The sequence below is a fragment of the Zea mays genome, chromosome 10, assembly GCF_902167145.1.
Source record: "Zea mays cultivar B73 chromosome 10, Zm-B73-REFERENCE-NAM-5.0, whole genome shotgun sequence".
Taxonomy (NCBI): Eukaryota; Viridiplantae; Streptophyta; class Magnoliopsida; order Poales; family Poaceae; genus Zea; species Zea mays.
The window spans coordinates 92,037,649-92,099,565 of record NC_050105.1 but is presented as its reverse complement, the minus strand read 5'-3'; the positions used below and the strand labels follow the sequence as shown (position 1 = coordinate 92,099,565).

General features: G+C 49.3%; 2 protein-coding genes across 2 annotated transcripts; one reads left to right on the top strand and one right to left on the bottom strand.

Annotated features, from left to right (window-relative positions):
- Positions 1-10,146: 10,146 nt before the first annotated feature.
- LOC542136 (acc oxidase) lies at positions 10,147-11,294 on the top strand. The gene has a single exon (NM_001111764.3). The coding sequence runs from the start codon at positions 10,271-10,273 to the stop codon at positions 11,213-11,215; it is 945 nt and encodes a 314-aa protein (NP_001105234.1). The 5' UTR covers positions 10,147-10,270; the 3' UTR covers positions 11,216-11,294.
- Positions 11,295-13,931: 2,637 nt separating this feature from the next.
- LOC103642618 (protein PIN-LIKES 7) lies at positions 13,932-25,819 on the bottom strand. The gene is given in 10 exon segments (XM_020545417.1): positions 13,932-14,056; positions 14,150-14,172; positions 14,174-14,288; positions 14,414-14,466; positions 14,565-14,666; positions 14,759-14,874; positions 14,968-15,195; positions 15,297-15,416; positions 15,536-15,646; positions 25,415-25,819. Coding segments are annotated over 10 exon segments (1,398 nt in total).
- Between the last annotated feature and the right edge of the window lie 36,098 nt (positions 25,820-61,917).

The following is a 61,917-nucleotide window of genomic DNA, read 5'->3' as shown; positions in this document are numbered from 1 at the left end:
AAAGATAAGAATAATCAGAGTAAAGCGGAAATAGATGAGAAAAGATTAAGATAAGTTTAGAAAGGATCAGAGTAGCAAAGGTGAGTAGATAATGGTTGTCCAGTTCTATCTAGGTTTCGTCCTACAGTCAACATTCCTCTGATACCACTTCTGTAACACCCGGATTTTAGGGGTCCAAAACCCGGGGTTAACATAAACACCAGGTATGCTGGGACCAAGTCTCACACATATGATGTATAGTGGCACAGGATCGAATGTCACAACATTATATATCACAGGAGTTCTATACAAAATAAATAATTACATTATAAGGAGACAACGGTCCAGCAACCCAAAGTTGACTGGGAGACGACGGCCTAGACCTCTCACGAACTCATCACAGCATCCTCCATGAGCATCATCCTGCAGTACCTGGTCTTGACCTGTGGTGTATGTGAGACAGCAAGAGTGAGCTCACATACGTTCATCGCTCAACAAGTTGTGGGGAATAATGTGCATGAACTCGCCAAAGGAGGGAGCTCACGTGAAGTGTAAGGCTTACCAAAGAAGATGGTTAGAGCTGAGCATTGCTTTTAAAGTTGGTCAAAATTTTATTAGCAGTTACTAAGTATAAGTAAATACCAAACCCAATTAAGTAATAGAACAAAAGTAACCACATCACCTGCAATGCAATGCATATGACAAATTGAATTTAGTTCCATAATTTAATCATGTGAGTGTCCGAGCCGCTCATGACCGTGAGCACGGCTAGTATACCAGTTTTACACTCTGCAGAGGTTGCGCATCTTTACCCACAAGTCGTGTATCCCATGTCGCCAGGGTTTGCAAGGCCCTAAGACACTTCCGAGGTGAATGGCTAGGGATCCACTACGAGGCCTTTACAAAGTTCCACTAGCTTCCGAAAACCCGCTACAGTTTATAGGAAGATCCAGTACAGGAATCCCTTGCAGGACCGCCATCGCAGCAAAATCCTCCCGAGGGCCTCCCCGCACTGACCTCTCCCCTACTGCCCTTGCCCCTTTCGGGTAAGGTAGTCTTCCACTAGCTTTCCTAATTAATCAGCCAAGGGCGTCCCATTAAACCCCTGTGGTAGCACTGTTTTCCCGGGTGGTTCTCCATGTTCCAATTAACATAATGATCTTAACATGAACCATAAATAACAACTGATAACAAAAGTATAATCATGAATAGTGTAATCTTCATACCCAAAACCACATATAGCACTAGCAAGTACTACCCAGAAAGTTCAGTGGTAAACAAGGTATAAAGATAGACAAACTAGGGTAACCTATTGGGTCCCATCAAAATTAACCTATGCAGATCATTATGATTAATTAGAACATGAGTAGGTAAAAAGAAGTGATCAAGGGCACAACTTGCCTGGGCCTTGAGAATCCAGGTACCAGGATGATCTTCAGGTGATACGTGACCTCACTGCTAGTCGTAGCAATTCAAACAAACATGGTATAGGCAAAATTAACATTACACCAAACATAAGAACAAAATACACATTAATAATCTACATATTAAAATAAGATCATAGGAACAGGAATCATTAATTTTGGAGTTATAGATTTTAAGTTATGAATTTTCAAAGGTTTTATGTGTTTAAAATGAATTAAGTGAGAGAGTAAATTTCTAATTGTTTTCATGACAAAACAGAGGCACTAAATGATGAAGAATATTATTACAAAATTTTAGAAACTGGAATGGTTCAATTTGGAGTTAAAATGAATTTTCTATGAATTATCTAAGTTCTAGCAATTATTTTCATATTAAAAATCCATTTTCTATTTTATTTATTCAATTTAAACGAGTTCTGGACTGGGCCTCAATTATAAGAAAACCGCAGGGGGTTCAGCGCAAGAAACCCGAGACACGGGGAACAGTGCCCGAGGGACGGCGGGTTCTATTTCTGTAAAACCCAGGGGCTCTTTAATAAATTTCCTGACCGAAAGGGTATCACGCGATCTGAGCCGCCCGATCTAACATGAGCGCCCCAGATTAGAACTGGGTATCCCTGAACCGGTATGCAATCCCCGCGGTTGGATCTAAAATCAAGGGCAGGGATTTAAAGAAGTCGAGATCCCCCCAGAGCCACACGATCGAGATCAAACGGCCCATAACTATTCTGGGTGAATCGGTATCCACATCTAATCGTGGCCACACGTTTGAGATCCAACGGTCTCTACGTCTCTCCCCAAATCGATACTGACGACGGCGGCGCCGCCCACCCCGCACGGCGGAGCACGCCGGCGAGGATTTCAATTGGCCATTCCCGAGCTCCAATCTCCAATTAAACTGAGCTACACGATGTATGAACAAGGGCGAACATGTTAACGGCAAAACGTACCCAAGATAGTAGCGCAGAGATGCTTGCCCACGGTGCGAGCGGATCCGCGGCGGAGCCTTCACCACGGCGAGCAATTGCCGGTCCCCTGCGCCCCAATCGGGCCAGCCGAGACCACGCACGGTTCGCAGGGATCGGGAGGGAGTGCACAGGCTAGCTACCCTGACCGGTCGCGAGCACACCACGAATTGAGCCCGCGGCGGCGCTATTCTTCTTCTCTATCTCGGTGTTACGGCAGTGGTCGCCGTCGTAGGTGAATACGGGAGGGGAGGCGAGCTTGGTGAGCTTTATACCCGGAGCAAAGTCCGAGCGAGGAGGAGGCGGTGACCGGTAGGAGCGCGATCCTCGGCGGCGAGCTCGCGCGATCCGTTGGTTGAAGACCGGACTGACGAAGCGGGCCCCGCGGACCAGAGAGAGGAGAAGCAGGCGAGCGCGCGCGTGAAAGGCTGACGAGGAGGGCCCAGATGGCATACACCCAACGCGCGCGCGGGTTGGAGCGCGCCGACAGGCGGGTCCCACAGGTCAGCGCCGCAGAGTGGAGCTGGGCCGTGCGCGTGTGAAAGGGTTAGTGGGCCGAATTCCAGGTTGTGGCCCAACAGCAGGTTTTATTCTTTTTCCTTTTTCTTTCTATTTTTTTTCTTCAATTTCAAATCCAATTTGAGTTCAAGTTTAAATTCAAATTTTGTGAAATAACTTGTCCTCAGTTTGAAAGGTATAATTTAATAATATAAGTGTGAAGGATGTTTATCCTGATTTTTATTTTATTTTATGTAGTATTTTTCTTAGTTCTTCCCTTCCCATTTATTTTCTATTTTCTATTCCAAATTCAAATTTATACTTCTATTTTAGTTGTCAGATTTTCAAATGTATCAATTGGAATCCAAAGGTGAATATAAACCAAATTATTTTATTATTACTAGTTTTATTCTCCTTGTTCATTTATTTCATGAGATGTATAAATGGTTTTAAAAAAAAAATTCTTTTTCTCCTCATTTTCTTATTTCCCAATGATACTTCGTTCAGATTTCTTCTACCAATTCCAAATTCAGAATTTGGGTGTTACAGAGTTTCTCCTGTCAACCACTTGGGAAGAAGATCCTGGAGCATCAACATCTTCGGCTTGTACCCTTGCTTGTTCATGAGAGACAAATGTATCTTCATTTGCATGCCTCTCATCTTTTTCATCATCTTGTGGTACATTTGATGAAGAAGGCCTGTCAATGATTTGTACCTCTTCTTCATCTTCTTTTGGTTTGATAGCTCCAATAGGCATGTTCTTCATTGCTTCCCTAAGGGGCTCATCACCTACATCATCAAGATTTTCAAGTGCTCCTTGGGAGCCATTAGTCTCATCAAATTCCACATCATATGTTTCTTCTACCACGCCAGTGGCATGGTTGAATACTCGATATGCTTTGGATTTTAATGAATAACCCAAAAGAAAACCAATATCACAACGTCTTTGAAACTTCCCTAGATGATGGCGTTTTTTGTAGATGTAGCATTTGCACCCAAACACCCGGAAGAAAGAGACGTCTGGCTTTTTCCCATTTAGCAGTTCATAAGGAGTCTTCGCAAGTAGCCGGTGAGGAAATAGCCTGTTTGATGCATAACAAGCAGTGTTGACAGCTTCGGCCCAAAACCTCTCCGGTGTGTTATACTCATCAATCATTGTTCTTGCAAGGGTGATCAAGGTCCTATTTTTCCTTTCAACAACTCCATTTTGTTGAGGTGTATATGTGGCAGATACTTCATGCTTGATCCCAATTTCATCACAGTACTCATGAATGTTGGTGTTGTCAAATTCTTTGCCATTGTCACTTCTAATCTTCTTAATCTTGCAATCAAATTCATTTTGTGCTTTCTTGGCAAACTTCTTGAATATAGATGCAACTTCAGATTTGTCATGGAGAAAGAACACCCAAGTGTATCTTGAGAAGTCATCAACAATCACTAGACAGTAGAGGTTGCCACCGGCACTGACATAATTTGTAGGTCCAAATAAATCCATGTGAAGTAGTTCCAGTGGCCTTGATGTTGACATGAAAGCTTTAGTAGGATGTGTATTAGCAACTTGCTTTCCAGCTTGACATGCACTGCATGGCTTGTCTTTTTCAAACACCACATCCTTTAAACCTCTAACCATATCTTTCTTTAATACCTTCTTGAGTGTGCTCATCCCAACATGTGCAAGCCTCCTATGCCAAAGCCATCCAAGAGAAGCTTTGGTGAAGAGGCAAGTTCTTAAGTCTGCATCTTCTGAAGTGAAATCCACTAAGTAGAGGTTGTTGTATCTAAATCCCTTGAATACCATTGATTCATCATCCATTTTTGTTACAATAACCTCTGATGGAGTGAATAAACATTGAAGTCCAAGATCACAGAGTTGTCCCACTGATAATAAATTGAAGCTCAAAGGTGCAACTAAGAGAACATTTGATATTGATAAATCATTTGAGATTGCCACCTTGCCAAGTCCTTGCACTTTTCCTTTTGAGTTGTCTCCAAATGTGATTTTATCTTGACCATCAACATTCTCATCTAGTGAGGTGAACATCCGTGGGTTGCCTGTCATATGTTGTGCGCATCCACTGTCAATAACCCAATGGCTCCCACCGGTCTTGTAGTTCACCTACATTCACAGACAATTCAAGCTTGAGTTTTGAGGGCCCTATATTGCATAGGACCAGTGACTCTCTCAATTAAGGACTTTGCCACCCAGATTTGTCTAGGTCTACTCTTATTTGGTGGACCTAGGAATGTAACCTTAATCTTTCCATTTGCAACCTTTCTTAGAACATAGTGAGCATTGAAAGCAAATGGTCTTGAGTGCTTAGGCAAGGGAGTTGGTGGTTTAGCTTTGCAGTTGTGGGCAAAATGACCTTCATTTCCACACTCAAAGCATTTGATAGGCTTGTGAGTCTGCTTTGGCTTGTATTGAGTGATAGCTTTCTTTTGCACAAAAGCATTGTATCCAATACCACTCTTGTTATTTTTCATAACAGTGTTCATAAGCAGCTCATTTTGGAGGTATTGACCCTTGTTGAACTTTTGCACACTTGTTGCAAGATGTTCATTTTCACTTTTTAGTTTCTTGACCTCATTCTTAAGCCTTTGATTATCCACTGCCAACTCATTGTTCAAATCATTGTTCTCAATAGCAACTTTTCCTCTAGTAGTTGCATCAGTCAAGTAATTCTTCAATTTTTGGTTGTCTAAAGTCAGGACTTCAACTTTTTCAGTCAATTCAGCATGTAGACTAATTTGCTCTTCTTGAATGAAATCATCACATGAGGTTGCTACATCAAGCTTAACAACAGCGTTAAAAGCCTCATGTGTTTTGCAAGATAAAAGTTCATTTTCAACAAGAAGATTGTCATGATCAAATTTAATTTGAGTATAGTCTTCCTTGATCTTTACTAGTCTATTTTGCAACTCCCTATTAGCTTCATTTAATTTGTCATATTTTTCCTTAGCATCTTTTAGGGAGTTTGTGAGCTCATTTACAGTTGATGACATAGTTTTATTTTCTTCTTTTATTTCATCACTAGCCTTTATAACTATGTCATACTTGGCATTTAAAGATTCATTTTCATTTTTCAACCTATCACATTTAGCTTTTGACTTTCTAATGATTTGAGTATATTCTTTAAGTAAGTCAGCTAACTCATCATATGAAGGTGAAGCAAATTCTTCATCACTATCACTATCACTATCATCATCAATATTAATATCATTTTGTACCTTTCGTTCACCCCTAGCCATTAGGCATAGGTGAGAAGTGGATGATGGCGATGGTGGTGGTGAAGAGAAGTCCCCGGCGATGGTCGCAACTTTTTCATCATTCTCTTCTTCACTCGAAGAAGACCCACTTGATGATTCGATGTCGGTGAGCCAGTCGCCAACAATATATGCCTTTCCATTCTTCTTCTTGTGGAACCTTTTTTGCTTCCCATCCTTCCTCTTGAAGAATTTCTTTTCCTTCTTTTCATCATCGCTGTCATCTTCCTTCTTGCCCTTGAACTTGTTCTTCTTGGGCTTGTTGCATTGATGAGCAAGATGACCAAGCTCACCACAGTTGTAGCAGTCCATCTCAGAAATGGGCTTTCTTTTGTTGGAAAAGAACTTCTTCTTTCTTGAATCAAATTTGATGCCTTCTCTATTTAGCTTCTTCAACATCTTGGTGGTCTTCCTTACCATCAAGGCAATGTTTGCATCAAGGTCATCATCACTTGAGGATTCTTCCTCAACTTGTATTTTTGCTTTTCCTTTTCTTTCATGATTTGCTTTGAGAGCCAAATCCTTTCTTTTGGAAGATGATTCTTCTTTGTCGTTGATGTGCATGTACATTTCATGGGCATTGATCTTTCCCAAAATTTGTGTAGGTGTGGTAACTGAAAGATCCATTTGATGTAGCACAGTGACAATGTGTCCATATTTGTCTATTGGGAGGACACTGAGAATCTTCCTCACAACATCCGGTTGTGAGATTTGAGTAAGCCCCAATCCATTGACTTCCTCTACAAGAATATTAAGTCGTGAGTACATAGCATTTGCATTTTCATTAGTAAGCATTTCAAAGGAATTTAACTTTCGCATGGCTATGTGATATCTTTCCTCACGTTCACTTCTAGTTCCTTCATGTAGAGCACAAATGTCCATCCACAAATCATGAGCATTTTTATGATTCCTTACTCTATTGAACACATCTTTGCAAAGGCCTCTAAAAAGGGTGTTTTTGGCCTTAGCATTCCATTTCTCATAATTGAACTCATCACCTACAAGATTTGTGGGATCTCTAGGTTCGGGGAACCCTTGTGTGGCGGCTTTATAGACACCAATGTCTATAGCCTCTAAGTATGCTTCCATACGAATTTTCCAATAAGGAAAATCGTCACCATCAAAAACGGGAGGAGGTCCATCCCCACCGGACATCGTAACTCTAGCGGTTAAGCTAATCTATGAGCAACAAGGCTCTGATACCAATTGAAAGGATCACGATGCCCAAGAGGGGGGGTGAATTGGGCTTTTCTAAAAATCAACACTAATTAAAACCTAAGCAAGAGCTAATCAAGAGCCCAACTTCACCCCAACAACTAGCACTAAGAATATAATACTAGAAATGTAACAAAGCTAAGATAATACTTCAAATACTTGCTAAACAAATACACAATGTAAAGTGCTTGAATTAAGTGCGGAATGTAAAGCAAAGTTTAGAAGACTCCTCCAATTTTTCCCGAGGTATCGAAGAGTCGGCACTCTCCACTAGTCCTCGTTGGAGCACCCGCGCAAGGGTATCGCTCCCCCTTGGTCCTCGCAAGAACCAAGAGCTCACTACGAGATGATCCTTTGCCACTCCGGCGCGGTGGATCCCTCGAGATCGCTTACAAACTTGAGTCGGGTCACCAACAAGATCTTCACGGTGATCACCGAGCTCCCAACGCCACCAAGCCGTCTAGGTGATGCCGATCACCAAGAGTAACAAGCCGTAGACTTTCGCTTGACCAAGAGAAGCCTAATGCAAGTGGTGTGTGCTCTAGGTGGCTCTCACTAGCGCTAATGAGGAACAAGCGCGGATTATGATTCTCTAATCTCCTCACTAGGCTTTTGGTGCTTGCAATGCTCTACCAAGGTGCTGGAATAAATGTGGAGTGCAAGACATTGAATATGGTGGGTGGAGGGGGTATAAATAGCCCTCACCCACCAACTAGCCGTTACAGGCAATTCACTGCGCGATGGCGCACCGGACAGTCCGGTGCGCCACCGGTGCGCCAACGGTGCGCCACCGGTGCGCCAACGGTCACTTCCAACGGCTAGTTCTGGCAGAGAGCCGTTGGGCTCATGGCGCACCGGACAGTGAACAGTCCACTGTCCGGTGCACACCGGACAGTCCGGTGCGGTGTCCGGTGCACCACTAAAATTCAACTCTGAACGCTGCGCTCTCGGGTTTCTGCGAAGGAAAAACACTGCCGTGGACCAACCTGGCCCCACCTGGCAGAGGGTGCACCGGACAGTCCGGTGCACACCGGACAGTCCGGTACCCCTAAGCCAGAAACCCTATCTCTTGTTTTTCAGCTGATTTTCAAATCCGTTTTCGCTCTAACTTGTGTGTGAGTTCTAGAGTGACACCTAGCACTGTGTATGAGTGTGATTGTGCACCAACACTACACTAGAACTCTCTTGGTCAAACTACTCATCAACAACCCCTCTTTATAGTACGGCTAAAAGAGAATAAAAGACCTAACTAAATCGCGAGTGTCCACATCTCCTTGACACTCGGACTCCGTAGACCTTCACCTTTTGTTCCGTCGTTTTAGCCGTCGCTTCGAGTTCTTATTTCCGGGATTGTTTTCACCGTTGTAGTACTTCTACCTGTCATGCGACCTAACTTACCATTTGTCTCTGCAAAACACACGTTAGTCACATATAATATTACGTTGTCATTAATCACTAAAACCAACCAGGGGCCTAGATGCTTTCAGCAACGACGGCGCACCGCAGCTTCCTTCTCCTGTGCCGGTGTTTGTAGCCATTGTCGTGGTTTCCGTTGGTCTTTTGTTGTCCGTCTTGGGTAGTCAGAACTGCTCATCACTCATGTTGAGCTCGGTTATGATGACTCAGGATAGTTATTATGTGGGGGGGTTTGCTGTTGTTTGGGTTGTTTGTGTGCCCTGTATTCCGTTGCCTAGTCTAGGTTTCTCCTTTTTCAATATAATCGGCAAGCTTTGCCTGGTTCGTTTCAAAAACAAAAACTTTGCCCTATAAACAGTGTCATCTACAGTTTCGTTTCCCCTATTTACACGATCTGTCGAAGACAGCCTTAGAGCAACTCCAAAAGCTCCTCTAAATTTTCTTTCTCAAAACTATCTATTGAGGTTTCTACTAAAAAAATCTTTCCCCAAAATACTACCTTCCTACAACAGATCCCCAAATACTATCTCCCCAGAATTCATATGGCATGCGCCTCACCATGTCAACGTATCTGTGCAAGTACTCTCAATACTGGAAGATAGCATGCACGCTGGGGCTAGAGTACCTCCCTGCCGACGGGGCCCGGTATTTCGCGTACGTGGAGTTGAAACTCGTACGTGGAGCTGAAGCAGGTGACCAAGGGCTTCTCCAACATGGTGGGGCGCGGCACGTACAGGACAGCGTACTGCGGAGAGAATGATTCGTCTTCTGAGCAGCAGCAACTCGCGATGGAGAAGAATACGCTCGCGCGTATGGATTGGGAAGCTATCACTCACACGCAAATATGCGGGAGGAGAGGAAGCGGATGGGGGATGCAGAACTTTTGGGACAATGATAAAGAAACTGTTGGAGCAAGATGCAGAACTTTTGGGACAATGATAAAGAAACTGTTGGAGCAAGAAAAAACATATTTCTTTCCTAATATCGGTTTTGGGTAGGTTTAAGGCTTTTTTTGGGTTCCTCTTAGCTCTTTGCCAGCCCTCGCTCTACGAACGAATTGACTGAGTTAGAAGAGGAACCATCGTTGATGCCTGTTCTGACTTGTCAAAGCTTGGCTGGCAATGTGGTCACCTTGACAGTGACATCCGATCGATCCTGTGGCGTATCCTGAATTTGCCACCACAAGCATCCAATCCAATTGCTCTCCCACTGCCCAGAAGCTTCATCACACCTCAGCTAGAGGCAGCCATGCATGGCAGGACCAAAAAGCGGTCCAGTCCAGGTCCGTACCTGAGAGACTTGTGTTGACCCTCCTCATCCATGGCAGTAGGTAGGTTGAGCTGCTCGTTGATCACTGCTATTATATATACGGGTGCCATGGATTCATGCCTTCTCCATCCTCAAGTCATCAGCTAGCTAGCCTTCCCTACAGCAACTGCATACATACAACACTTCCATCTGCCCGCTCGTCTTCGATCAATTCCCAAGTCAAATAATAATATAACAGCAATGGTGGTTCCCGTGATCGACTTCTCCAAGCTGGACGGCGCTGAGAGGGCTGAAACCCTGGCGCAGATCGCCAATGGCTGCGAGGAGTGGGGATTCTTCCAGCTCGTGAACCACGGCATCCCGCTGGAGCTGCTCGAGCGCGTCAAGAAGGTGTGCTCCGACTGCTACCGCCTCCGGGAGGCCGGGTTCAAGGCGTCGGAGCCGGTGCGCACGCTGGAGGCGCTCGTCGACGCGGAGCGGCGCGGTGAGGTGGTGGCGCCGGTGGACGACCTGGACTGGGAGGACATCTTCTACATCCACGACGGATGCCAGTGGCCGTCCGACCCGCCGGCGTTCAAGGAGACCATGCGCGAGTACCGCGCCGAGCTGAGGAAGCTCGCCGAGCGAGTCATGGAGGCCATGGACGAGAACCTCGGCCTCGCCAGGGGCACCATCAAGGACGCCTTCTCCGGCGGCGGCCGGCACGATCCCTTCTTCGGCACCAAGGTCAGCCACTACCCGCCGTGCCCACGCCCGGACCTCATCACGGGCCTGCGCGCGCACACCGACGCCGGCGGCGTCATCCTCCTGTTCCAGGACGACAAGGTCGGTGGCCTGGAGGTGCTCAAGGACGGCGAGTGGACCGACGTACAGCCGCTCGAGGGCGCCATCGTCGTCAACACCGGCGACCAGATCGAGGTGCTCAGCAACGGGCTGTACCGCAGCGCTTGGCACCGCGTGCTGCCCATGCGCGACGGCAATCGCCGCTCCATCGCATCCTTCTACAACCCAGCCAACGAAGCCACCATCTCGCCGGCGGCGGTGCAGGCCAGCGGCGGTGACGCGTATCCCAAGTACTTGTTCGGCGATTACATGGACGTGTACGTCAAGCAGAAGTTCCAGGCCAAGGAGCCTAGGTTCGAAGCCGTCAAGACGGGGGCGCCAAAGTCATCTCCAGCGGCATAAATAAACAGGGAAAACAATTATTGAATGCATTATTAAAAGGTAGTAATAAGTTTGTTAAGTATTAACTAGCTAGTTGCCCTCTTTGCTATATATATATATATATATATATATATATATATATATATATATATATATATATATATATATATATATATATATATATATATATATATATATATATATATATATATATATATATATATATATATATATATATATATATATATATATATATATATATATATATATATATAAAATAGGTGAGTGTCCGTGCGTTGCAACAGAAATATATAATACCACGACAAGTTATATATGTGTGTTATACTGTTATTAGAAAATATTTCGTAATCCATTTCTGATCCTAGCCATGTATAAATTTTGTTATCTTAATCTAGTTATTTCACCTCTACATAGTACAGTGCTCGTGTGTTGCGATGACACAATCATATTTGATGAGTGACTCTAGCAATCCATTATCATGGCATGGCTATTATGCATAAAATTCACATAAAAGTAAATTCAATTTCAAGCATGAATAGAAAGTAACATATGAGCAATTCATATATCCTTAGTTGCTATAACATATTTTCTGCAAGTTGGTCAGGCTAAGTTTATTTGGTTTATATTGTAACTTAGCAATAGATATACAATTTAGTATATGGTCACAATTAGGAACCTACTCTCTACAACCTAAGCATATGATACGAACTTCACATATATTATCATTGATCTCAACCTTTGTACATGGTCAAAATTAGGAACCTACCATCTATAACCTAAGCATCTCATACAAACTTCACATATATTATCATTGATCTCAACCTGAGCATCTGATACGAACTTCATATATATTGTCGTTGATCTTAATCTCAAATTCTTTGTCGGCAACCAATAACCAATACAGTATTACCATGGCCTCGACGACGACGCGGTCCATGAATGGACCCATGCGTGTTGTGAGGTTCTTGATGTAGGTTGCCTCATAGAGCTTCTTCTTCCCCGCCTCGATGGCCTCAATGCTTGACTTGCTCAATCAAACTATTAACAAGTAACCCTATGACTACGAATGCTTCCCGCCAAGCACATCCTACAATGAAGATATTTCATTTTATGGTTTTCTAGTAAACACACTATGAGATGCTCAATAGTTGTAGAAGAGAAAACACCAAATTCCTCAACAACAACAAAAAGAAAGAAGAATTAACTGAAAAGTTTTGCCTTAATATGAAATATGATCCTTCCCTTCAGTTTCTATGTTGTTCTTAATTTGGAAAAAGTAAAACAATCAATGTACACCATAATCATGATTTGAGATAAAGACCTAGTATCATGAATCATATGAAGGTCAGAATATATATGATTATTTTTCTAGTTGTGACTCAATCGCCTCATGGGCTTTTGCAAGTATATGTACTTGGAGTCCAGTAAGACACACATAAATTATAGAAAGTGTGAAAATCAAACATACCATGAATCACTGAAACTTCTGATTTCTATAACTAACTTCTTCCTTTTGTCCCATGTTGGCCCAAACATCTATGTACACAACGTCTGCTCCCTTAACTACTTCCTTGGGATATAGATTTGACAGGTGAGAGAACAATAGTTTCTACAAATTGACAAGGTAATGAAAGGAGCCAAAGCGCCCTTAGAATACCCAAATGCAGAATAATACCAATTAGCACATCAGAAGTCTGACTGGTAAATTGAATTGACACGCCATCTTATCTAAGTCAATACTTTATAATAGTGACAAAAAAACTATCTGCAACTCTAGCATTGCAACCCTAAAGGATTGACGCAGAGAACTACAAGTTTTCACCCGTCCCATAAATTCAATGTGGCACATAATGTGTAACATTATATTAGACCCCAAACAACCTACGATCTGGGGAGCAGTGGAAAGAAGCAGAAATCAGCTGTAGATGCCTCTCGCCATCTGAGCAAGGCGGCAGCACACCACTGGAAGATCACCTCATCCTCCAACCTGAACGGAGGCATCGCTGACAACTACCTGCACAACTCGTTAGACATGGCAAAATTGTGAAAGCTTGGCCTTCACATGTTCCTCCAATGGCTACAGAGGATACAAAAATGAGCATCAAAGATTCAGTTTTCAGCACCGACAAACAGCAAAATGGAGGCTTTGAAGGACTGGAACTTGAGGAAGGCGACTGTATAGTGTACCTCAGTGTTGCGACATGCTAAAACATCAGGTACTAACCAAAGCCCTTTAAGTCCTCGAACAATATGTTGTGTAGCAGTAGGCTTAGTTTTCTACACAAATGTAATTTCTCAGCCTTGAGAGCTAACACAGAATCTTTTTTACTGATCAAATACTCAAGAATAATAGTACCCTTCTTCATTTGTTTTTCTGTAGGGATGATTCCTTGTTTCTTCATGTGTATACATGGAACAAAATGGAACCCTCTACTTCCATGAATTGTTTGAACTATGCCAATAATTGCCGACTAATAGGTCAGCCATCACCCATCAGCCCAACATAATAAATTAATAAACAATTACCTATATGATCATAGTCTACTACTGCCTATGTGTATATATATTGTTGTATGTCACCTTTAGCTTTTGCTCATGCTCATTGAGACATGAAACCCATCACCATCCCTTCCTTTCCTGTTGCTAAGCTGAATGCCTTGAGCAACAATAGGCTCAAAAAATGCTACTGTGCATTGGTTCTGGTGACCGACTTCAATCAAGACAGAACGAACATGAAGATCGTCGACCACGCCGTCAGCGCAACCACGGCAACATGGTACGTCTAGAGAAAAATCATGGAGCATTCCTCTTGTCCAACGTCGAACAGCTGAGCCATTGTTCCTGAACCACACGAGTCTCTTAGGAATCAGGCTGCCGAACACAGCGGAAACGGAGCGCCATCGATCGGCTTCAGAGTTTCATGGGCGTACATACCGATGTTCATCGTGGGAGGCACGGAAGCCGAGCCCATACGCGGTGCGGACGACGGCGATGCCGATCAGCAGGAGGAGCACGAAGCGGACGCACAGGATTGCGACGATCACCGCATGCTTCAGCCCCGACTTCCGAAGCCCTGCACGCTCACATCCATAGCGACTTCAGAGTTCAAATCGGTTTCAGAACGCGCGGTCGTCCCGTCCAGGGGGTGGACGTGCTTGGATCACCGCTATGTCTGATTCTAATCGAAATAGTGCCCACCTTGAGTCAGGTTTCCGCCTAGGATAAGGGTGATGCAAGGGATCGTGCTGTCGCTGCAACAAAAGCAGACCATGAGTGACCAGCCTGAAGAGGTGTTGACAGGCAGCAGTAGGCGGTTTGAAACACTCCGTCGACCGATGTGCATGCTTACCCCATCAGCTGGAGGGAATCCTGTATAACTTTGAAAGGAGCTCCATCGCTGACGATTAGGGATTTTAGCCAAGGGACCAGGCCAACAAGGAACCCAATTATTTGATCCAAGATGTGGCATCAACATCAGATTTGGTCCTTCCAATTCCAAATATGTGCCACAACGAAGTGAGAAGCGAGATACCGAAACATACCGTGGATATGGTGGGCGGTGCCATCATCTCCTCGATGAACTGGTGGATAGCGTCTTTCAGCTTCGTCCAGAACCCTTTGTCAGTGACCTCGCTCTCGCAGGACAAGAGAGGGGCCTCCTACAGTTCTAGCGAGTCAGTTTCTCCCAATATTCCACCGTGACCATGCATGGCCGCTGGCGATACAGTCGACTGCACTGTAAAATTGCTTACCATTTGGTGTTCTTTCTCTTCCCCGTGCTCGTGCTCGCGAGGCTTGATTGACGTCGGAAGAGGTGCCTCCTTGTCAGCGCAGCCAGCTGACCCATCTTCTTTCGCTTGCTCATGCTCCTCGTTGCTGTCGGCTAGGCACTGGATTCTTTTAGACTGCATTTTGTTATATAGCTTGCCGGACTTCTGCATTAGGCTGTACGTGTGCGTCCATATGAAGAGGCCACCTAGCTGCCCAATGCGAAGCAAGACAGATTCACTCAGACTGAAGAACTCGCTAGACTCGTGTATGTATGTGGGAAATTAAACAAACAAGATAGTTAGCCCCTTACAGCCATGGACAAGGACAAGTAGGAGAGACTGCGTGAGCGGCAAGTGCTTGAATCATCCCCAAACGGGTTCCGGTCTTTGTCGCATACAGCCGGGACAATGATCAGGAGCAGGTTTCCTGCGTTTGTCAGTAGAGGCCATTACTAATGTATCAACTCGGCTTGCATGCAGATTGAACATTATGTTTCCATTATCTAAAAAAATGCAGACTGAATGAAACATGAACGTCCAGTGATGAAATTGTACCTGCTAAGCAGAAGGCCATGATCAAGCCCCTGAAGTGCTGCAGTGGCTTCAAGATGTTGCAAGCTATCCAGCCCAGAGTGCCACCGATCATGAACGTGATCGCTATATTTGTCGGGGACCATAATTAGGGGTACCCTCAAGACTCCTAAATCTCAGCTGGTAACCCCCATCAGCACAAAGCTGCAAAGGCCTGATGGATGCGATTAAGTCAAGGATCAGTCCATTCGAGGGACGCGATCACGCCTCGCTCGAGCCCAGCCTCGGGCAAGGGCAGCCGACCCCGGAGGATCTACGTCTCGCCCGAGGACCCCCTCCAGCAACGGACACACCTTTGGCTCGCCCGAGGCCCAGTCTTCACCAAGAAGCAACCTTGGCCAAATCGCCACGCCAACCAACCAAATCGCAGGGGCATTTAATGCAAAGGTGGCCTGACACCTTTATCCTGACGCATGCCCTCCAGTCGATAGAGCCGAAGTAACCGCAGTCACTTCGCCGCTCCACTGACCGGTCTGACAAGAGGACAGCGCCGCCTGCGCCGCTCCGACTGCTGAGCCACTCGACAGAGTGAGGCTGACAGCAACCAAGTCCGGCCTCAGGCGTCATAGGAAACTCCGCTTCGCCCGACCCTAGGGCTCGGACTCGGGCTCAGCCCTGGAAGACGACGAACTCCGCTTCGCCCGAACCCAGGGCTCGGACTCGGGCTCAGCCCCGGAAGACGACGAACTCCACTCCGCCCGACCCCAGGGCTCGGACTCGGGCTCACCCCTGGAAGACGACGAACTCCGCTCCGCCCAACCCCAGGGCTCGGACTCAGGCTCAGCCCCGGAAGACGACGAACTCCGCTTCGCCCGAACCCAGGGCTCGGACTCGGGCTCAGCCCCGGAAGACGACGAACTCCGCTCCGCCCGACCCCAGGGCTCGGACTCGGGCTCAGCCCAGAAGATGACGAACTCCGCTCCGCCCGACCCCAGGGCTCGGACTCGAGCTCAGCCCCGGAAGACGACGAACTCCGCTTCACCCGACCCCAGGGCTCGGACTCGGGCTTAGCCCCGAAGGATGACGAACTCCGCTTCGCCCGACCCCAGGGCTCAGACTCAGCCCTGACCTCAGCCGACGGTCTCCGCCTTGTCCGACTCGAGGGCTCGGACTCGACCTCGACCTTGGAAGACAGACTCGACCTCGACCTCGGAGGAGCCTCCACCTCGCCCAACCTAGGGCACGGACTGACCGCGTTGACAGGAAGCGCCATCATTACCCTACCCTGAGCTGACTCAGGCTACGGGGAACAAGACCGGCGTTCCATCTGGCTCGCTCCGCCAGACAAGTAATGATGGCGCCCCGCATGCCCTGTGACGACGGCGGCTCTCAGCCCCCTTACGGAAGCAAGAGGACGTCAACAAGGACTCGACAGCCCCGACAGTTGTCCTTCCGCTAGGCTCTGGCGCTCCTCCGACGGCCACGACACCACACGAACTGGGTGCCAAAACCTCTCCGGCTGCCACGATGGCATGTACTTAGGGCACTAGCTCTCCTCCGCTAGACACGTTAGCACACTGCTACACCCCCATTGTACACCTGGGTCCTCTCCTTACGCCTATAAAAGGGAGGTCCATGGCCCTCTTACAGAGGGTTGGCCGCGCGGGGAAGGACGGGACGGCGCTCGTGCAAGGCCGCTCGCTCCCTCCCGCGTGGACGCTTGTAACCCCCTCCTGCAAGCGCACCCGACCTGGGAGCGGGGCTAACACGAAGGCCGCGGGTTCCACCTCCCACGCCTGTCTCCCTCCGGCTGCTCTCCCCCCTTCGCGTTCTGCCTCGCGCCGACCCATCTGGGCTGGGGCACGCGGCGACAATTCACTCGTCGGTCCAGGGACCCCTGGGTTTCGAAACACCGACAGTTGGCGCGCTAGGTAGGGGCCTGCTGCGTGTTGACGAACAGCTTCCCGTCAAGCTCCAGATGGGCAGTCTCCAGCAACCTCTCCAGCCCGGGGCGGTGCTCCGTTTCAGGAGTCTTGAGTTCATGTCCCTCGACGGCAGCTACGACGTGATACTCCTTCCCCCGCCGCGCGACAGCGATAATGGCGGTCGACAACCCGCCCGCCGGCGGGGAAATCGACGACGCCTTCCCCACGTGGTGGAAGGACGACATTCGGGTTTGTCCCGTCCCCTCCCCCGCCGACGGAGGAGGAGGCGGGGCAACCAAGGCCAAGCAGGAGGCGGCACCTCGTTGGCTGTCGAGCGAGTCGACGGTGCCGGCACCCCAACGGGGAGCGCGTCGGGCATCAGCCTCGCGTCTGAGACGAAGACGAGCGCCGTCTCCCCGCAACACACCAACCTCGAGCAAACGGACGACGCCAGCATGCTCGTGAAGGACTTGCTAGGTGTCACCCTCGTACCTGAGACGACGGTGCAGTCAGTCCCTGACGTGACTTCGTCGCCGCCCGTCGACCAAAAGGTACCGACCGATTCCCATCTCGCGCCTTTTGGATTCGGCCTCGACCCACCAAGCAACCCCGCTTCGGTGGACGTTCTCATAGAGGCGAGTCCAAACCCTCTGGGGTATCGTGTGCGGTCACCCTAGGACCGGCTGATGGCCGTCTCGACCTACGGGCCCTCGGGGTCCGAGGAAGATGGCGAGCCCGGCCTCTGTTGGGATTTCTCCGGACTTGGTAACCCCAGTGCCGTGCGGGACTTCATGACCGCATGCGACTACTGCCTTTCCGACTGTTCCGACGGTAGCCGCAGCCTCGGCGGCGAGGACTGCGGTCCAAGTCGCGAATGTTTCCACGTCGATCTAGGGGGTCCCGGCGAAGGCAACCATCTTGGTATACCGGAGAACGGTGATCCCCTAGGCCCGTGCCTCGCGTTGACATCCTTCGGGAGCTAGTTGTGGTCCCCGTCCCGGCGGGGGGTCATGACCCACAGCTCGAGCAAATCCGCGAGATGCAGGCCAGGCTCAACGAGGGAGCAGGAACGCTTGAGCCGATCCGCTGGGACATCGGGCAGGAATGGGCGGGCCAACCTCTGGCAGGAGAAGCGCGTCATCTCCCCTAGGGCATCTAGCACCGCATCGCCGACGACGTCAGGGTAAGGCCGCCACCGGTTTCCAGTGGAGTCGGCCAGAACCTGGCTGCAGCGGCAATACTTCTCCGTGCGATGCCGGAGCCATCAACCACCGAGGGGCGGCGTATCTAGGGAGAGCTCAAGAACCTCCTGGAGGATGCCGCGGTTCGACGGGCCGAAAGCTCCGCCTCCCGAAGGCAGGGGTACCCCTCGGAACATCGCGCCGCGACTTCCCGATTCATGCGGGAAGCCTCGGTCCACACCGGGCGCACGCACAACACAGCGCCTGCGGCCCCGGGTCGCCTCGGTAACGAGCACCATCACCACAGCCGTCGGGCCCACCTCGACGAGAGGGTGCGCCGAGGCTACCACCCCAGGCGTGGGGGACGCTACGACAGCGGGGAGGATTGGAGTCCTTCGCCCGAACCACCCGGTCCGCAGGCTTTCAGCCGCGCCATACGACGGGCGCCGTTCCCGACCCGGTTCCGAACCCCGACTACTATCACAAAGTACTTGGGGGAGACGAGACCAGAACTGTGGCTCGCGGACTATCGACTGGCCTGCCAACTGGGTGGAACGGACGATGATAACCTCATCATCCGCAACCTCCCCCTGTTCCTCTCCGACACCGCTCGAGCCTGGCTGGAGCACCTGCCTCCGGGGCAGATCTCCAACTGGGACGACCTGGTCCAAGCCTTCGCCGGCAATTTCCAAGGCACGTATGTGCGCCCTGGAAACTCCTGGGATCTCCGAAGCTGCCGCCAGCAGCCGGGAGAATCTCTCCGGGACTACATCCGGCGATTCTCGAAGCAACGCACCGAGCTGCCCAACGTCACCGATTCGGATGTCATCAGCGCGTTCCTCGCCGGCACCACTTGCCGCGACCTGGTGAGCAAGCTGGGTCGCAAGACCCCCACCAGGGCGAGTGAGCTGATGGACATCGCCACCAAGTTCGCCTCTGGCCAGGAGGCGGTTGAGGCCATCTTCCGGAAGGACAAGCAGCCCCAGGGCCGCCCACCGGAAGATGTTCCCGAGGCGTCAACTCAGCGCGGCACCAAGAAGAAGGGCAAAAAGAAGTCGCAAGCGAAACGCGACGCCACCGACGCGGACCTTGTCGCCGCCGCCAAGTACAAGAACCCTTAGAAACCTCCTGGAGGTGCCAACCTCTTCGACAAGATGCTCAAGGAGTCGTGCCCCTATCATCAGGGGCCCATCAAGCACACCCTTGAGGAGTGTGCCATGCTTCGACGCCACTTTCACAAGGCCAGGCCACCCGCAGAGGGTGGCAAGGCTCTCGACGACGCTAAGAAGGAAGATCACAAGGCAGGAGAGTTCCCCGAGGTCCGCGACTGCTTCATGATCTACGGTGGGCAAGGGGCAAATGCCTCGGCTCGGCACCGCAAGCAAGAGCGTCGGGAGGTCTACTTGGTAAAGGTGGTGGCACCAGTCTACCTAGACTGGTCCGACAAGCCCATCACCTTCGACCAGGCCGACCATCCCGACCATGTGCCGAGCCCGGGGAAATACCCGCTCGTTGTCAACCCCATCATCGGCAACGTCAGGCTCACCAAGGTCCTCATGGACGGAGGCAGCAGCCTCAACATCATCTACGCCGAGACCCTCAGGCTCCTGCGGATCGATCTGTCCTCGGTCCGGACGGGCGCTGCGCCTTTCCACGGGATCATCCCCGGGAAGCGCGTCCAACCCCTCGGACAACTCGATCTACCCGTCTGCTTTGGGACGCCCTCCAACTTTCAAAGGGAGACCCTCACGTTCGAAGTGGTCGGGTTTCAAGGGACCTACCACGCAGTGTTGGGGAGGCCATGCTATGCCAAGTTCATGGCCATCTCCAACTACACCTACCTCAAGCTCAAGATGCCGGGCCCCAACGGGGTCATCACCGTCGGGCCCACGTACCGACACGCATACGAATGCGACGTGGAGTGCGTGGAGTACGTCGAGGCCCTCGCTGAGTCCGAGGCCCTCATCGCCGACCTGGAGAGCCTCTCTAGGGAGGCGCCAGACGTGAAGCGCCACGCCGGCAACTTCGAGCCAGCGGAGACGATTAAGTTCGTCCCTCTTGACCCCTGCAACGACGCCTCCAAGCAGATCCGGATCGGCTCCGAGCTCGACCCCAAATAGGAAGCAGTGCTCATCGACTTTCTCCGCGCAAACACCGACGTTTTCGTGTGGAGTCCCTCGGACATGCCCGACATACCGAGGGAAGTCGCCGAGCACTCGCTGGATATCCAAGCTGGAGCCCGACCCATGAAGCAGCCTCTGCGCCGGTTCGACGAAGAAAAGCGCAGAGCCATAGGCGAGGAGATCCACAAGCTAATGGCGGCAGGGTTCATCAAAGAGGTATTCCATCCCGAATGGCTTGCCAACCCTGTGCTTGTGAGAAAGAAAGGGGAGAAATGGCGGATGTGTGTAGACTACTCTGGTCTAAACAAAGCATATGCAAAAGTTCCCTACCCTCTGCCTCGCATCGATCAAATCATGGATTCCACTGCTGGGTGTGAAACCCTGTCTTTCCTCGATGCCTACTCAGGGTATCACCAAATCAGGATGAAAGAGTCCGACCAGCTCGTGACTTCTTCCATCACACCCTTCGGCATGTACTGCTATGTTACCATGCCGTTCGGCTTGAGGAATGCGGGTGCAACATACCAGCGGTGCATGAACCATGTGTTCGGCGAACACATTGGCCGAACGGTCGAGGCCTACATCGATGACATCGTAGTCAAGACGAGGAAAGCCTCCGACCTCCTTTCCGACCTTAAAGTGACATTCCGATGTCTCAAGGCGAAAGGCGTGAAGCTCAATCCCGAAAAGTGTGTCTTCGGGGTCCCTCGAGGTATGCTCTTGGGGTTCATCGTCTCCGAGCGGGGCATCGAGGCCAACCCGGAGAAGATCGCGGCCATCACCAGCATGGGGCCCCTCAAGGACTTGAAAGGCGTACAGAGGGTCATGGGATGCCTCGTGGCTCTGAGCCATTTCATCTCGCGCCTCGGCGAAAGAGGCCTGTCTCTATACCGCCTCTTAAGGAAGGCCGAGTGCTTCGCTTGGACTCCCGAGGCCGAGGAAGCCCTCGGGAACCTGAAGGCACTCCTCACGAACGCACCCATCTTGGTGTCCCCCGCTGCTGGAGAAGCCCTCTTGATCTACGTCGCCGCTACCACTCAGGTGGTTAGCGCCGCGATTGTGGTTGAGAGACGAGAAGAGGGGCATGCATTGCCCGTCCAGAGGCCAGTCTACTTCATCAGTGAGGTACTGTCCGAGACCAAGATCTGCTACCCACAAATTTAGAAGCTGCTGTACGTGGTGATCCTGACGCGGCGGAAGTTGCGACACTACTTCGAGTCTCATCCGGTAACTGTGGTGCCATCCTTCCCCCTGGGGGAGATCATCCAGTCCCGAGAGGCCTCGGGTAGGATTGCAAAGTGGGCGGTGGAGATCATGGGCGAGACGATCTCGTTCGCCCCTCGGAAGGCCATCAAGTCCCAGGTCTTTGCAGACTTCGTGGCTGAATGGGTCGACACCCAGCTCCCAACAGCTCCAATCCAGCCGGAGCTCTAGACCATGTTTTTTGACGGGTCGCTGATGAAGACGGGGGCCGGCGCAGGCCTGCTCTTCATCTCGCCCCTTGGGAAGCACCTACGCTACGTGCTACGCCTCTACTTCCCGGCGTCCAACAACGTGGCTGAGTACGAGGCTCTGGTAAACAGGTTGCGAATCGCCATCGAGCTAGGGGTCCGACGCCTCGACGCTCGCGGTGACTCGCAGCTCGTCATCGACCAAGTCATGAAGAACTCCCACTGCCGCGACCCGAAGATGGAAGCCTACTGCGATGAGGTTCGGCGCCTGGAAGACAAGTTCTACGGGCTCGAACTCAATCACATCGCCCGACGCTACAACGAGACTGCGGACGAGCTGGCTAAAATAGCCTCGGGGCAAACAATGGTTCCCCCGGACGTATTCTCTCGAGACCTGCATCAACCCTCCGTCAAGACCGACGACACACCCGAGCCCGAGAAGGCCTCGGCCCAGCCCGAGGCACCCTTGGCTCAGTCCGAGGTACCCTCGGCTCAACCCGAGGCACCCTCGACTCGGCCCGAGGTACCCTCGGCCCCCGAGGGTGAGGCACTGCGCATCGAGGAGGAGCGGAGCGGGGTCACGCCTAATCAAAACTGGCAGACCCCGTACCTGCAATATCTCCACCGAGGAGAGCTACCCCTCGACCAAGCCGAAGCCCGGCGGTTGGCGCGGCGCGCCAAGTCGTTCGTCTTGCTGGGAGATGGGAAGGAGCTCTACCACCGCAGCCCCTCGGGCATCCTCCAGCGATGCATTTCCATCGTCGAAGGCCAGGAGCTCTTACAAGAGATACACTCAGGGGCTTGCGGCCATCACGCAGCACCTCGAACCCTTGTTGGAAACGCCTTCCGACAAGGTTTCTACTGGCCGACGGCGGTGGACGACGCCACTAGAATTGTCCGCACCTGCGAAGGGTGTCAGTTCTACGCGAGGCAGACCCACCTGCCCGCTCAAGCTCTGCAGACCATACCCATCACCTGGCCGTTTGCTGTGTGGGGTCTGGACCTCGTCGGCCCCTTGCAGAAGGCACCCGGGGGCTACAAGCACCTGTTGGTCGCCATCGACAAATTCTCCAAGTGGATCGAGGTCCGACCCCTAAACAGCATCAGGTCCGAACAGGCGGTGGCCTTCTTCACCAACATCATCCATCGCTTTGGGGTCCCGAACTCCATCATCACCGACAACGGCACCCAGTTCACCGGCAGAAAGTTCCTGGACTTCTGCGAGGATCACCACATCCAGGTGGACTGGGCCACCGTGGCCCACCCCATGACAAATGGACAGGTAGAACGTGCCAACGGCATGATTCTGCAAGGACTCAAGCCTCGGATCTACAACGACCTCAATAAGTTCGGCAAGCGATGGATGAAGGAGCTCCCCTCGGTGGTCTGGAGTCTGAGGACAACATCGAGCCGAGCCACGGGCTTCACACCGTTCTTTCTAGTCTATGGGGCCGAGGCCATCTTGCCCACAGACTTAGAATACGGTTCCCCGAGGACGAGGGCCTACGCCGACCAAAGCAATCGAGTCAATCGAGAAGACTCACTGGACCAGCTGGAAGAGGCTCGGGACATGGCCTTACTACACTTAGCGCGGTACCAGCAGTCCCTACAACGCTACCACGCCCGAGGGGTTCAGTCCCGAGACCTCCAGGTGGGCGACCTGGTGCTTCGGCTGCGACAAGACGCCCGAGGGCAGCACAAACTCATGCCTCCCTGGGAAGGGCCGTTTGTCGTCGCCAAGGTTCTGAAGCCCGGAACATACAAGCTGGCCAACAGTCAAGGCGAGGTCTACAGCAACGCTTGGAACATCCAACAGCTACGTCGCTTCTACCCTTAAGATGCTTCCAAGTTATTCGTACACCCCGTTCACACACAAAGTCTGGTCGTCAAGGAAGGGTCAGCCTTGCCTCGGCAAAGCCCGACCCTCCCTCGGGGGCTAGAAGGGGGGAACCCCCTCTGCGTCGAAATTTTCCTCGAAAAAAAACGAAAAAATCTTTTCTGCCAGAATGCCTTTCGTGCTTTTCGACTACTTCGAAAGTGGATCCTGAAAACGACGGAGTACACGTAAGCAGCCAAGGCTGACCGAGCGGAGGGACTCCTACGCCTCCGGGATACGGATACCTCACTCATCACCTTCTGCGATAAGTAACTCACGCTCGGATAGGTGACTCCGCGGACCGAACAAGTCTTCACGCTCGAAAGCTCCTCTGCCGAAACAATTTTTCGGGCCTTCTCGACTGCGACAGTGACAAAACCCTATGGGCGAGTAAGAGTACACGTAAGCGGCAAGGCCGACCGAGCCGAAGGATTCCTATGCCTCCGGGATACGGATACCTCACTCATCACCTTCCGTGAAAAGTAACTCTGGCTCGGACAAACAAGTTTGTTACCGATAAGCAAGTCCAGACACTGGAAACAAGAGGAAAAGGGACGCAGCATTACAACACGACGACAGTGTGTTTGGGCCTCGGCGGCCGCAGAAAACACACACACACTACAAGACAACCCGATCCTACAGGCTCGGACGTTGACAGTTGAAGGGGGGCAGCAGCACCCTCGGTGTCAACTACACCTTCGGCGAGGTCCGACCTAGCCTCGGATGGCGACGCGGTTGGAGGATCTCCACACTGAAGGATGACATCAACACCACACCCGGGCCATCACCGCCAGGGTCTTCTCCAGGAATCCGGCTCGAGCAGACGGCTCGGCCGGCCACCCCGAGGCCTCGGCCAGCTGTTCCCCGAAGACATCAGCCAGGCTTGTGGCCTCGGTAGCTCAACTCCGGCGTAGGTCCCGCCAGTGGGCGACCCGGCCAGGCTCCGGCCGACCAAATCTTCTTTTTGAGTCAACTCTGCCTCTGTCCGTGCTGACACCGCTACCTCCGGCTTCGGCTCATCGAAGAGCGACCGAGGGGTTCCTTTAACTAAGCAAGAGAAGCCTCGGACAGCAAGGCCAACCGAGCCGAGGGACTCCTACGCCTCTGGGATACGGATACCTCACTCGTCACCTTCGCACGAGGCGACTCACGCTTGGTGAAGCGGTTCAGATAACCAACAGGCGAGTCTTAGTGCTTGAAAATGAGGAAAAAACACGGCTCCGTGCCGAAAATACATACATGTTCAGGCCCCGACAGCCGCAATGAACAAGACACCGGCACTCAAAGTGTCGTTACAAACTAAACTCCGGTTCCGCCCCCGCGGGTACAAACAACCCCTCACACTCGAGGACCCGCGGGGCGACAAGGCTCCAGCTGGCTCACCGCCACCCACTCCGGCAGCAGCGACAAACGACCTCCGCCCCGAGTAGCGAAACAGCTGCAGCAACGACTTCTGGGCGGGTGCTGCGGCAGGAGGGCTCTCGCCCACGAAGGACGAGAACCAGCCATTCAAGCCGAGGGACGGAGGCCCGGGGGTGCAGGCGGAGTTGGCAATCTCGTCGGCACATAAGCCTTCTCCGGCTTTCACCACCTCAACACCGCCCCAGCGGGCGCCGGGCGCCTCAAGGCGCACCGGCAAGTCCTCACCCTCGCCGGAGCCACCCAGAACATGAGCGCCGCCCTCGCGGCGCACGACGTGCTGGGCGACCCTCTGGCACAGCTGTCGGTGCGAGGAAGGCCTAGACATGGCCGGCCCGTACGTGGCGCGACCATCGTCCGGATGGAGGACGGAATGCTGCACCCTAGCTGGGCAGCGGCGGTCCGCCTTCCCCGACGTGGCTGAGGGAAGCCTCCGCGGAGCTAGAAGATGGCTTTCTCCCCCAGACGTCGGGGGAAGAAAAGGGTTACCGACCCACGCGGAGGCAGCCCCCCGGCTCGCCTCACCCTCCGCCCTAGCAAGGATGATGAAGATCCTTGAAGCTGAGGGCGGGGCGGAGGCCGCAGCCCGGTTCGCTTCTCCCCACCATCAAACTGGAGGTCACCGTCTTAGGTGACCATCGGTGAGGGGATGCGGCCGGGCTGCCTGATGAAAATCCTTGAAGCCGAACGATGGCTGAAAGGTACCAACTTCCTCGAAGTTGCGTCCCTCCGACGACAAGGCGGAAGGATTGCGGGCGTTCCCCATCCGGGGGCTCGGAAGGCGGAAAGACACGGTGCATGAGGGAGCGCGAAGACATGGTCGCCTCTCAAGGAGGTCACCCTCCTTTTAAAAGGTGACTCTCCCTACTTGCGTCCCCAGCCGTCACGGGCTGAGTCTTCTCCAACACGCTCCAAGGTCCTCCCCCTACGACACGGGGGCTGGGCCCCACGCGTCATGCAAGCTGGTCCAGGGCAGAAGAAGCCAAACCGCCACGCGCAGGGCATGCAACTGCTTAGCGGTTACAAGCATTCCCCCACTTTCGCCCAGACCAGCGGGTGAAAGGGTGGACAGCCATGCAGTCGGCATGCTACCGCGCCAAATGGGTGCGCCCCTTCGACTCCAACGCGCCTAGCATGGAGGCCCAGGCCCACACGTCATGCAGCCGGCGTGCCGGTTGCTACGTGCGAGCAACTGCACCGCCCCTCGCACCACTACCGCGCCTCCTCGACTGCGGAACCAGTGCCGCGACTCGAGGTAGCCCTGCGTGTGACCCAACAGTGCCAGCCAGGCACATCGGTCACGGGCCGGTCGGCCGCGGGAGAAGGCGCAACAGTCGATGCGGCCAAAAATAGGCCGGCAGTAATGGCGGTGGCAAGCGGGCAGGAGCAGCGGTCACGTCGTCAGCCAAGCTTACGTCCCATCCAGGGGACGCGAGAGAACCCTCTCTCACGGCGTGAAGACGGCGCGCCCGTGTTCCGTTCCTCGAACGGCTCGCACATGCGCAACGGCCGCCTCGCAAACCACTCGCCCCGTCGCATTAACTCCGCGGCGGGACAGGCGGCGCCTCAGGCAGGAGAAGCAAGCGACGCTTCGCCTTCGCCATAATGACCGCGTCGAAAAAGGTACGCCACGTCATTCGATTTTGTATCCTTTTCCTCTTTCTCTCTCTTACAACAGGGACCGGGAAAGGGGGATACCCCGAAAAGGATCCTTCTCCGTGAAGGAAACAGGCCCCGAGCCTCCCTACTGACCAGAGGTTCAAACGCTGGCCCCTCGGAGGGGTTCAACGGCCGCCTCAGAGCACTTGGGTTCTACGCCCACTACTGGTCAGAGGTCCGATGGCCGGCCCCTCGGAAGGGTTCAACGGCCGCCTCAGGCCACTCATGCTCCGCGCCCACTACTGATCAGGGGTTCGTAGGCTGGCCCTCGAAGGGTTCACAGTCGCCTCAGACACAGAGCGAGGGATGACCCTGGGTACGTTCGATACATAACCAAGGCTCGGGCTATGCTCCCGAGGTACCCTAGGACATTTCCGAGACCAGCGGGAACGATCTTGTAACGAAATCCCATCAGAGGGAGGCATCGAGCCCTCGGACCCCGTCAAAAGGGGACCGGGTCCGGCAGATCACCCGCAGGTACTTTTGGAGCACGCCTCCGGGCCTCTAGCCGACCCCTAACAAATGGGGCACGGGCGTCCACTCGGATTACCCGCCAGCAGCTCACCGGAGACACCATGTTCGGCACCCTCTGAGGGCAACATGGCGCTTCCCCCCCTCCTTGCGGAAAGGCGACGCAGGGGCGTATGTAAAAAAGTCGAGTCTGTCCTTGACCGTCCTCTCGCCCTGTGCAGAGGCTCGGGGGCTGCTCTCGCAAACCCGACTCTGGCCAAACCGTTGACAGCGTCAACATACCAGCCCGAGAACTTGGGACCCGACCGTGCACCCAGGCTACGACCAGCTCGCATGAGGGAACAACCAGACCAGCCAAAGTATTGTGAAACGCACTAAGACCTCAAAGGAGTCAAACTACTCCTCCGAGGCCTCGGGGGCTACACCCGGCGGGTGCGCTCGCGCGCACCCACTGGAACAAAATGCAACCAAAAAAGGCTAGTCCCCTTGCAAAAAAGTGCGGCAAAAGCCTCCAAGCGAGTATTAACACTCCCTTCGAGGCTCGGGGGCTACTGTCGGGGACCATAATTAGGGGTACCCTCAAGACTCCTAAATCTCAGCTGGTAACCCCCATCAGCACAAAGCTGCAAAGGCCTGATGGGTGCGATTAAGTCAAGGATCAGTCCATTCGAGGGACGCGATCACGCCTCGCCCGAGCCTAGCCTCGGGCAAGGGCAGCTGACCCCGAAGGATCTACGTCTCGCCCGAGGAACCCTCCAGCAACGGACACACCTTCGGCTCGCCCGAGGCCCAGTCTTCACCAAGAAGCAACCTTGGCCAAATCGCCACGCCAACCGACCAAATCGCAGGGGCATTTAATGTAAAGGTGGCCTGACACCTTTATCCTGACGCACGCCCTCCAGTCGACAGAGCCGAAGTGACCGCAGTCACTTCGCCGCTCCACTGACCGGTCTGACAAGAGGACAGCGCCGCCTGCGTCGCTCCGACTGCTGAGCCACTCGACAGAGTGAGGCTGACAGCAGCCAAGTCCGGCCTCAGGCGTCATAGGAAACTCCGCTTCGCCCGACCCTAGGGCTCGGACTCGGGCTCAGCCCCGGAAGACGACGAACTCCGCTTCGCCCGAACCCAGGGCTCAGACTCGGGCTCAGCCCCGGAAGACAACGAACTCCGCTCCGCCCGACCCCAGGGCTCGGACTCGGGCTCAGCCCCGGAAGACGACGAACTCCGCTCCGCCCGACCCTAGGGCTCGGACTCGGGCTCAGCCCCAGAAGACGACGAACTCCGCTTCGCCCGAACCCAGGGCTCGGACTCAGGCTCAGCCCCAGAAGACGAGGAACTCCGCTCCGCCCAACCCCAGGGTTCGGACTCGGGCTCAGCCCCGGAAGACGACGAACTCCGCTCCGCCCGACCCCAGGGCTCGGACTTGGGCTCAGCCCCGAAAGACGACGAACTCCGCTTCGCCCGACCCCAGGGCTCGGACTCGGGCTCAGCCCCGAAGGACGACGAACTCCGCTTCGCCCGACCCCAGGGCTCGGACTCAGCCCTGACCTCAGCCGATGGTCTCCGCCTTGTCCGACCCGGGGGCTCGGACTCGACCTCGACCTTGGAAGACAGACTCGACCTTGACCTCGGAGGAGCCTCCACCTCACCCAACCTAGGGCACGGACCGACCGCGTCGACAGGAAGCGCCATCATTACCCTACCCCGAGCTGACTCAGGCTACGGGGAACAAGACTGGCGTCCTATCTGGCTCGCTCCGCCAGACAAGTAATGATGGCGCCCCGCATGCCCTGTGACGACAGCGGCTCTCAGCCCCTTACGGAAGCAAGAGGACGTCAGCAAGGACTCGACAGCCCCGACAGTTGTCCTTCTGCCAGGCTCCAGCGCTCCTCCGACGGCCACGACACCACACGAACTGGGTGCCAAAACCTCTCCGGCTGCCACGATCGCATGTACTTAGGGCGCTAGCTCTCCTCCGCTAGACACGTTAGCACACTGCTACGCCCCCATTGTACACCTGGGTCCTCTCCTTACGCCTATAAAAGGGAGGTCCAGGGCCCTCTTACAGAGGGTTGGCCGCGCGGGGAAGGACGGGACGGCGCTCGCGCAAGGCCGCTCGCTCCCTCCCGCGTGGACGCTTGTAACCCCCTACTGCAAGCGCACCTGACCTGGGCGCGGGGCTAACACGAAGGCCGCGGGTTCCACCTCCCACGCCTGTCTCCCTCCGGCTGCTCTCCCCCCTTCGCGTTCCGCCTCGCGCCGACCCATCTGGGCTGGGGCACGCGGCGAAAATTCACTCGTTGGTCCAGGGACCCCCTGGGTTTCGAAACACCGACAATATTAACTGGCATAAACCACCTGCAAAACAGAAGGCGTGCGTGCTTGTGTTGTGTCAATTATGGCACTTGAAAAGCTACAAACAAGTACTATAACTTCTACCTACAAATAACATTTATGTCTCGAGGAATGAAAATACAACACACACATCTCATTATAACTTTTACCCTTTAAATCAAAGTCACATCCTTCAGTAGCACCTCCAAGTTTAGTCTCCAGTCTCCTCGGCATTATGTTGGATCAATCTGCAGTGAGAACATAAGGAAGTAATTAACGAAGGAATGAATATGATACAAACCTGCTTCTTGATAGATATCTCCTACATGCATTATTTGGACAAGCGAGTGAACTATCTAGTAGCTTCAGCTCCGCGCGGGTGGGTTGGTGTGTGGCCGGACAAAGCTAGAGACCTGAGCTAGACCGAAAGCGGGGTCTAGGCGGAAGCGTGCCTTTAAGAGGGACGGGGTCAAGGGCGAGCTGGGCAGGGAGGAGGCACGGGCGCACGCGCACGGCGGGGCACACCGAGGCGGGAAGGGAGGCGGAGGAACAGATGCGCATGCTATAAACCGATGGGGGAGGGGACTCGATAGGGGAGGACACGAGTCATCGAAAGTTGTGGCTTGGTGACTGCGGGAAGGGACGAGATCTGTCGTCGTGAGCATGTGGGAGTGGCGGCGACATACCTTGTGGTAGGTGGTGCCGTCGGGCTCGACGGCCCAGTCGGATGGGTATCGTGAGGTGGAGTGGCGGACGCGTGTGCAACGGTTGCAGTCGAGTGTGGAGCACCACTGGGATGAAGGGTCAGGGCCGAAGATGTGGTCCCTACCGACGAAGTACCCAGTGGAGACCTCGGGGACGAGGACCCCAGCGTCGAACTAGATCTCATCCCTTCCCGCTGGGAAGATCATCTCTCTTCTCCCAAGTGCGGATGCTTGCTTATATCAGCCAGCATGCAACATTCATGGAGGATGGTTGGGCAGGTGTAGCATTCGCGGAGGACGGTTGGAGAGGTGTTGGTGCTTGTGGCTGCTGCAACATCGTGCCGGTGAGGTGGGGATTGCTGTCGGGCTTGAGGATCCGCGTGGCCTCGACGCTAGGTCGGCCAGAGCTTGGCGGCATCAAGGGCATGCCCCGCGAAGATGAAGTCGGTGGATGACGCGTTGACTAGAATCCTCCGGTCGCCCTCACGACGACAAGCGATGGTGAGTGCCTCCTAGCAACGGCGACAGCAGGAGCATAGGAATGTGGGAGGAGGGGTGAGCGCGTGTCGGGGTGATGGCGCAGAAACGGTGGATCTGCGAGATCTCGGGTCTCGGGAGGCGAGCGTGGCGGACGAACGAAGGCGCATCAGACGGTGGCTAGAGGGGCAGGGACTGTGAGGCAGGCGAGGCAGGCAGGGGATGGGGTGGCGGGGATCGTGCCATGGATGGAAGGGCGCGGTGGGGGAGGCACGGATTGCGACTCTAGAGCGGTGGGGGAGGAATTGAGAGCGGCTGTGGTGTGGTGGGAACGCATCCGTGTGATGAGGAATGGAGGGAGAGGATTGCGTGGCAGAACATGGCGCACGATTGTGGATGCCTACATTGAAGGCTTACAGAGTAGTATATATATATATATATCCCTACTACTATTAATAACGATGGAAGTTGGGCACCTGGTGCTAACCCCATGCGCCACTGTCTCGGTGTCATACCCTGTTGGCCCCCGCTCAGCACACTCTCAGCTATTTTCTTATGGACCCCAGCGTCCGTGCAGCCACCACCAGACCACGCATACCTTAGTGTTTAGAAATAAACAATAATAATATAAAAAATAATGCAAAGTGAGCATTTAAACATATGCCCCCTTACTCTAGAAATTTGGGGCTAACCAACAAACTACACGTACCTTAGTGTTTAAAAACAAAAATAATTATATTTGAATAAATATGACAATACCTATTTATATGATATATTTAGGATCCATAGCCAAAGCAACGGCAACTAGCTATATACACCGGCAACTGGCTATATTTAGGATCCATAGCCAAAGCACCGACAACTGGCTATATATATATAATTATTGTTTATTTCTAAACACTAAGGTAGATGTGGTATGCTGGTTAGCCCTAAATTTCTAGAGCAGTGGGGTGTGGGCTCGAGTGTTCGCTCTGCACTATTTTTTGCATGGGTGCGGTCGGGTGTTGGCAGGCCGCGGGCGCAGTAGCTGGATGCGTGGGCGCTGTCACACCCAAATTTTAAGAGCACCAAACCCGGGCACGAACTTCACCAAGTGTGCTAGGATCAAGTCTCACGCATATGATGACTCATGGTACAGAAACGAATATCACATCATTAATATATAACGGAGTTCTGTACAAAATAGTTAAATAATTACATCATACAAAGACAACGATCCAGCAACCATAGATGACTAAGAGACGACGGTCTAGACCAGTCACAAACTCATCACAACATCCTTCATTCGTCTCATCATATGGCACATGTTCCTGACCTGGGGGATGTGAGTACAGCAAGCGTGAGCTCACATACGTTCATCGCTCAACGAGTTGTGGAGAATAATGTGTATGAACTCACCAAAGGTGGGAGCACATGTGAAGTGTAAGGCTTACCAAAGGATATGGTTAAAGCTGAGCATTGCTTTTAGAGTTGGTCAAAATTAGCGGTTACTAAGTATAAGTAGATACCAACCCAAATAACTGAGAGATCAAAATTAATAACAACACCCACAATGCAATGCAAACGGCAAATTAAATTTAATTCCATAGATTAATCATGTGAGTGTTCGAGCCGCTCATGATCGTGAGCACGGCTGATATACTAGTTTTACACTCTACAGAGGTTGCACATCTTTACCCACAAGTCATGTATCCCGTCTAGCCAGCGTTTGCAAGGCCCTTAGACACTTCCGAGGTGAACGGCTAGGGATCCACTACGAGTCCTTTACAAAGTTCTACTAGCTTCAGAAAACTTGCTACGGTTTCTGAGAAGGGCAATATAGGAATCCCTCATCCAAAAAGCCATCGTAGCATGACCGACTCGAGAACCTCCCTATATGCAGCTCCTCTACCATCCTTGCCCCTTTCGGATAAGATAGTCCTCCACTAGCTTTCCTAATTAGTCAGCCAAGGGTGTCTCATACCACTCTTGTGGTAGCACTATTTTCCCAGGTGGTTCTCCATATTCCAATTAACATAATGATCTTATCATGAATAATAATCAACAACAACAAAATTGGAACATGAACATAATATAACATTACTTTCCCAAAACCAGGTAGAGTGAAAGTCGCCTAGAGGGGGGTGAATAGGCGGAATCTGAAAATTATAAACTTAATCACACACTACAAGCCGGGGTTAGCGTTAGAATTAAAATCGAGTCCAAAAGAGAGGTCGAAAAAATAAATCAAAGACAAATGAAGTGGATGACACGGTGATTTGTTTTACCGAGGTTCGGTTCTTGCAAACCTACTCCCCGTTGAGGTGGTCACAAAGACCGGGTCTCTTTCAACCCTTACCCTCTCTCAAACGGTCACCTAGACCGAGTGAGCTTTTCTCCTTAATCAACCGGGTCACTTAGACCCCTACAAGGACCACCACAACTTGGTGTCTCTTGCCTTGATTACAAGTTGCTTGAGAACAAGAATAGAGGAAGAAGAAAAGCGATCCAAGCCTAAGAGCTCAAAGAACACGAGCAAAACTCTCTCTTCTAGTCACTAATTGCTTTGAGTGGAATTGGGACTTGGTGGGGCTTTGATTCAATTGAATTGTGTCTTGTATTGAATGCACTAGCTCTTGTATTGAGTGAGATGTCTCAAAAACTTGGATGTCTTGAATGAGGTCGTTGGGGGTATTTATAGCCCTAACCACCAAAACAGCCGTTGGGGAAGGCTGCTGTCGATGGGCGCACCAGACAGTCCGGTGCGCCACCGAACACTGTCCGGTGCGCTAGCCACGTCACCCAACCGTTAGGGTTCTGACAGTTTCGACCGTTGGAGCTCTGTCTTCATGGGGCACCGGATAGGCACTGTTCACTGTCCAGTGCGCCTTCTGGCGCTGCTCTGACTCTGCGTGAACTGTTCGCGCACTATTCACGCACTATTCACCTTTTGCAGACGACCATTGGCGCTGGTAGCCGTTGCGGGCACACCGGACAGTCCGGTGCTACACCGGACAGTCCGGTGAATTATAGCGGAGTGGCTCTCCAGAAACCCGAAGCTGAGGAGTTTGGAGTTGATCTCCCTGGTGCACCGGACACTGTCCGGTGGCACACCGGACAGTCCGGTGCGCCAGACCAGGGCAACCTTCGGTTTCTTTTGCTCCTTTCTTTTTGAACCCTAACTTGTTCTTTTTATTGGTTTGTGTTGAACCTTTGGCACTTGTAGAACATATAATCTAGAGCAAACTAGTTAGTCCAATTATTTGTGTTGGGCAATTCAACCATCAAAATCATTTAGGAAAAGGTTTGACCCTATTTCCCTTTCAATCTCCCCCTTTTTGGTGATTGATGCCAACACAAACCAAAGCAAATGTATAAGTGCATAATTGAACTAGTTTGCAAAAGGTAAGTGCAAAGGTTGCTTGGAATTAAACCAATATATTATTTCTACTAGATATGCATGGATTGCTTTCTTCTATTTTAACATTTTGGACCACTCTTGCACCACTAGTTTTGTTTTTGCAAATTTTTGGAAATTCTTTTCAAAATCCTTTTGCAAATAGTCAAAGGTATATGAATAAGATTGAAAGAAGCATTTTCAAGATTTGAAATTTTCTCCCCTTGTTTCAAATGCTTTTCCTTTGGCTCAAACAAAACTCCCCCTAAATGAAATTCTCCTCTTAGCTCTCAAGAGGGTTTTGGGATATACCAATTGAGATACTTCCATTAGAGGAATACCAATTTGAAAGATACTAATACCAATAAAATTTTTAAAACACAAATAAAAATTAGGTGGTGGTGCAGTCCTTTTGCTTTGGGCTAATACTCTCTCTCCCTTTGGCATGAATCGCCAAAAACGGAGACTTGTGAGCCCTTTTTAAATGCTCTCCCCTTTGGCAAACAATATGTGAGTGAAAGATTATACCAATGTGGAGAGATGGCGGAATACCGGCAAAGAGTAAATAATACCGATGGAGTTGAGTGGAAGCGTCGTCTTTGCCGAATACTCCATTTCTCTTTCAATTCTATGACTAAGCATAAGAATACACTTGAAAACACATTAGTCATAGACATAAAAGAGATATGATCAAAGGTATATAAGTGAGCTATGTGTGCAATGTTTCAATCAAAAATTCCTAGAATCAAGAATGTTTAGCTCATTCCTAAGTTTGGTAAAGGTTTTCTCATCTAATGGTTTGGTAAAGATATCGGCTAATTGTTCTTTGGTGCTAACATAAGCAATCTCGATATCCCCCTTTGTTGGTGATCTCTCAAAAAGTGATACCGAATGGCTATGTGCTTAGTGCGGCTGTGTTCAACGGGATTATCCGCCATGCGGATAGCACTCTCATTATCACATAGGAGAGGGACTTTGCTAAATTTATAGCCATAGTCCCTAAGGGTTTGCCTCATCCAAAGTAATTGGGCGCAACAATGTCCTGTGGCAATATACTCGGCTTCGGCAGTAGAAAGAGCTACTAAGTTTTGTTTCTTTGAAGCCCAAGACACCAGGGATCTTCCCAGAAACTGACAAGTCCCTCATGTGCTCTTCCTATAAATTTTACACCCTGCCCAATCAGCATCTGAATATCCTAATAAATCAAAAGAGGATCCCTTGGGGTACCAAAGGCCAAACTTAGGAGTATAAGCTAAATATCTCAAGATTCTTTTCACGGCCCTAAGGTGAACTTCCTTAGGATCGGCTTGGAACCTTGTACATATGCATACGGAAAGCATAATATCCGGTCGAGATGCACATAAATAGAGTAGAGATCCTATCATTGACCGGTATACCTTTTGATCTACAAATTTACCTCCCGTGTCGAGGTCGAGATGCCCATTTGTTCCCATGGGTGTCTTGATGGGTTTGGCATCCTTCATTCCAAACTTGGTGAGTATGTCTTGAATGTACTTCGTTTGGCTGATGAAGGTGCCCTCTTGGAGTTGCTTGAGTTGAAATCCTAAGAAATACTTCAACTCCCCCATCATAGACATCTCGAATTTTTGAACCATGATCCTACTAAACTCTTCACAAGTAGATTTGTTAGTAGACCCAAATATGATATCATCAACATAAATTTGGCATTCGAAAAAATTATTTGCAATTGTTTTAGTAAAGAGAGTAGGATCGGCCTTGCCGACTTTGAAGCCATTAGTGATTAAAAAGTCTCTTAGGCATTCATACCATGCTCTTGGTGCTTGCTTAAGCCCATAGAGCTCCTTTGAGAGCTTATAGACATGGTTAGGGTACTCACTATCTTCAAAGCATGGAGGTTGCTCAACATAGACCTCTTCCTTGATTGGTCCATTGAGGAAGGCACTTTTCATGTCCATTTGATAAAGCTTAAAGCCATGGTAAGTAGCATAGGCAAGTAATATACGAATTGACTCAAGCCTAGCTACGGGTGCATAGGTTTCACCGAAATCCAAACCTTCGACTTGTGAATATCCCTTGGCCACAAGTCGGGCTTTGTTCCTTGTCACCACACCATGCTCATCTTGCTTGTTGCGGAACACCCACTTGGTACCTACAACATTTTGATTAGGACGTGGAACCAAATGCCGTACCTCATTCCTCGTGAAGTTGTTGAGCTCCTCTTGCATTGCCAGCACCCAAACTAGATCTCTAAGTGCATCCTCTATCCTGTATGGCTCAATAGAGGAGACAAAAGAGTAATGTTCACAAAAATGAGCGACTCGAGATCGAGTGGTTATCCCCTTATGAATATCGCCGAGGATGGTGTTCACGGGGTGATCTCTTTGAATTGCTTGGTGGACTCTTGGGTGTGGCGGTCTTTGACCCTGTCCTTCTTAGTCATCTTCCTTGTCTTGATTTTCTTCATCTCCCCCGTGATCATTGCCTTCTCCTTGAGGTGGCTCATCTTCTTGATCTTCTTCATCATCTTGAGCATGTTCCTCATCTTGAGTTAGTGGAGATGCTTGTATGGAAGATGATGGTTGATCTTGTGTTTGTGGAGGCTCTTTGGATTCCTTAGGACACACATCCCCAATGGACATGTTCCTTAGCGCGACGCACGGAGCCTCTTCATCATCTAGCTCATCAAGATCAACTTGCTCTACTTGAGAGCCATTAGTCTCATCAAACACAATGTCACAAGAAACTTCAACTAGTCCAGTGGACTTGTTGAAGACTCTATATGCCCTTGTGTTTGAATCATATCCTAGTAAAAAGCCTTCTATAGCTTTGGCAGCAAATTTAGATTTTCTACCTCTTTTAACAAGAATAAAACTTTTGCTACCAAAGACTCTAAAATATGAAACATTGGGCTTTTTACCAGTAAGGAGTTCATAAGATGTCTTCTTGAGGATTCGATGTAGATATAACCGGTCGATGGAGTAGCAGGCGGTGTTAATCGCCTCGGCCCAAAACCGGTCCGGTGTCTTCTACTCATCAAGCATGGTCCTCGCCATGTCAAGTAGAGTTCTATTCTTCCTCTCTACTACACCATTTTGTTGTGGTGTGTAGGGAGAAGAGAACTCATGCTTGATGCCCTCCTCCTCAAGAAAGCCTTCAATTTGACAGTTCTTGAACTCCGTCCCATTGTCGCTTCTAATCTTTTTGATCCTTAAGCCGAAGTCATTTTGAGCTCGTCTCAAGAATCCCTTTAAGGTCTCTTGGGTTTGAGATTTTTCCTACAAAAAGAATACCCAAGTGAAGCGAGAATAATCATCCACAATTACAAGACAATATTTACTCCTGTCGATGCTTATGTAAGCTATCGGGTCGAATAAATCTATGTGGAGTAGCTCAAGCGGCCTGTCAGTCGTCATGATGTTCTTGTGTGGATGGTGGGCACCAACTTGCTTTCTTGCTTGACATGCGCTACAAACCCTGTTTTTTCTCAAAATGAACATTGGTTAGTCCTAAAATGTGCTCTCCCTTTAGAAGCTTGTGAAGATTCTTCATCCCAACATGGGCTAGTCGACGATGCCAGAGCCAACCCATATTAGTCTTAGCAATTAAGCAAGTGTCGAGTTCAGCTCTATTGAAATCAACTAAGTATAGCTGACCCTCTAACACTCTCTTAAATGCTATTGAATCATCACTTCTTCTAAAGACAGTAACACCTACATCAGTAAATAGATAGTTGTAGCCCATATTACATAATTGAGAAACAGGAAGCAAATTGTAATCTAAAGAATCTACAAGAAAAACATTGGAAATAGAATGGTCAGGTGATATAGCAATTTTACCAAGTCCTTTGACCAAACCTTGATTTCCATCCCCGAATGTGATAACATCCTTTTCTCCCCTGTCATGTGGTTTGTGCACCCGCTATCAATAATCCAACTTGAGCCCCCGGATGCATTAACCTACAAAACAATTTAGGCCTTGTTCTTAGGTACCCAAACGGTCTTGGGTCCTTTCACATTAGAAACAAGCACCTTGGGTACCCAAACACAAGTCTTTGAGCCCTTGTGTTTGTCCCCAACATATTTGGCAACTACTTTGCCTGATTTGTTAGTTAAAACATATGAAGCATCAAAAGTCTTAAATAAAACAATAGGCTCATTTGATGTAGTAGGAGTTTTCTTTTTAGGCAATTTAACATGAGTGGATTGCCTAGAACTAGATGCCTCACTCTTATACATAAAAGCATGATGAGAGCCAGAGTGAGACTTCCTAGAATGAATTCTCCTAATCTTATGTTCGGGATAACTAGCAGATATAAAATATAACCCTCGTTACCCTGAACCATGGGAGCTTTGCCCTTAACAAAGTTAGACGATTTTTTAGGGGCATTAAGCTTGACATTGTCTCCCTGTTGGAAGCCAATGCCATCCTTAATACCAGGGCGTCTCCCACTATAGAGCATGCTTCTAGCAAATTTAAATTTTTCATTTTCCATCTAATGCTCATTAATTTTGGCACTAAGTTGAGCTATGTGATCATTTTGTTGTTTAATTAAAGCTAAGTGATCATGGATAGCATCAACATTAATGTCTCTTCATCTTTTACAAATGGAAACATGGTCAACAGTAGATGTAGAGGGTTTGCAAACATTTAATTCATCAATCTTAGCATATAATATGGCATTTTCATTTCTAAGATTGCAAATAGCATCATTGCAAACATTTAAATCTTTAGCCTTAGAAATTAATTTATCATTCTCAATTTTAAGGCTAGAAATTGCAACATTCAATTTGTCAATCTTAGCAATTAAATCATCATTTTCATTTCTAAGATTAACAATTGAATCATTACAAGCTTCTAATTTTTCAACCTTAGCAATTAAGTTGACATTCTCGGTTCTAAGGTTGGAAATTGATTCATGGCAAATGCTAAGCTCACTAGTTAATTTTTCACATTTTTCTATCTCCTAAGCATAAGCATTTTTCACTTTAACATGCTTTTTGTTTTCCTTAATTAGGAATTCCTCTTGGCTATCCAAGAGTTCATCCTTCTCATGAATAGCACCTATCAATTCATTCAATTTTTCTTTTTGTTACATGTTTAAGTTGGCAAAAAGAGCAAGCAAGTTATCTTCATCATCACTAGAGCTACTCTCATCACTAGATGTTGCATATTTAGTGGAGCCTCTAGATTTTACCTTCTTCTTCTTGCCGTCTTTTGCCATGAGGCACTTGTGGCCGACGTTGGGGAAGAGGAGACCCTTGTTGACGGCGATGTTGGTGGCGTCCTCGTCAGAGGAGGAGTCGGTGGAGCTCTCATCGGAGTCCCACTCCCAGCATATATGAGCATCACCGTCCTTCTTCTTGTAGTATTTCTTCTTTTCCCTTCTCTTTCCCTTCTTGTCATCGCCCCTGTCACTATCACTAGATAATGGACATTTTGCTATAAAGTGACCGGGCTTACCACACTTGTAGCAAACCTTCTTGGAACGGGGTTTGTAATCTCTCCCCTTCCGTTGCTTGAGGATTTGATGGAAGCTCTTGATGATGAGCGCCATCTCCTTGTTATCGAGCTTGGAGGCATCGATGGGGAGCCTACTTGATGTAGACTCTTCTTTCTTCTTCTCTGTTGCTTTGAAGGCAACGGGTTGCACCTCAGGTGTTGAGAGGTGCCTCGCTCGATGATTTGTTTGGAGCCTTTGATCATCAATTCAAAGCTCACAAACTTTCCTATAACCTCCTCGGGAGACATTAGCTTGTATCTAGGATCACCACGAATTAATTGAACTTGTGTAGGATTAAGAAAAATGAGTGATCTTAGAATAACCTTGACCATTTCATGGTCATCCCATTTTGTGCTCCCGAGGTTGCGCACTTGATTCACCAAGGTCTTGAGCCGGTTGTACATGGCTTGTGGCTCATCCCCTTGGTTGAGCATGAATCGATCGAGCTCCCCCTCGATTGTTTCCCGTTTGGTGATCTTGGTCACCTCATCTCCTTCATGCGCGGTCTTGAGCACGTCCCAAATCTCTTTGGTGCTCTTCAACCCTTGCACCTTATTATACTCCTCTTGACTTAGAGAGGCAAGGAGTATAGTAGTGGCTTGGGAGTTGAAGTGCCGGATTTGGGTGACTTCGTCCGAGTCATAGCCTTCGTCTCTCACAGATGGTACCTGCGCTCTAAACTTAACAATGTCCCAAATACTAGCGTGGAGTGAGGTTAGGTGATGCCTTATTTTATCACTCCACATGTTATAATCTTCACCCTCAAAAACTAGTGGTTTGCCTAGTGGGACGGAAAGTAAAGGAGTGCGTCTAGAGATATGGGTATAACGAAGTGACATCTTACTATACTTCTTGCGCTCATGGCGCTTAGAAGTGACGGACGGCGCGTCGGAGCCAGAGGTAGATGGCGATGAAGAATCGGTCTCGTAGTAGACCACCTTCTTCATGTTCTTTTTCTTTTTGCCGCTCCGATGCGACTTGGTATGTGAAGGGGATCCCTTCACCTAGTTGTCGGACTCTCCTGATGGAGTCTTCCTGTGGCTTGTGGCAGGCTTCTCGCCGGTCACGACCTCCTTCTTGGTGTGGTCTCCCGACATCACTTCGAGCGGTTAGGCTCTAATGAAGTACCGGGCTCCGATACCAATTGAAAGTCGCCTATAGGGGGGGTGAATAGGTGGAATCTGAAAATTATAAACTTAAGCACACACTACAAGCTGGGGTTAGCGTTAGAATTAAAATCGAGTCCAAAAGAGAGGGGCAAAAAAACAAATCAAAGACAAATGAAGCAGATGACACGGTGATTTGTTTTACCGAGGTTCGGTTCTTGCAAACCTACTCCCCATTGAGGTGGTCACAAAGACCGGGTCTCTTTCAACCCTTACCCTCTCTCAAACGGTCACCTAGACCGAGTGAGCTTTTCTCCTTAATCAACTGGGTCACTAAGACCCCTACAAGGACCACCACAACTTAGTGTCTCTTGCCTTGATTACAAGTTGCTTGAGAACAAGAATAGAGGAAGAAGAAAAGCGACCCAAGCGCAAGAGCTCAAAGAACACGAGCAAAACTCTCTCTTCTAGTCACTAACTGCTTTGAGTGGAATTGGGACTTGGAGGGGCTTTTGATTCTTGAATTGTGTCTTGTATTGAATGCACTAGCTCTTGTATTGAGTGAGATGTCTGAAAAACTTGGATGCCTTGAATGAGGTGGTTGGGGGTATTTATAGCCCCAACCACCAAAATAGCCGTTGAGGAAGGCTATTGCCGATGGGCGCACCGGACAGTCCGGTGCGCCACCGGACACTGTCCGGTGCGCCAGCCATGTCACCCAACCATTAGGGTTCTGACGGTTTCGACCGTTGGAGCTCTGTCTTCATGGGGCACCGGACAGTCCGTGCCGCACCGGACATGCACTGTTCACTGTCCGGTGCGCCTTCTGGCACTGCTCTGACTCTGCGCGAACTGTCCACGCACTGTTCACGCACTATTCACCTTTTGCCGACGACCGTTGGCGCTGGTAGCCGTTGCGGGCACACTGGACAGTCCGGTGCTACACCGGACAGTCCGGTGAATTATAGCGAAGTGGCTCTCTAGAAACCCGAAGCTGAGGAGTTCAAAAATGATCTCCCTGGTGCACCGGACACTGTCCGGTGGTGCACCGGACAGTCCGGTGCGCTAGACCAGGGCAACCTTCGGTTTCTTTTGCTCCTTTATTTTTGAACCCTAACTTGTTCTTTTTATTGGTTTGTGTTGAACCTTTGGCACCTGTAGAACATATAATCTAGAGCAAACTAGTTAGTCCAATTATTTGTGTTGGGCAATTCAACCACCAAAATTATTTAGGAAAAGGTTTGACCTTATTTCCCTTTCATACAACAATAGCAAAACTACCCAATAGTTCATCTGTTTGCAAGGTGTGGGATAAACAACGCTAGGGAAACCTATTAGGTTCCATCAAATTAACTTGAGCATGTCACAGTGATTAACAAGAACATTATTGGATAAAGTGAAAAGTGATCAAGGGCATAACTTGCCTTAGACTCGAGATCCCTAGGTACCAACTTGGTCTTCAGATTCTCGTAACCTCACCGCTAGTCGTAGAAATACAAACAAACATGGTATAGACAAAATTAACATCACACCAATCATGAGAACATGTTGCATAATAATGATCTATGCATCGTAACGAGAACCTAGGTTCGAGAACCACTAAATTCGGATTTACGGTGATAAAGTTATGATTTTCTGAAGATTTAAATGTATATTATAAAACAAATGAGGTACAAGATTTTAACTATAGGTTCCATGGTAATACAAGATTACTAGATGGTAAACAATATTAATATGAGATTAGTGCAACTGGAATGGATCAAAAAAGAGTTAAAATGAGTTACTTATGAATTAAACAAGTTTCTGGAATTATTTTTATACTAGAAAACTTTTTCTATATTAATTTACTTAATTTATTTCATCCCTGGACTGCGGGTACTATTTACCATTATGAATTAAACAAGTTTCTGGAATTATTTTTATACTAGAAAACTTTTTCTATATTAATTTACTTAATTTATTTCATCCCTGGACTGCAGGTACTATTTACCAGAAGCTCAGGGTCTGTTTTGTAAAAACCCAAGGACTTGGATTAAACTACTATATACATAGTGTGGGCCACGGGTTCATTCATATAAAGAGCAGGGGCTCTTTTGCAAAACAAGTGCACCGAAAGGGGTATCGACCGACCCAAATCGTTGGATCTCCCATCAATGGCTCAGATTAGATCTGAACCGGTATGAGTTCCTGTCCGCCAGATCGAAGATCAACGACCCGCGCTTAAAGTGATGGAGATCTAACCCAGCCGGTCGATCCCAATTCAACGGCTCAGATGAGATCCAGCTGAACTGGTACGCCCGACGTGATCTCAGTCGTCGATGATCGATCAAACAACCTGCGGTTACCCAACCCAACCTAAGGGGTCCAGGCGGCGCCGCCGCCTCCTCCCACGGCGGATGTTCCGCTGGAGACATCTGACCCGGCGCCCTAGTGCACAATCCGCAACCCCGGATGGTTCAACACGAAACTACCGTCATGGCTAAAGTATTGGGACGCTATTTACCTAGGTGAAGATGGAGCAGTGAGCTGCCCACGCGCACGGTGGTTTGGAGGCGCCAGCACGAGCACCGGCGAGCAATTGGTGCGGCTCTCGCCACCGGACCCGCCCCACGATAACACGAACACCCACAGCACGATCCGATGAGACCAACATACCACCCCAGTGGCTAGCAGCAGTGCCATAGGCGAGATGAGCGTGCGACAGCTTTCTTCTCTCTTGTTCTCTCTCTCGGCTCACACGGCTCAACGACAGCAGATGAGGAGACGAGGGAGCCGATCGATGCATATTAATACATGGGGAGCTAAGAACCAATCCCAACAACCCGCCCGATGACTCCGGTTTGTTTCGGCGAAGCATGGAATTCGGATCTCAACAATCAGTAGCGGACGCAGGAAGGAGATGCTGGTGACCTGACCCCACACGCCAGTGCCGAGTATGCGAGGGGGGCAGGCCGAGACGTGGGGCCCACACGCAGTGGACGGGAGTCCGCGCGGTGGTCGGCTTCGCTTGGAGAAGTCCCACGGTGAATGCGCCCGTGGTGGTTCATGGCCTGGTGAAGGGGATGGATCCGATGAATAAGGCCCACTAGGTTGTCCCAGCACGCACGTGATGGCACAACTGGAGCCGGAGTGCGGCCCCACCTGTCTGTCCCCTCGAGATATGAGGAAGGCTACAATACTACTTTTATTTGTATATTTATTTAGAAGGATATTCTGTGCTAAAGGTTCACATAGTAGAATAAATGCTAAATTTTATTTCTCGAATGATGAAGGAACTCCCAAATATCCTAAATACATATTTTAGGGTTTACAAATCATTTGTAACACCCCTTCCACTCTCGGACCGGCGGTACTTACTCCTGGCAGCTCTCCCCACAAACCAACATGGGTCTTTTGTGCGCACTTTGTCCTCACTCATGCGCACCCGAGAAAACTTCCTGGTCGGTCACCCATCCCAAATTGCTCCAAGCCAAGCACGCTTGGCTTGGAGGTTCTTTTGAGGTAGGCTTCCAAAAAAGAAGATGCACCTTGTTGGTATGAGTACTCTATTAATTCTATTAAGCCCTGGGCCAGGATATCACCATCCACCGGGCCAGGATATCACAATCCACCCCCTTAGAAGACCGATGTCCTCGTCGGTCAACCCCAATCCAGGAACCTCCCCTCTTAGCCACATCTATGTGTCTAGTGTCGTCATATGCCATGCCATATGACCACTCCGGGCCTACATGCGCCATGCGCCATATACCCAAACCCCTAACACACACATGCCCATGAAACTGCGAGGGTCGGCTCTGATACCATTTGTAACATCTCGTCCACTCCCGGACCGGTGGTACTTGTAACACCTCTGGTGCTACGACTACTAAAACTCTCACATGTCATCATCAGCATTTGTATTAACTTGCTTGATACACCTAAAATGCATTCACTAAGTCAACAATTTGCAAAATTGTGATGTTTTGTATTGAGTGTAGGGCTTAGTATTAGGGCTTTGCTTGAGCTAAGTAGGTGAGAATCATCTCTTAGGCGAGTGACAAGTTGACTTGGAGTCTTAAGGACTAAAGGTAAACTTAGAAGCTAGAGTAACTTTACTTTTGAAGTGTAAATCAAGTGGAAGGATCGCTTGAGGAGAGGGATCAACTTCAAAACCATAAATTGAGTCCAAGAGTGAAATGGTGCATAAACAAAGCAACTCCAAAAACAAGGGCCTTTTTGGCCATGAGTTCTAAGTACCAAAGTTAGATCTTAGATTAAGGAGTAACTTTGCTTTTAGTGGTGGATCAAAGTTGAGAGGTGGTTTGGAGAAAGTCACATTTGAAACTCTAAACTAGTCCCAAAAGTGGAATTTAAAATCCATTGAGAATTTGCTAGAAGTCTATATACCAATGTTGTAGAGGTTGGAAAATTGAACAACTTTCTTATTTGGAGATTTCAATGTTGCATGGAAAAATTTGAAGTAATTGCAAAAGTTCAGATTGGGGTTAACTTTTGGAATTCTGAAAGTTATTATGATGAGCTGACTTTGGAACTCAATATCATGTAATCCATGAGCTTTTGGTAAAAGATAACAATAGCAAACTTGTAGAGTATTTATAGGTGAACAACTTTTATTCATTGTGGTAGCCCTAAAACAATATGGAACGGGGAGCAAAAGAAGCTCAAAACCTTGCTGTCAGATTCTGTTGTTCTGAAATTTGTTCAGTAAGTTGAAGTGCAGTTTCAGCATTATTCACCAAATTTTAGAGCTCTGTTGTGACTGATACATAATGTTATGGCCTGCACTCTCTATAGAAAACTGTTAGAGGGTAGTGTGGTGAGTAATTTTCATTAAGGTGAATCCCCCTGATCTTTCCTAGAAATGGGAGAAAATGGTATCCAAAAACATGTTGTCAAACTTTGAGTTTCAGACTTAGTTCAGTTCACTGAAACTGAATTTTAGTGAGTTTTGCTCAACTTTGGAGCTTTCTTATCACTAATCCATGGAGTTATGGGTTGTAGTCTCTATAAAAAAGTTAAAGAACATAGAATGGTGAGCAAGTTTGTTGAAGTGTGTCTGGCCTGATGTTGCATGAAAAGTGGAGTAAAATGTGCTTGAACTATCGCTGTCAGGCATGTGATGTGCAGTTTCAGGTTCAGTTAGCTCAAGCAGAGCAGCAGTATTTTCACCTAACTTTGGAGCGCTATAGCTCTCAATTTGTGAGCTTTAGACCACAGGTGTCTGCAGAAAAATTGTAGAGCTATATGTTTTCAACAAGTTTGGTTAACGGAGATCTCCATGTTTCCAAAAAAGATTTGTGACTAAATTGAGCTCAGAGCTGCTCTGTCAAATAGGTGTGTGCTGCATGAAATTCAGTTAGCTGAATTGCTGCAGCTCGGTGGTGTTGCTACAACTTTGGAGTTCCATAACAAGTTTGTTGAGTTTTAGCTGGTATTCTTTAAAGTAAAGTTGGAGAGTGATCATAGAAGAGCAACTCCTAGTAAGAAAGTGTATCAAGCCAGCATAGGGAAATGAGAGAAAAATCTGATTGGAAGTTTTAGGTTCAGGCTTGATACAGTGCTTTGTTCACAGTTTAAAATTTAGATTGGGAGATTTTGGCAGGATAACAATAGAGGTTCAGTCAAGAATTGTGGAGTTCAGCTTCTGGTTTCTGAAGCTTTCTGCAGCAGCGAACGCTGGGACTGACGCTAGTGTTTTCTCTCCACTCCATGCAGGGCCTTTGGGTGGGTGCTCCTAGATAAGCTGATCAATAAAGGATTGAAGACCCTGGCCCAGCTCGTGTTATTATGGATCCGTGCTTATCCAAATTTGAGTCACCAATGTGCCTGCTTCACCCTTTGCCGCTGTCTCGTGTCATTCGTCGCTAAGCCTCTACACGTTTCTCGTTCACCCTTTGCCGCTATCTCGTGTCATTCGTCGCTAAGCCTCTACATGTTTCTCGCCCGTGTTCTGGCACGTGGCTGCCCCTGTGCGTATTCAAATGGTCGAGGACTTGAAACTTGGACGTCGGCCTGGTAGTGAACCCCAGCCGAGAGCGCCCTCCCAGCCGTGTTCCCTGCCCTGTTCGCCGGCTGTTTTCTCCAGGTCCAGCCAAGCTCCTCACTGTCGAGCTCCCTCCCCATCACGCCCCAGTTCTTGGTTACGCCGTCCCGCCCTAGCACCAGCTGTGCTTCTCGTCACCACGTCGCTGTCCCCGCCGTCTACTGTCGTGCCGCGCTCTCGGTGGAGCTCGCTAGCAAACGCTTCGTCGCGTGCTTGTCCATCACACGCGTCGTGGTATCGTCATCGTCGTCTCCTCGCCGGCCATACTCGACCCCGCAACTCCTTCACGTCGTCGATTTCCACGACCCACAGCCTCTCCTTCGACTTCGTCGCGCTCCTCGCTACTCACGCTTCATTTTCTTCAAGTCTGTCGCCAGCCGTGCTAGACATAGATAAGTGTTCAATAAACAGAATTATTGTAGGTGTCGCAAATATGTCTGGTTGTCGTTCGATAGTTGCGCCTTGGTTGGTGGCGTGGTTGTGTGCGTTTGAATTAATCGGGAGCATGGTTGTGAGTGCCCGAGGAAAAATTGTTCCGCGAATGTTTAAAATCGGCTTATGACTTGCGCCATTGGATCGGACCTTATGATTGTGCATATGTGTCGCAGTTGTTTAATTAGCGGACAAGAGGAGTTAAATGGTGAAAAATGAAGTCTCGGGTGATGTTCGCCTGATGCTTGGTGTGTTGCCGAAGGCGGTTTCGTCACTATTTTGACGAACCTCCCCTCGACTTCGGTATTACGTAGGCTTAGATCCACTCGCTATAGGGTGCAGTTCATTTTGGGGTGCATTTATTTATTCATCAAATATTCACTTAATTATAAAGACTTTTGTCATTAGCGAAACAAATCATTCAATGAAAATTGAGCACTAAAAATTGTGGAAAATTTTGTGTAAGCTTCTCTTCGCTGTATTAACTCTTGGGTTAAGTTTGAAGCTGTTTGGACATGGTTTGCTTAGCAAATTAATTATTTCTCAAAATCGATAAAATGGTTTCATCCTTGGGTAATTAGGGCATCTAATGTCTTAGTGATGAGATAATGTTACTTATTAAGTTGAGGTGTTTGGGTGAAGTCTTAAAAGGATTAGCTCCCTGATGACCCGTCGCTTGTGATGATAGCTTGTAGGTGTATTCTAGATATAGTATTTGTTACCCTCTATGCAAGTTGTATTTTCATGGCATTGCACAAGCATTCATAAGCATGTTATCTCATGTAGAGATCCCTGAATAAGGGGACATCGAAGAGAAATTTGCTCCAATGCCTGAATATCCATTGGTGGGGTTCCATCTAACTGGTTATCTTGTAGAAGGATTTTGGATCTTCTCTGCAACAAAGGCAAGCCCCGATGCATTTGTCCATTCCTTGTGTTTTAAATGCTTTATCACCTTAAATGATGAATTATGTGATAGGAGTTGTGTGATGAACAATTGATGCATTGCCATTCCTTGGAATTTGAATACTATACCTTGATCCCTGATTTATAAAAAAGAACTGATAATGCTTAACCCTGCTTAGAAACTGAAAAATCCTTTGTTTTCAAAAAGAATGATGTGGAACATTGGTTATGGACTTTTTGATTCAAAAATCAAAATAAACTAAGGTGATGAATCCTCTACGATCGGAGTGGACTCGTCACTCAAAACGAGTATCCCTGTGGGGTACCAAAAATTGGGGAAAGGGTTTGAATAAATCTAGACCAGACGCCGAGTAGACAAGGTCGCTCGTCTGTGTTGGTTAAGGACCGTACAGTTGACTGGCCTGTTGTGGTTGAGACTTTGCAACTAGCCACATACCTTGGTATGGGACAGGGTAAGCTTGAACTCGGCTATTCCCTACGTGAAGAGACAATCGCACACTGCGAGTGGAGAGATGGCGGGAGTAGCATGTACCCTCCTAGCATAGTAGCACGCCTGGTAGGGTAATGTGCTCTCGGGTGGCGCGGACCTGTTCATGTAGTGGAGGACTCCGTGGCAACGGTTGACATATGCAAGGGTTAAGTGCTACATATGTCGTGTGGTTAGAGATCCCCTGCTGGGTATAATCGGTTTGAATCATCGTTGCTCCTCGGTTATGGAGGCTCATCCCGGTGACCATCATCGTATTTAGCAAGTGAAATATGAGTATGAATAAAATGCAGCTAGTATAGGCCAAGTGCTTGAACTAGATTAGGAAAATCTAGATTCAGGTAAATACCTAACTTGTGAAATAAAACTGGTCTTAGGGATCAACAAGTAGTTAACTTTTCTACCAAAAAGGGTCTTCGATAATTGATAAGCTTTACCTTGAGTCCCAAATCCAGCATACCCTTGAGAGTATTTTCTTTAGTCGGGTAAGTCTTGCTGAGTAATTGCATACTCAGGGTTTTATTCCCTATGTTGTTGCAGGAAGGATTCTTGCTATCGTTAGCTCCTAATAGTTGCTTCATGGGGAGGCCTTGAAGATTTTAATGCTTACTATATTTCTTATGCAAAGGCTTCACCTTTCCCAATTGTGTATTAAGTCATGCACTTGAGTACTATCAGGACCTGTAATAATTACAACTCTTTCTATGATGTAAAACTTGAGATCTGGAATTGTAAAAGTATGTTTTGTAAAGTCTTCCGCTCTATCTCTGAAGTGTCTGTAATGTACATGTTATGTGGGAGATCCTTGGGATGATGAGTTCGAGTTGATTAACTATCGCCTTGTTAAGTTACCCGGTGCACGTGCACAGCCATCTGAGGCCGTTAATGGCAAAGATTGGTGCATGTGGGCCTGATAACTTGGGAGGGCTGTCACAGTACTCACTCCTGGCAGCTCTCTAGAATCATATATTGTCCCCACAAACCAACACGGGTCTTTTGTGCGCACTTTGTCCTCACTCATGCGCACCCAAGAAAACTTTTTGGTCGGTCATCCATACCAAATTGCTCTAAGCTAAGCACGCTTAACTTGGAGGTTCTTTTGAGGTAGGCTTCCGAAAAAAAAGATGCACCTTGTTGGTATGAGTACTCTATTAATTCTATGAAGCCTTGGGCTAGGATATCACCATCCACCAGGGCCAGGATATCACAGGTGCTGGAGATCTACAGGGCAGTAGCTGAGAGAGTGTTGCGCAGGCGCTGAGTGTGGGGCCCATAGGGCACAGCATCGAGGCGGGGCGTGTGGGTGGGCCCAGAATATCAGCGCGGAGGGTAAAGTCGTGGTAGCATCAGGCGCCCACATTAGGTTCTTAATAGAGTAGTATAGATTTGGGAGGGCTCCCAAACTAGCTCCAACTCTTGGAGGAGCCATCCCAAACGGTTTCTAAAAAAATAGCTCGCAACAAAAAACACTAAGGAGTTGGAGCCGTTTTTATAGACAGAAGTCGGAGCTAAAAATGCCTCCTAGCGGCTCACCTCACTCTCCATCTTGCCTTTCTCTAGCGTTAAGAGGAGCCGTTTTGCCAAACGATTTGTTAAAAAACACTAATTCCTATAGAAGAGTTGGTTTTGAAGAGAAGTCAGAGTTGGACTCATTTTCGGAGGAGCTGGAATCGTGCCAAACAACGCCTAATCAACACCAAAGTCCCTCTTCTAAATTCTCTTGCTTATGTTTAATTGAAAATCATTTGAGTTGCTCCCGAAGTTATTCCGCGATCATTAAGAGCAACACTAGCAAGAAGAACACACACCCTCTCAGTACAATTGATTAACTTCTCGTCCTAATCAGGATTTGAGTTTTTTTATTAAATGATAAATTCTAGGCTTCACCTATTCACTCTCCTTTAGATGACTTTCTCATCACGTGATAAGTTGTTACTATTTTTTGTTACCATTTTTGCTACCTCACCTATGCCATCTCATTCTCACCACTTCAAAACCATCTCCACTCTCGTCCGCCTTCCTCGCGATTGCGGCGACAAGAGCCAGCTTTGCCGAGTGCTCGGCACTCGGTAAAGCCCAGAAAACACTCGGCAAACTCTTTTGCAGAGTGTGACTCTCGGCGAAAAGGTCTCGGTGAACTGTCCATCGACAACGGCTTCTTTGCCGAGTACTTTTTGTCGGGCACTCGACAAAGTCTCATCTGGTGCTCAGCAAAGAAAAGTCGTTGTGATGGCGATTAGTTACGGAGAGTCGGAGACAGAGACTTTGCCAAATGTACTCACTGACACTCGGCAAATGCTCCCTCTTTTGTCGAGTGCCTGCTGCCCTGACACTCGACAAAGAAGGCTCCAGCAGGCCCCTTTACCAATCCTTGTGCTGAGAATGCTAGGAGACACTCGGCAAAGAGGGAGTCTTTGTCGAGTGCTTATTGGACTGGTGCTCGATAAAGAAAGCTCCAGTGGGTCCCATTTGGCAATCTCTTTACGGAGTGCGCTAGAAGACACTCAGCAAATGGAGCTTCTTTTTTAAAGATGAGGAGTAGTTATGTGTCCTAACCAGGGTTCACAATTTCGTTTGGAGTCATCCGAATTCCGTTTTGTTGACCAAAAAATGACTTTTATATTTTTATATTTTGAATCAAAATCTATCTAAATTTGGACCGAAATTCGTTTTTCAGTTAGGAACGAAAACAGGAAAAAGTGCTGAAATCTAAACTACGGAGAAAAGGTGTGGCAAAGGAGGCTGCGTTGTGCGGTTGCAGCAGGAGCGCTTGGCCGGAAATTGCGATCGCGACGATAATAAAACCTGTAGTTACAAAAAATGGAGAGGATTTAAAACAAAAGAAGCAGCCCGTCCAGAGTCTAGAAGACGGAGTCCATAGCATAGACACTCTCCCTGTCTGTCTCTCTCCGGCGAACTCGTTGCTTGCTACTGGCCCTGGTGCCCGACGGATACAACGCGGCAGCTCCATGACCATCGACCCCACCCACCTCTGCTGTGCCTGTGCATGCATGGACATGCTCACTGTGCTCGGAACAGGTGGTAGGGGAAGAAGCCGTTCTTGTCGGTCAGCGGCTCCACCAGCTTGGCGATCCCCGTCATCAGCCTCCACACCTCCTCCTTGAACTCCCTCTCCCCCATCTTCCACGCTGGAATCTCGGCGCCGCCGCTCGGACGAGGCGGGAACTGCTGCGGCGGGCTGTCGCCGGACCGAGGTGGGTACCCCACCTGCTGCTGTCCACCGGGGAAGCCGCTGGGGCGAGGCTGGTTCGGCCGCATGGGCTGCTGCAACAGCGGGCGCGGGGGTGGCTGGGAAGAAGCGAAACCCACGGATTTGGCGGCCTTGACCACCATTGGTGCGCCGCCGTCCAGCATGAACGTCACACGAGATACCTCCCTGGCGGTCCCAGAGTTTCCTTCATCGGTGCTCTTCTTCAGGATCGACTTAGGCAGCTGCCCCACGGGCGGACGCGCCGCCGCCGCCGGCACGGCCCCGGCCCTGGACATGGGCAGCGGAGCGCCGTTGCCGGAGCTTCCCGGTCTGAACGGTGCGGTCTCCATGAGCCGCAGTTCGGAGCGCTGCTGCGGGGGCGCTTCCGGCGCCTCGACCTCGCGGAGGTGGTACTGCGTGTCCACCTGCCCGAACATGGCGTTCGCCTGGGCGTACCTGAACGCCGCCTCCGCGTCGGACTTGAACCTGTAGACGACCCGGCACATGTGTGACTTCCAGTACACGCGGATGCCGTCCACGTCCAGCGGGCCGAACCGCGCGAACCGCGCCTTGAGCAACGCCACCGACGGCAGCGTGCTCTTCAGCGGGAACTTCATCTGCAGCGCCGTCGGCGACAGGGTCCTGACACTGGGCGCCGGCGCCGGCGCCGGCGCCGGCTCCTTCCTCTTCGCCGCAGCCACCTCGGCCTTGTCCTTGGCGACTGCCGCCACCGCGGTGTCTTTCTGTTCGAGACCGGCGGCCTTCTTCTCACTGGGCAGTGTCTTGATCTTATCGAGCTTGGCTTTCTTCCTGACGGCCAGATCGCCCTGGCGGTCCGATGGCCCGCGCTTCACGCCGGCTATGGTGGGGTCGTTGCCTTTGCCTGCGCCAGGCCTCGGGGCAGGCTTCTTCTTCTTGGGCCAGTGGCCGTCAGCGGCGGCGGCACTGGGCTTGCCCAGGCCCTTCTTTGACTCCTCGGGCGGGTCGTTCTCGTAGCTCTTCTTGTAGTATTTTGACCGGAACGCGAGGACGAAGGAGCGAGTGGTGTCAGAGATGCGACGGTCGGCGCCATGGAAGGGGACCAGCGGGAGGTTGCGGAGGTCCGATAGTACCTGCGTCAGGTCAAGCCAGATAGGGTCCTGAACCACGGAGGCCTTGCCGGCGCCGGCGCCGTCCACGTCGGAAAGCTTCTTCTTTTTCTTATTCCTCTTGGGGTCACCGCCGGCCGCGTCGGGGCTAGCATCCGCACCTTCCTCCGGCTGGCGTTTGCGGGGCTTGGGCGCGGCGGGCATCTCGGTCGGCTGGGCCAGGGCGGCGGGAGGGACCTCGACGAGCGGGGCGCGCCTCTGCAGCATGAAGTCCTCGTCAGCGACGGAGCTCCCGGGCAGCGGCGGCGTGGGCGGGTCGCCGCTGGACGGGAAGCCAGGTGGGCCGTCGTCCGGGAGCTGCCGCTGGCGGTGGGCGGGGGCGTCCCGGCGCTTGAGCAGGTACTGGTCCTTCTTGCTGGACTTGGCCTTCATGGCGGACGCGCCCGGGACGATCTTCTCCATGAGCCTGGCGCCTCTCCGGCGTCCGGCCGGCGGCGTGGCATGCTCCGGCGTCTTCCTGAGTCCCCCTTTGAGCGGCCGCGCTGCAAGGCATCATCATCCGAGTGGGCCATGTCAGTCAGTCAGCTAATCCCACAATTTCGGTGAGATCAGCAGCAGGAAAACATAGCAGGCAGAGTCAACGCTAGACGATGACAGAAATACTTATGTCGGCTTTGAGACTGTCGGAGAAGGCTAAAAAAAGCCTCAAAAGCCAAGTTTAATCTAGCCGTACTTGCTCGTTAATTTCCATTCTTGTGTGAAGGAGAAGCTAGCGGCTACATTCTGTAGACGTGGCAGCGGCCCGATGTTTCACCTCTGGCAAAGGAAACCGCCCTGCCACTAGCTTCGTCTTTCATTCTTGTGTGAAGGAGAAGCTAGTGGCTACATTCTTCTTTGTTCTATTTATATACAAAAAAAATAGGATTGAAATTGCAGCAACTCCTAATAATATTTTGGAGGCCGGCCAGGAACATAAGAGCTACGGCTACGCTGACCACCAACTACAGATGCCCAAAAAAAAACTACAGATGCCCAGGAAGCACACGGCCCGCTAGCAAACACATTATTTGGGCCTGGCGCTAGCGCAGCCTGACCCGTTAAAACAGGCTTAGTGGGAGGCCAGTTACCCAATCTTTCTCTACTCACATAAAAAAAACTTTTCCAAAAAAAAATTCTTATCTCTACTATATTTAAAGCACCAGTTTCAACAGTCGTCCCGCGTTCTATTTTTATAAAAAAAACCACATCTATTTCAAATTAACCCGCTCCACCCTCGTCCTCTCCGCGCAACCAACCCCCAAAACATACCTCCACATATAGACGGCCAAACGATGCTCGGCACGGGCCCGACGTGTGCGGGCCGCAGTTCTGGCCTAGGCACGACACGCGATAAAAAAGCGATACAGAAGGTAGGGTTCGAACCCACGACCTGATGGAAGAAGGGCAAGAGACACTAGATAAAAATCATCTAACCAGTAGAACATCATGATCAGATGTTTTTTTATATTCAATATAAATTGTACATATGTATATATGCTTTTTTTAAATAAAAATAATAATTGTGCCGAGCCGGGCCAGCACTACGAGCCGAGGCTACGGCCCAAGCACCGCACGACGCTCGTGTCGGGTTGGCCCAGACACTATTAAATGGGTCGTGCCTCGGGCCGGCGCGCCAGACACGACTCATTTGTCCATCTATACCTCCGCACGATAATGATGGTCCTCGCCTCAGTTGCCACCACCTCGTTGGCCTTCTACTTCTTTTCTCTCTCCTCTCATGTCTCCACCTTCGCGCCACCCCATTCTCGACAGAGGGCGTAGGAGCAAGCACCTCCTCCCCGTATTCGTCTGACACCAGCCCCGACACCAACTCGCGCAGTGGCTATTGCATGTCCACGAGGACGTTTCACATCATTTGTGCACCATCGTTTTCGTCGTCGTCGGACGTCTTGTTCGTCTTCCCGGCCTTCGCCCTGTTCTTCCTCCCCAACATGCTTCCCTCGCCCACAGGCGCAGCCGCGAGCCGACCGACGCTCGTCGACGCGGGTACGGGGCGAGTCGGTCATGCTCCTGGCCTTTCTCCGTGTGTGCCGTCGAGGAGGACATGGTGGCGCCTGCCACGCTTAGGTTATCTTAGTGATGAGGAGTCCAGGTCTGAGATATTGGACAACTAAGGCGTGTGGCAGCAGTCGGCATATGCTACGGAGTTGGTGGTGGTCTTGTGTCGCTTCGGTGGGTCCAGGGCTGGGAAGACACTCGCATTCTCTCGCCCTTCTCGAGCTGACGCATGGTGCGGGTGCCTCTCGGTTTGGAGCTGCTCCGGCTGGGCATCTTTCTCAGCTTGTGTGCTCTCTCCCTATATGTATCTAGTGGTATACTACTTATGCCGCCTCCAAATGCACAGGTCTTCGTCGTGTCCTTCTCCGGCAACGAACAAGTATGCCCGCCTCTTCCCTTCCCTTTCTGATGTACGAAACCTTGGAAGTGGGGAGGCAAGGGATTGGGGTCCTTGATTTGCTACCTATGGTACCTGTTCGATGGCTCGGCATTGCCTGTCTACATGGTTTTTCCCTTACCAGGATGTCGACTCGATATGCTTCTACCGCTTCTATGTACCTGTCACCCATCCTTCTGTCATTGCAAGAATTATTGTGTTGTTCCTCTGTTGTTTTGGGTGTTAGTTTTTTGTTGTGCTGAGGACTAAACATAATTTGGGTGTGTTAATACTTTATTTATTGTCTGCACATGGTTTGTGTTCTTCTGATATAGCACATGGATCCTGCAAAAATATGTGTTAGGATTTAGAGATCCATGCGGGCACTACCACAGGGTGTTCGTCCCTTATGTTCTGGGCTCTTGCATGCAGTAGGTCGTTTCTGAGACCACCTTGGCGCAATAGACTCCATGATGTTTGAGGTTGCTGAATTTGATGGAGCAACAATGATTTGTCACGCTAACAGTAAAAGAAAAGTTTATTTGTTGGCTTTAAACGTTAGTAATTGCTACGAAGTACCATAATTTATGTAGAGCGCATCCGGTTTTTATTGATGTCTGACTTTAGCAACCACAACATATTTTGATCTATCTTTTTTTATAAGTTTGAGTTCATGTGACTTATTTTAGAAACTTGAGCTCACAAATTTACTCTTATTTGGTCTCTGTATGGTAAAATTATGTCATTTTATAATCTTTATTCGTTCAAAAAATCGTTGTGAACTCTCTTCTAATCGCTCCTTTCATTGAGTGTGTTGTACCAAGACATATTGGATGCAGTAAACAATAACATCAGTTAGTCAAATCAAAAAATATTATACAGAGAGCAAAGACAGTCAACAAAAAATCTTGAGATATTTTTAGTGGATAGTTTACGTGGGTATTGTTGTGAGCCGCCGCAACGTACGGGTAACCGACTAGTATTTCTTTATGAACCGCCTCGCTAGCTTAGTAGAACAAGTGACCAGGATAGCTATAAAAAAGGACAGATCTCTTTTTCGACTTATATCTTTCTCAGCATTTTGGCTAAGATATAACGCGATATCCGCAGTTTAATTTTAAACTTATTATTTGTAGGAGGGTCCACTTTAGTTTGAAAATTATTTTTTATAGAGAGGTCCGTCACACTGATTGAGCCCTCATACGCCGTACAACCGTTGCACCACTATATCGATTTGTGTGTCATCGCAACACACGGGCGTTCTGCTAGTTGGAGTATACATAATTTGTGCCCCGGGTGATCCCCTCTCCAACCCAACCCTGTGCTCCTCTCTCTCGGCTCCCACAAAATTGTCTCGCTTCCACGATCCACCTCCAATAGCCATTGTCGTTGCCTTCAACTTTCGCCCTCCTCCAACGACCATCGACAAGGCGACCTCCTATAGGCTCCAGCTCTCCACCATAAATCCAGGAGTCGTCTGGAACCTAGATCCGACACATCCACCAGAGTCGTGGTCCTCCATCTCTACCTCCACGCCAACGGAACCAGTACTCTAGCTCTACTACTGACCAGCTACCAAATCGTGCCGGACACAGGTAACCCTAACCTTCAAATGTCAGTCTGTCAAGGTTTGATTGTCTTTTAAATCTCGATTTTGCTCCATTTATTATCTTTTAAGTATCGATTTATTTCTTAATTTCTTTGTTAGTCATGAGGAACTAGCATGTGCCATCTCGCGTGTTGTACAATCGTTGCAATAATATACCATCAAATATGATTGGTGTGTCGTCGCAACACATTTGCATTGTACTAGTTGGAGTATATAACAAGGAAGGCATGTGTCATGCCCTGGCTAATCGACATCCACGATGCCCTGGTTGATCGCCTCTCCAACCCAATCCCCATGCTCCTCTCGCTCGGCTTAGGGATGGCAATGGGTACCCGAAACCCGAAACCCGATGGGTAAAAACCCTATTAGGGCACGAGTATGGCGGATTTTGATACCCATGGGTATTTTATTGGGTCATTTGTTATGCCCATCGGGTACGGTGGGCGTGGGTATGTTCTCTATTGCCCCATACCCGCTACCCGATGGGGAACCCGCTAATATATGACACGTGGGTCTGGATTCAAATATTAAGTATTGTGTATTGAACAATTAGATTTGAAGGCATAATTTTGTCCATAGTTTTGTAGAATCAATGCTATGTTTTGTGTGATTTGAAGGCATGATGTTGCCATTTAATGTTGAATATTGTTGAACCTGTGATAAAATTATGTTGGGTTCGATACATTTGTTATGCTGGTACTTATTTTTGCGATTCAAATGATCATGTCTATCATAATGTTAGTGGGTATGGGTACCCGATGGGTACCCGCTACCCATGGTGGGTATGGGTATGGCGTAATTTTGTACCCATGATGGGTAGTGGGTATGGGTATGGGTCAATTTTTTCTTAGTGGGTATGGGTATGGCTTCGTGTGCCCACTGGGTACCTTACCCACTGCCATCCCTAGCTCGGCTCTTGCAAGCCATGGCACTTCCACTATCCGCCTCCAGTAGCAATTGTCGCCTTTGACCATCGCCCTCCTCCAACGACCATCGACGAGGCAACCTCCTATAGGCTACAGCTCTCCACCATGAATCCGAAAGTCGTCTCCCTCTCTAGTATCCACTCCATCTAGATCTAGATGTGACTCGTCCACCGTAGACTCATGGCCCTCCATCTCTACCTCCACACCAACGAAACTAGTGCTCTAGCTCTACTAGTGACCATCTGCCAAATTGTGCCCGACACAGGTAACCCTAACCTTAAAATGTCGATCTGTTAAGTCTTATTTTTTTCTGTTGGTTATCTTTTGAGTCTCGGTTTTTCTCCGTCTATTATCTTTTAAGCATTAATTTATTTCATAATTCCTTTGTCGATCGTGTGGAACCAGCGTGCACAATCTCTACATTAGGCCCTCACGTGTCGTACAGTCGTTGTACCATTATACCATCAAAAATGATTGGTGCTCCGTCGGCCGTCGCAACACACAAGCATTGTACTAGTTGGAGTATATAACAAGGGAGGCATGCACCGTGTCCCGATTGATCCCCTCTCCAACCCTATCAACGTGCTCCTCTCGCTCGACTCTCACAAATCATGTCGCTTCCACGATCCGCCTCTAGTAGCCATTGTCGCCTTCAACCGCCGCCCTCCTCCAACAACCATCGATGAGGCAACCTCCTCCAAGCTCTAGCTCTCCACCATGATTCTAGAAGGAATTTCCCTCTCTATTATCCACTCCATTTGAAATCTAAATCCAACGCATCCATCATAAACTCCTAGTCCTCCATCTCTACCTCCACGCAAACAGAACTGGTGCTCCGGCTCTACTACTGACCAACTGCCATACCCTACTCGACACAGGTAATCCTAACCTCTTGATTTTGTTTTGTTGATTGTCTTTTAAGTCTCAATTTTGATCCATTTATTATCTTTTAAGTATCGATATATTTCTCAATTTCTTTGTCGGTCGTGAGGAACTAGTGTGCGTCATCTCAACATTGGGCCCTTGTGTGTCGTACAGTCGTTGCACCATTATACCATCAAATATGATTGGTGTGTCATCACAACGCACAGGCTTTGTACTAGTTAGAGTATATAACAAGGGAGGCATGTGCCATGCCTCGGTTGATCGGCATGTGTCGTGCCCCGACTGATCCCCTATCCAACCCTACCCTCGTGCTCCTCTCACTCGGCTCTCGCAAGTCATGCAAGTTCCATGATCCGACTCCAATAGCCACCATCGCATTCAACCGCCACCCTCCTCCAACAATCATTGAGGCAATCCCCTTCAGGCTCTAGCTCTCCACCATAAATCTAGAAGTTGTCTCCCTCTCTAGTATTCACTCCATCTGTGACGCATCCACTGTAGACTCGTGGTCCTCCATCTCTACTCTCATGCCAACATAACCTATGCTCTGGCTCTACTATGACAAGCAAAGTCTCGATTTTGCTTTGTTATTATCTTTTAAGTCTCAATTTATTTCTTAATTTCTTTATCGACCGTGAGGAACCAACATGCGCCATCTCTAACTCCACCCTATGGAGCCAGTGCTCTGACTCTTGACTGACCACCTGGCACCAGAAATGGTTGAGATGCTACTGTACATATGAAAGACCTTGAAGATGCATTTGAAGGACTTAATCTTGATGGCCCCTCAGGCCTAGGCTACGCAGTCTTGCATTTCTTATTCCTAATTTCATATGATGTACCTAAACTAAGACATTGAACTATCTATCTTAGAGCTAGGTTGCGCTCTTTTTCCTTTATAGGGTCTTTTCACAAGGTGCTTTTTACCTAAAAAGGTTTTAAATGAGGTAGACATTAAACGAATAGCTCTATCCTTTATTTAAGTAATTTGTGATACATTTTGTGACTCATGAATATGATCTTTGTTGTGAATTGTGAATGTTTGAGGCTCTGAGCTACTTTTTATGTGAATGTGATATATGTTGTGATTTATAAATGTGCTTTGTCTTTAGCTACTTTTTATGTCGTCGGGCTTAGGCTGGCACGACCCTATTTCCGTGTTGTGCTTGCTAGATCAGCACGACACGACATAATTAGGATCATCATGTGCCCATACATTATTTTGAGCCCGACACGCAGCACTACGTGACACATTTAGCTAATTGTACCTAATCATGTCATGCTTAATTGAACCATGCCTTACCCTTAGTAACCAGGTTCCCGGATCAATAGGACCGAAGAATGAGAACGTGGTACGATACTAAAACTAGATTTTAACATAGGGAACGAGATTGTCCCCACGTTCCTAGAACGAAACGTTATAGGAACGAGGAACATGACCAAGTTCTATGTTCCCATTTTCTAAGATCTTGCTAGGCTTGGGCCGAACCAGGCCATTCCTTACTAGGCTTGGGCCAGACTAGGTCGTGCCTTACTGGGCCCGGGCTGGACCTGGCCATTTAAACATCTATACCAACTACCAAAGGGGTCACTCCTACATCATATTCTGGACTGCTTCCTGTTTCAGCTACCACCACGGTGCTAAGCTCCAAATAATATAGTGCTTGCTTGTGTTTAATCTATATAGGCTTGCAGAAAAAGGAGACTGCTGTCTGCTCCAAGTCCTGGGCAAAACAGGTCCCAAGAGCAGTTAAGTAATTAGGCTAAACCTACATTCTTTCCCCAGCGTCCTCAAGAGGAACACAACGTTGACACTGCAAGATATGGCTCAGCGAGCTTCTCATCGCAGCATCAGGGCACGCACTCTCGCTCCAAGAACACTACAATGACTTGGCCATCTACAGAAACCCGTGCAGACTGCAGAGTGTTGGGGGATGAGATGATGGCTTGTGGGACTGGGCACACCAAGTTACTCATGGTGCCGAGGGTGGAGCTTTCGCATTTGATGGCAACTAGCACGCAATACTCTCTCCATCGGGGACTTTCCCCTAATGCTCTGAAGTGATGATACCTCGTTTACAAAATGTTAGGATTTTACTTAAGCAACAGTCTAATTCAATCAGTTACTCTGAATGCTCAGATTAATATATCTATTCTAACATACTGTATATACATGCCTATAAACCAAAAAAATAAAAGCTACTAAGCACCACAACAGAGTAATGTGGGCGCAGTGTCTTCCTTCACCATGTACATGTGGACTCAACCAGCTTACCTCAATGCCTCCTGCGGTCCTGCTCATGATGAACAGGCAAAGGATGCATCCAGAACAGAAGATATTGTGTCCAGGGAAGAAATACCCCAATGTCATCAATCATCACATCTCAACGAGTCACCAACATATATAATCAGTCGCATGGGCGTTCATTCAGAATCAGTTTCAGGCAGTTTATTGCAGTTTTGTTTACAAAACATGGATTTCATTGCTCTGTACTGACTACATGCATAAGAACCAACTTGTCTAATCTAGGTGTGCATCCTCCTTGACAAGCAAAATTAACAATTCGACCAAACATGCAGCTTATATATGTGAACCCATAATTTAATATGAACAGAAAACTGATGTGCAACAACATAAACTAAAATACAAAGGAACCACGAATTCCGAACATATGATAATTGTTGTCCTAATGCAGAAGAACTAAATATACTAGAGAAAAAAACCTTCCTAGTCATGTAAGTGTATGGGCATATAGAAAATAAACATCTCAAGAC

Bases quoted from the DNA above. Each gene is read 5' to 3' on its own strand.
- LOC542136 (NM_001111764.3), top strand. From the start codon at position 10,271: ATGGTGGTTCCCGTGATCGACTTCTCCAAGCTGGACGGCGCTGAGAGG.